General features: G+C 35.5%; 2 protein-coding genes across 6 annotated transcripts; both read right to left on the bottom strand.

The window, feature by feature from the left end:
* Positions 1-11,147: 11,147 nt before the first annotated feature.
* On the bottom strand, positions 11,148-42,041 carry LOC131957651 (C-type lectin). 5 transcript variants are annotated; one of them, XM_059322384.1, is made up of 7 exons: positions 40,606-40,680; positions 21,419-21,540; positions 17,660-17,771; positions 13,525-13,691; positions 12,642-12,700; positions 11,754-11,845; positions 11,148-11,469 (listed from the first exon to the last, which is right to left on the bottom strand). In XM_059322384.1, the coding sequence occupies exons 3-7, from the start codon at positions 17,730-17,732 to the stop codon at positions 11,399-11,401; spliced, it is 462 nt and encodes a 153-aa protein (XP_059178367.1). In that variant the 5' UTR covers positions 17,733-17,771; positions 21,419-21,540; positions 40,606-40,680; the 3' UTR covers positions 11,148-11,398. The 5 variants fall into 5 exon arrangements, with proteins under 5 accessions (XP_059178367.1, XP_059178369.1, XP_059178371.1 ...); XM_059322386.1 differs by lacking the exons at positions 21,419-21,540; positions 40,606-40,680 and adding an exon at positions 41,924-42,011; XM_059322388.1 differs by lacking the exons at positions 11,148-11,469; positions 11,754-11,845; positions 12,642-12,700; ... (2 more) ...; positions 21,419-21,540; positions 40,606-40,680 and adding exons at positions 24,671-24,924; positions 27,095-27,186; positions 30,290-30,348; ... (1 more) ...; positions 39,806-39,917; positions 41,924-42,041.
* Positions 42,042-45,740: 3,699 nt separating this feature from the next.
* On the bottom strand, positions 45,741-69,032 carry LOC131957653 (calmodulin-A). Its single transcript, XM_059322390.1, has 5 exons — positions 68,786-69,032; positions 52,411-52,441; positions 50,068-50,211; positions 48,880-49,122; positions 45,741-46,990 (listed from the first exon to the last, which is right to left on the bottom strand). The coding sequence occupies exons 1-5, from the start codon at positions 68,798-68,800 to the stop codon at positions 46,962-46,964; spliced, it is 462 nt and encodes a 153-aa protein (XP_059178373.1). The 5' UTR covers positions 68,801-69,032; the 3' UTR covers positions 45,741-46,961.
* Positions 69,033-69,995: the final 963 nt, after the last annotated feature.

Raw genomic sequence — 69,995 nt, 5'->3', positions numbered from 1 at the left:
GGTGCGTGCTTGTTGTGTGAGTGTTTGATTGCGTCTGTGTGGCGTGTGTGTGTATGAGGCTGTGTGTGGTGTGTGCGTGTGCGTGTGTGTGTGTGTGTGTTAGTGCGTTTTTCCGACTCAGGGAGGTGTAAAAACGTCCAGATTTGCAAAAATCTCGATTTCTTTTTTTGCACGATTACAAGACTTTCTCTATACTTTGTAAATATGAGAAAGTAAAAAGCATGTCACAAATTAGCACAACTTATGTAAATAAATTAAGTCAGTTCAAACTTTAAATATTGTACATATTATGCTATTGATTTTGTTAAATTCTAATAACGAGATTACAAATTTTGTATACGCATAAAAGCTAAAAAGGTTTTAGCCTATTTAAACGTTGTAAAAAAGAATTTTTCGCTATGTTACTAATTTTCCTATAAATTAAAGTTTGATGTATAGGTGTCTCCAAACTACGGTCCGCTGGCCGAATGCGGCCTGCGAGGCCCACTCATCCGGCCCGCGGATATTTTCTTTTCCACGCAAAAAATATTTGTTGGGTGTGGCTCAAGAACTTTACCTAGAAATTTAAAAAAAAATGTAAATGTAGTTCTGGGGGCAAATACCATTGCCCTCCGTGTTGCAGACATGTGTAAAAAAATGTTCCACCTCTCAATTTCATTTTAGGTGTGGATGGAAGACATTAAAATAACACAAGAGCTGGCTTCCCTACATAGCATGTATGGCAACGTTACCGGAGAGGATATATTCAGTGAGTTAAAACAACATTTGCTGATTTTTAACTTGGACTGGACTAACCTCAGTTACCTGACTGTTGAAGGAGGAAAGTACATGAGTGGCGTAAAGAAATGCTAGGTTTGACCCGAGAATAAGAAAAAACATTCTACAACCAATGTTCCTGCAATATAATATTCACCAGCAAACTTTGTGTGCTAAATATATGGACATTGCTGAATCTCGTGGTGAAGATGCTGAATTAATAAGGTCACATAAGTTCAACCATAGACAGTTCAGAGAAATGTTTAAAAATACAGACACAGAAACTACTAAACATTTACTATTTTACACAGCAGTAAGATAGCTAAGTTTGAGGGGAAGTTCTGGACAGAGTATTTAAGTTAAGAAAGGAAATAGGTGACCTCCTGGCAAATAAAGTCAAGCCACAGCCATTAATGTCTGATGAAGAGTGGGTATAGAAATTGGCTTATGCTGCTGACATAGCTAATCATTTAAATTTTCTGAACCTAAAACTACATTTGCCCAGATGAACTGCAGGTGGAGGTCATTGAATTGCAAGCAAATGACCTCGTTTGGAGACAAGTTTACAGAAGCGCGGGTGTGTCAAAAAGTCTGCATTAAATTACCTTTCAAATTCTGGAACAACGTACCTGTGTGAACAAGCATTTTCAAAAATAAAATACGTGAAGAATAATTTGAGAAGAAACTTGGACCTCGAGTGTGCTCGGCCCCCCGACAGCATTTCTTTCAGACTTTTTCTCCAGGGGGAGGGGGAGGGCACTTGAAATTTGTATGGATTATATATTTAAATTATATTTCGTTGGGGGAGGTGGTAGGGGGGTTAAGCGTTCTTCGGGGGGGGGGGGGGGGGGGTAAGATTCGCAACCAAAAGAGATGCCTGGAAGAAACTCTGATATTCGATAGTTAAAACGGCCTTCGGGCTGAAAAGTTTGGAGGACCCCCTTGCGTTAAACTTTAAATGTTGATGTTCAGTCTAAAGCGCGTTGTTTAAAAATATTATTAAAAACATCCAGAAAAAAAAAAGATTTATGTGAATACATATATACATGCGTATACACAGAAAATAAAATGGTAAATGAATATATATATAGTATATATATATATATATATATATATATATATATATATATATATATATATATATATATATATATATATATATATATATATATATATATATATATGATTATTGTGTTACCTGCATCCGTTAGCGGTAATGTAGCAATCACGAACAAAGCAAGCACATTTTTTCAGGATAGTTATTTTTAACATTTTCAGGATTTGGGTGATTAAGAATCTAACCAATCAAACCTGAAATGTAAAGAGCACAAATCAAAAGTTTACATTTTTTAATGATTAATTGCAGCATTTTATAATGCCATGTTAATTTGTTTTTATTCTATAGTAAAGTATTTATAAAACATTTTAATACTAGTAAAAGCATGGATCACTCAGGAAGTATTTGAAATATTTTTTTTAAACTAGCGTGACCGTCCGCGTGTTGCTGCGGTCCATAAGAAAATATGACGTAATATTTTATGAGGGTTTCAACATTGCTTTACCAATTCTATATTCTCAGACGCATGACATTATTTTTTTCAAACTAAATTATTTGAATGTAAAAAAAAAATGCTGCGCGGTATTTTTTTGGATCATACTTGTCGAGAGCACGGGTTTGCCCACATAACCGCCAAGTGTGTGCTATGTGAAAGTCTTAACAGAAACTTCTCCAAGAGTATTCTCAACAAATTCCCAAACTTTTATGGCGATTGGATGAAAGGTAAAGTAATACACTAATAGACAGACAGAATAACAGAGATACATTGCTTTATATGTTTAAAAAAAATAATATAGATTGTACAAACATAGTTTTGTTTCATTGTGTAAATTTTAGATGTATACTTAACTAATTGTTAAGTATTAATTAATATTAAAATATCAACATTGTTGTGTATATTATAGTACAATCTATCAAAATTAAGTTCCTACCTTATGTTATGTTTACAGAGACGTACAGAACGCTCTAGGACTTTCTCATTTGTGTGCGTTTGTGTGAGTACGAAAGCTATGATACGGAATTTATGGTACATTTACTTCATAACGTTACATCATCGATTTTTATTTTTGTGTGGATTAGAAGAACTAAAAATAATGCGGAGGCGTGGTAGGTGTTGTGATAGTTGGCCATACAATAAGTGTTGTGTTAGTTGGCCATACAATAAGTGTTGTGTTAGTTGGTCATACAATAAGTGTTGTGTTAGTTGGCCATACAATATGTGTTGTGTTAGTTGGTCATACAGTAAGTGTTGTGTTAGTTGGCAATACAATAAGTGTTGTGTTAGTTGGCCATACAATAAGTGTTGTATTAGTTGGCCATACAATAAGTGTTGTGTTAGTTGGCCATACAATAAGTGTTGTGTTAGTTGGCCATACAATAAGTGTTGTGTTAGTTGGCCATAGAATAAGTGTTATGTTAGTTGGCCATACGATAAGTGTTGTGTTAGTTGGCCATACAAAAAATGTTCTGTTTTTTTTTTGGCCATACAATATGTGTTCTGTTAGTTGGCCATACAATAAGTGTTGTGTTAATTGGCCATACAATAAGTTTTGTGTTAGTTGGCCATAGAATAAGTGTTGTGTTAATTGGCCATATGCTAAGTGTATTGTTAGTTGGCCATAGAATAAGTGTTGTGTTAGTTTGCCATACAAAACGTGTTCTGTTAGTTGGCCGTACAATAAGTGTTGTGTAAGTTGGCCATACAAAAAGTGTTGTGTTAGTTGGCCATAGAATAAGTGTTGTGTTAGTTGGCCATATGATAAGTGTTTTGTTAGTTGGACATAGAATAAGTGTTCTGTTAGTTGGCCATACAAAAAGTGTTCTTTTTTTTGGCCATACAATATGTTTTCTGTTAGTCGGCCATACAATAAGTGTTGTGCTAGTTGGCCATAGAAGAAGGGTTGTGTTAGTTGGCTATAGAATAAGTGTTCTGTTAGTTCGCAAAACAAAAAGTGTTCTGTTTATTAATACGTTTTTTATGAAATTATTTTAGTCTCTTCTCAATGTAGTGAAGAATTTTAAGGGTTATATCTTATTACAAGCAACAGACAATACTGTTACGTGCTGTTCGCCACGTGAGCCAGCCAATCGTTGAAGTGGACATGTCACGTGGGCAAGGGCTCGCCAGGGGGGGATCAGCCGACGGTTGTACAGTTAGCAGGGGATCTAAGACAATACAGGCAGCTGTGACAGGTGTGCTGAGAGCCCGCAGGATTTTCTGTGGAGTTTATACATAAACTAATCTAAATTAATCCAAACTAACCTAATCCAATTTAAACCTATAAGCCAATTTAATCTAATCCGACTCAATAAAAGAATCCCCTCTAATCTAATGCGATCCAATGTAATCTATTCTAATCCAAAATCCAATACCCACCCATAAATACATGTATATATATATATATATATATATATATATATATATATATATATATATATATATATATATATATATATATATATATATATATATATATATATATATACACCCTATCATCATAGCAGGAAGTGTCGACTTAAGTGGACTACAAACGGGTTTAGAAAATAAAATATAAATAAATATCTTAACCCGTATTGGGGTACCACATATTTGTACTAGGCATGCTGCCCAGCTTTGCTTAGGCTTTCGAAAACATTGAGAATTTGAATGCTTAATTAATTCGCCCGAGGGTCGGTCTACGACCTCAGGAGTTATGAAGGTTCCTACGTGGACAAATTTTTTTCGATTTATAGCTCATATAAGGCGCCGGTCAGTCGAGGTCTGTTTTGACCCCCTCATCGTAGACCCTTAGGCCAACCGGCACCGGCCCCCGTTTTCTGTCGACACAAGGCAAGATCCTGTCAAATTTGAAGCGTCTGCGGCGCCGGGAAGTGCCTGATATCGGGCACCCGACAACTTTGCGTCATATATTATAGAGATTAGCAAATTGCATAGATAAACAAAGATTTTCAAAGTAGTTCCTTTCTTTATAGTCTAAAATAGGAAGATTCACATATAAAAAAAATAGTGTTACTTGGTGTGTCTCGATCCGGCACCACCTGTGTGGTATCATGTACACTATCATCTCAGCTAATTAGGTACCTTTAAAATATGGAGAATAAAAGAAGTGTTTAAAAAAATAACTTAAGCGAATATGCCTATTTTTTCAAATAAATTTTACATAAAATTAGCCAGTTTCATTGCTAAACAAACAAAGATTTCTATAAAATACTAGACTACCCGTCATCCGTTGGATAACTGTGGGTTTCGGGGGTCATCCATAAAAAAAACATCAGGTCTGTCACTCAGAGGCATAGCGACCCTTCCCGGCGCCCGGGGACAAACTTTTCAATTCGAACCCCCCCCCCCCGCAAGATTTCGATTTGCAACCCCCCCCCCCCCCCCCCAAACTTTTGATGTGCACCCCCCCCCCCTCAAGATTTAGATTTGAACCCCCCCCCACTCAAACTTTCGTTTTGCACCCCCCTCAACCTTTCAATTTATTGTTCCAACCCATTTTGGCGCCCCCTAAGGTCGGAGCCAGGGGACATATGTCGTCGTCCCCCCCCCCCCCCTCCCCGCTACGCTACTGCAGTGTCACTTATCGTCACAAAAAACAGACCCCACATTAAAAAATATGTTTTTTATCTTTTAAAAACACCGAAAACACCGATTTCGGACTATCCCTTCATATACTGACTTCACAGGTGACCTACTCAACTCTACTTCACCTGCCCAGTGTCCCGCCAAGTCTCAGACAACATGTTTTTATCGTTTAAAAAACGATTCCAGCCGAGCATGTCTCTGATCACACTATCCTTTCATATGCTTAGGACAAAGAAACAGATGAACTCTACTTCACCTGCCCAGTATCCTGCCAAGTTCAGATAGGTAACTTTATCATTCACATCTAAAAAAAATTGAAAAAAAAATATCATTGTTGTATTGGTCTAGAAATTGCGTCACCCTCATGAGAACCGATTACACTACCAACTTAGCTATTTACTCGTGACGTCACAAGTGAATTTTTATACTATAGTTTGGTACTTTGAGTCTCCTTGTGCAACTTAAGTCTTAAGTTTAGTTTTTCTTGCTAGATATAGAATCTAGAATCTAGATCTAATCATTAGCTAATAGCTACGCTAATAGGCCCTGGAGCGAGCATTTCAAAATTAGAATATTCCAAACAAAGATTTATATAAAATAATAAAGGTCTAAAATAGTTTAGTATATAGAAAATCATTATTATCTAAATCTAGATAGAATTATCTATATTTTAGATCTACTGCTGAGCTATATTTAGAATTTACGTTTATAATTTAGCAAAATTACCGGTATCGAGGCCGCGTATGAATCTTAAGCTACGCAAATAGGCCCTGGATCCAGCATTTCAAAATTTGCACAGTCGAAACAAAGATTTATACAAAATAATAAAGGTCTAAAATATTTTAGTATATAGAAACTCATTATTATCTAAATCTAGATAGAATTATCTATATTCTAGATCTACGACTGGTTTTCTTAAGTCTCGTTTTTTTTGGATTGTATTTAGATCTATAACTAATAAATCTTTGATTTGACCTAGATTTTAGATCTAGATCTATAAATAACTTTCTTGGACAGATTGTAGATCTAGAGAAATTTATCGTAAAACTAAATGAAAATATATAAGTGTTGGAACGTAATAAATACAGCAAACGGACGTATTGTTAAAGTTAAAGCCGACAGAAAATTAGCTTTAGAACGCGTTAAACATTGGAATGGGGACACAATCTTCTTCGATAGGCCACCATTATTGATGTAAAAAAATAAACACATCATGTGACGTCACTGTTTCCGTCGAGTGTAGTGGTCTTTCTAATCTTTTAAAAACAAATGTGGTTAATCTACCTATGAATAAATCAATAAATTAATTAACGTCTTTAAATAAATGTGTGATTAACAGTCTGTCTTAAAACAAAAATCATTCTCTACCTACTTACTATTTTACAGACCCCATATAAAGCAGTTTCCTTACAGTAAGAAATCAGACAAACAAACAAAAAAAATATTCAAACATGTAAACAAACTTGAGTTTTTGTAGTATATAGATTTAAGTCCTGAAAAAGTTTATTATAGATATTTATTTTTGTAATAGATTCTACAGTAGATAGAGTCTAAATCTTGATCTAGAATCTCTAGATCTAGAATCCAAATAGACAAAATAATTGTTTAAAGTTTAGGCCCAGAAATACGTATTGTATACAATTTAAAGCGTACATAGTTCTAAATCCTATTTGAATGAAATAGTTCATTTCTTTTTATCCTAAAATCGGAAGATGACGTCATCAGTTTCGTGCTCTTTTTTTAGTGTAAACAATAAGCGACGTCATTGTTAAATGCGTTCTTGTCCCAAGTTTAAACACTTTTCCGGTTGCATAAATAAAATTGTTTTTCTACATTCGAATACAACTTTATTGTTTATTTTTCTTCTTTAAATAAAATTGTGGTTATACATTTAAAACATCTAGCATATTATTTTCAACAAAAGTCCGTATAAAGTTCTCCATATATCGCTGCAGTTTCTGATGTGATGTCCGGTAAAAATATTTTGCGGACAGACAGACAGAGAGAGAGAGAGAGAGAGAGGTGCGCACGGGGGCTTTTATATATTAGGATGTGTAGTATACACTCTATAACCAAGTGTGTAATGTACACTCTATAAACATATGTGTTATATACACTCTATAAACTTATGTGTAATGTACACTCTTTAAACTTCTGTTTAATGTAAACTCTATAACCCTGTGTGTGAAGTACACTGTATAACCATGTGTGATGTACACTCTATAACCATATGTATAATGTACACTCTATAACCATGTTTGATGTATATATATATATATATATATATATATATATATATATATATATATATATATATATATATATATATATATATATATATATATATATATATATATATATATATAATCTTTGTATTTATGGGAAAAACAGAGGGTGATTTCAAAACGGTATTTAGGGCACTTACCGTCTTTACATCTGGCTAATTTTTTGCATGCTCTTAGGTAAATGGCTTGAGCTTTAGGGAAAACTGTCGGTTTCACTCAAAGCCCTCGACGAGGGCTAAAAAGTGACCGAGAGTGAAATTCTCTTTATATGAGCTCTATTACGAAAAAAAAATTCCTCCGACGACCCCCCTTGAAATTTTGTGAGGTGGTAGGAGAACGCCTTGGGGTGTCACAAAAAACTCGCCATGTCCGGGAAAATTCGTTAAATGGGTCAATTCTTTTTTTTTTACAAGATTCCATTCTATTATAAAAAGTTTAAGTAATTAAAAATGGATTACAAATATTGTCTGAGTTGCCATCCCTTGTAGTTTTATATTAGAATATCCGAGAAAGATTAGGGTTTATTTAAAACAGTTGTTATGCTTATATAAGAAAATACGGTATCTGGACGTATTTAACGATTATAATGGCTTTTTCAGACGGGAATAAAGTTTTTTTGTTACCCTCCAGGGTCGGTTTACGACCTCACATAATATTAAGGGGATCGTTCATCAATTTATTTATATATATCTCATATAAGGAGAGTTTCACTCGCGGTCGTCTTTTAGCCATCGTCGAGGGCTTTGAGTCTGACCAACAGTTTTGCCATACGTCCTAGTCATCTATAGAAGTGTATGCAAAAAATTAGCATTATGTACAGAGGTTAAGTACCCTAAAAATGGTGTTTAAAGTACCCTGTTTTACCCATAAAGTACAAAGATTATATAGGGAAATACAACCGGTCCGTTTTGACCCCTTTACGAAGCTTTCCCAGATATGCCGAGTTTTTTGTGATGTTCTTCTACCACCTCACAAAATTTCAATGGGGGTCGTCGAACGAAATTTTTTTTTCGTAATAGAGCTCATATAAAAAAGAATTTCACTCGACGTCATGTTTTAGCCCTCGTCTAGGGCTTTGAGTGAAACCGACAGTTTTCCCTAAAGGCCAAGCTATTTACATAGGAGCATGAAAAAATTAGCCAGCTTTACTGAGTTTAAGTACCCTAAAATCCGAGTAGAAATTACCCTCTGTTTTTCCCATAAAATACAAAGATTATATAGGGAAATACAACTGGTCAGTTTTGACCCCTTTACGAAGTTTTCCTAGATATGTCGAGTTTTTTGTGACACCCCTAGGCGTTCTTCTACCACCTCACAAAATTTCAAAGGGGGGGTCGTCGTCGGAAATTTTTTTCGTAATATAGCTCATATAAAGAGAATATCACTCGCGGTCATGTTTTAGCCCTCTTCGAGGGCTTTCAGTCAAACCAACAGTTTTCCTTAAAGACCAAGCCCTATACCTAGGAGCATGCAAAAATTAGCCAGCTATACTGAGTTTAAGTACCGTAAAATCCGCGTTGAAATGACCCTTTGTTTTTTCCCATAAAATACAAAGATTATATAGGGAAATACAACTGGTCAGTTTTGACCCCTTTACGAAGTTTTCCTAGATATGTCGAGTTTTTTGTGACACCCCTAGGCGTTCTTCTACCACCTCACAAAATTTCAAGGGAGGCCGTTGGACGAAAGTTTTTTTCGTAATATAGCCCGTATAAGGCGCCGGTCAGTCGATGTCAGTTTTGACCCCCTCTCCGTGGACTTTTCCACCAACCGTCACCGGCCTTCGTGTTCTATCGCCCCAAGGCACCATCGAGCACCTGACCAGTTTGCTTTATATATATATAGATAGTGTGGTCAGCACTATGCCCAGCCGCCTTTACATTCCCTAACATTAGTTAGGTACCCATCAGAGCTGGGTTGACTCAGGGACGGTCTATTGACTTGATCTCGGATACGAACTCCAGACCTACGGGTTAGCAGTCCAGCTCTCTACCGCTAGGCCACTCCGTCCCAAATTTTATTATTATACAAAATGAAAAAACGTAGGAACACCGACACAAGGCTAAATTACTTACGCACAATCAAATGTGCAGCTATTGTTCTATTGGTATCACACACGTACACACACACGTACAAATACACACACTTACACAATCGTAGGCTGTTGTATGATAATTTGCTTGATCAATAATATGCAGATTTGTAAATTTTCTATGCGGCTTCAATCCAATCCACTTCGGTGAATTTTGTATTTGGAGGCACCACCCAAATTTTTGTCAAATGGCGTCAATTCGTGTAAACATACTAATTGATATAGAAAAAGCATTTAGGGACCTAACTCTAACATTTATTAATTCCGTTTTAAGAAATCCTTGTTTTTGTAGTAAATTATACAATTTGGTGTCACTCACCCCCCCCCCCCCCCCCCCCCACCCATCAGAGACTGGGATTGACATATAAATTATTTCGATTCACAACAAAACATTTTTTCCTAAGGCAACGTGTAGATATGTTGCTATTTCTTGCCTTGGTGTCACCTCCTCTAAATGACGTCACACGGTGCGGTCAGCACCCTTTCTTCCTTCCCCCCCCCCCCCCCCCCACCTCAATTCCTCGCTACGCCTCTGATTGTACTGTTTGTTGATATACGTTTTTACATTCCTTAGTTCAACAACCAAATAAGACCGTTTTTATTTCTGCTTCGTTCTTTATTTTTTTATGGTATTTAATCCAAAACAATCAAGTATTACCTGTCAACCTGTAATTAGTTCTTTAATCAGTTTACGAGTTAAGTCTGTTTAATGGTGCTAATAAAGTTTTAATTAGTTATCTCCAATTTATTTCCGAGTCAGGTGCAGCTGTCGTATTTTATTAAATCGATGAGCGAACAACCTGAACTGATTTTTTTTAGATCAACTAAAATTTTGTTTTTGGTAAATATTGTTGGACTGTGATAGCTTGTGTATAAAACCCTTCAATAATCTTTTAGAGCCTCTCGCAATAACCTTGGCCTTAATAATAAAAACGTATTTATTCTTTAAAGTGTGTCTTTGAATTTTGTTTCTTAAGAATGTGTATTTATCACTAAAATCCACATTAATATTGATAATGAGTGTCTTAAACTTTTGGATACTGTGTTCATTTTTTTCAATCAGAAAAAAAGAAAGAAATAAGTAATGTCTTTACAATACAATTCTAGGACCCTATCAATCAAAAACTTCGATTTCGGCTGAGCATAGTGCTGAGGTCACAGAAATCGGTGAACTCTACTTCAATCGCCTTGTGTTCAACAAGGTCCAAATGGCTTCTTTGTCATATACATCTAAAAAAAAAAGAAGTCACACCTCAGCATATATGTTTTTTGTCTGTTAAAAATATTTATTTCTTTGTATAATAAGGAACAGTATCTCTTTTTGATAATCATGTTCTGAAATGCATCAAAAACTAATGACACAATCACCACTAAAGCGAGGGATGGGCAATTTTATTTGTCGGTTTTATATCATCCACCCCATATGAACGAATTTCTTAACACTTCTTTTTTTTTCTTTTTTTTTTTCTTTCAGCATCAAATGATCTTTGGATCGAAACTTCGACGACACTTGCAAATAGAGCTTAAATTATTTACCACTGTAAATCTTTAAACAAATGTCCACTGAAACAGACAATTTACTCAAAATTCAAGTGCTAGAAATTTCGTCGGAGCTTGATGTATTAAAATTCTGAAGACGCTTTCATGCAGACAAATTTGAACTTTGAGGAGCACGGATAATCATGCCATTTGTCTGTGAAATAACAATTAAGTCATATTGGCCATAATATATAAATATATATTATGTATATACATGTATATATATATATATATATATATATATATATATTTATTTATTTATTTATTTATTTATTTATTTATTATATATAGATATATATATACACGCATGACATACTACATAGGATTGTTGATTTGAATATCCTTATATAGATATAAACACTCAGATGTTTTAAAATCTGCACTATAAATTCAATAAAGTTTGCCTCAAAGTAATTCAGACTTAATATATAAAAGTACCCAAGGTAATGGCTGCTACACAGTTTTCTCCTTCATTCTGAGGCTGACCGACATCCCACTTGAAAAAAGTGGCTTCAGACCCATCACTCCAACTGTGAAAGTTAAACCATAGCTAATAAGATTATTTCACTCTGGGTTATATGCATCTGTGTATCTATACATGTACCGATATATTAAATGTATTCCCAAATATATATATATATATATATATATATATATATATATATATATATATATATATATGTATATATATATATATATATATATATATATACATATATATATATATATATATATATATATATATATATATATATATATATATATATATATATATATATATATATATATATATATATATATATATATATACATTCGTCAATCTTCGCTATAGATTGTAGAACTGTGGTATAATTATTAAACATTTTATTAAACATTTTAGTTTTATTTCACCCTACTGTATTAATTGATACACGTTCTTCTGGGCATATAAGCTAAAAGTATTATTTACTATTTATCCGTTTAATATGTTTCAGCAGTGTGCGTGTATTAAATATTTTCATCACCTTCTTTAGTTGATGTGAAAGAAACAGTAAAAACTTTGCCGACAATCAAAAAAGCGATCCTATTCCATTACTTATAATAAGACAATTCGATGCAAGTAAAATCACGGCATGTGGTGTATAGCCTACTTTTATGGTTCCAAAATCTATATCGTTGACAGAAGGACGGAAAGAAGGACTGACACACTATATACATATATATATAGCACAGCGAGATGTGGATTCGATAAAAGTGACTACATTTGAGAAATTCTCCAAACAAAAGTTGACGACGTTATAAAATGTAGATCTAGATCTAGTATAAGATTGGTTATAAAATGCAAACCTCCATTCGTTGTTGCTAGGGTCTGGTTTATGTAAACCTATCCATACGTGATTGATATCCTGAAAGTAAAGAACCTTGCAAAAGTAAACATTTCTTTCTCGGTGATATTGAAAAGTCTTACCCACCAAATCCTGTCAACCGTCACTTCAATAGTATGTTTAAATGCTTTGGCTCGTATGCTCAAGTTTATGAAAGCCCAATATGAAAAGAACTATGATTATATATAAAATACCGACACCCAAATAAAGTTTTTAAGACTATTTCGATGTATTCACAGAGTTTAGAATTAGCTTTGATGTTTCTAATGAAAATGAATAAAATACATTTCACCTACACAATAAACATCGAAAAGCTAAAAAAGAACTATTTTCTATATACACTTTAGTTTCATAGCTGGACTGTCTTTCTTTCTACAAGTTCTGATTAAATATCTTAATAGATCCTTTAATTTAAACACAGTTGGCATATATGTTAAAGCTTTGAGACGTAATTATTTTTATTACCATTAACTCGATTACAAGGGGAGCTGACTCTAATCACCATTTTCACTATCTTGCCAATAAGACTGTGATTGCTAAAATTGGATAAACCCACAGGCAAATACATTATTGGCACTTAATAAAAATACTCTACGCGCATATCAGAAATACAATAACACTGAGCGCTCATATCAGAAATACAAATGCGTAGAACACACTTACCAGAAATACAAATACACTATTCGCACATATTATTAATACAATTACACAGTACGCACATAGCACAAATGCAAATTCATTTACGTACATATCATTAATACAATATATTACCTAAAATGCAAATTAAAAAATGTAAGTACCAACAGGTTTGTGATACCAAAAAAAACCATCTGCCAGATTTTTACCTTGATTGGTATGTCGTTAACAACGTCATCGTCGAAAATTTGTATCAAAGATCCATCAACACTTTCGCAAAAAGATTTTGCATCTGGCCAAGTTTCCTCTTGATTGCTGGTCATGTAGCATAGATCATTGAAATAAAACCAACCCTCATCAGGACATCTGTCATCATCTTGTAAAACATCATAATCATACACTTATTGTATTTTAGATGATTGAAGGAAAACAAGTCACGGGAAAAAAAATATCACAGGAAAAATGTCACAAATGAATATTTTCATGGAATTTGTTAATACTTTTATGTATTAAATATTCCGAGATTGGTAATCAACTTACGATTAATTAAATGTAATGAAGAGTGTATGTCGTATGTATTGATAAACACACCAAAAAACATTTAGCATGAAGTATGGAGGTTGTAATTATGTTTAATTTAATAGAATGTTCCAATGTCCTCGATTTTCATCGTGTTCTTTTAAATACTAACTTTAAATTAGCATGAAACGACAAATTTCCGTACTTCATCTGACTTGTTGTCCTCTAATATATATATATATATATATATATATATATATATATATATATATATATATATATATATATATATATATATATATATATATATATATATATATATATATATATATATATATATATATATATATGTATATATATGGTTCCATGACAAATGATCTCAGGACAAATGATCTCAGACAAAATATCTCAGACAAAATATCTCACGGACAAATGATCTCAGTACAAATTATTTATATATATATATTTATATAATATATATATATATCAAAGGACTAGCGAGGGGGCAACAGGGGATGCGGACCGAACTTTCATTATCATTCGAATTAAATAACTGATTAATTAGAATTAAGTAGACTTTAAAGAGCAAATTTGACAAGCCCCAACAAAAGGGTGGGGGGGGGGGGGGGGGGCGGCGGACGACGACAACACCATGACGTAAACCTGTTATATCCAGCAGTATCAATAACAAATATAGAGAAACATCGTTAGTATTATCTGAACACAGAATAACGACATTGCCTTGAATGGGGGGAGGGGGGGGGGTGTTACATAAAGAAAAAATTCAAAAATTTTCCAATGGAAAATGGTTTTGTTGAGAATCGTAATAACTTATATATCAATCCAAGTCTGTGTGACTGAGGAGGGTGACACCATATTTTATAATCTACTGCAAACACAACGATTTTCGCAACTAAATTAATAGCTGTCAGTGTTAAGCCCAAAAATGATATTTCTAGGTGGGTTTAAAGGAATGGACGCCATTTGACAAAAAGTTAGGGGGGGTGACACCAAAAAGAACGTATAAAGATTTGTGTATCATTCGATCAAGCAAATTATTATAAAAGAGCCTACAAATGTGTGTACTTCTAGGTAGGTGTGTGTATGTGTGTGGTGTGTGTGGGGGTTGTGTGTGTGGTGTGTGTTTGTGGTGTGAGTGTGTGTGCGTGTGTATGTGTGTGGTGTGGGGGGTTGTGGTGGGTGGGTGTGCGTGCGTGTGTGTGCGCTTGTGCGTGTGTGTGTGTGTTTGTGTTTGTGTGTGTGTATGTGTATGTTGACAAGATTGGAAAACTATGTTTTTCCGACTCAGGGAGGTGTAAAACGTCGAGATTTGCAAAAATCTCGATTTTTTTTTTCACGACTTTCGCTATACCTCGTATATGTGAGAAAGTAAAAAGCATGTCACAAATTAGCACAACTTTTGTAAATAAATTAAGTCAGTTAGAACTTTAAATTTTGTACATATTAAGCTTTTGATTATGTTAAATTATAATAACTTGATTACAAATTTTGTATACCCATAAAAGCTAAAAAGATTTTAGCAAATTAAAACGTTGTAAAAAAGAATGTTCGCTATGTTACTAATTTTCTTATAAATAATAGGGGTCTCCAAACTACGGTCCACTGACCGAATGCGGCCTGCTAGGCCCTCTCATCCGGCCCGCGGAGATCTTTTTTTCCACGCAAAAAATATTTGTTGGTTGTGGCTCAGGAACTTTACCCAGAAATTTCAAAAAAAAATTGTAAATGTAATTCTGGGGGCAAATACCATTGCCCGCCGTTTTGCAGACATGGGTGAAAACATGTTCCACCTCTCAACTTCATTTTTGGTGTGGATGGAAGATATGAAAATAACACAAGCGCTGGCTTCCCTACATAGCATGTATGACAACGTTACCGGAGAGGATATATTCAGTGAGTTAAAAAAAACATTTGCTGATTTTTAACTTGGACTGGACTAACCTCAGTTACCTGACTGTTGAAGGAGGAAAGTACATGAGTGGCGTAAAGAAATGATTGGTTTGACACGAGAATAAGAAAAAACATTCTACAATTAATGTTCCTGCAATGTAATATTCCCCAGCAAACTTTGTGTGCTAAATATATGGACATTGCTGAATCTCGTGGTAAAGCTTCTGAATTTAATAAGGTCACATAAGTTCAACAATAGGCAGTTCAGATAAATGTTTAAAAATACACATAATCGCAACATTTACTATTTTACACAGCAGTTAAGATAACTAAGTCGTGGGAAAGTTCTGGGCAGAGTATTTAAATTAAGAAAGGAAATAGATGACATCCTGGCAAGTAAAGTCAAGCCACGGCCATTAATATCTGATGAAATGTGGGTATAGAAATTGGCTTATGCTGCTGACATAGCTAATCATTTAAAATTTTTGAACCTAAGACTACAAGGAGAGTAAAATCTAGTTTCTGTTCTATAGACACAACGAAAGGCATTCAGATACAAACGTCTTGTTTTTGTAACTAGTACAGGCAGTAGCGTAGCGAGGGGGGGACACATTTCCCCGTGCGCCGACCTTAGGGGGCGCCAAAATGGGTTGGAAAAATAAATTGAAAGGTTGAGGGGGGTGAAAATTGAAAGTTCGAGGGGGGTGCAAATGGAAATCTCGAGGGGGTGCAAATCGAAAGTTTGAGGTGGGGGGTGCAAATGGAAATCTCGAGGGGGTGCAAATCGAAAGTTTGAGGGGGGAGGGTGAAAAATAGACATCTCGAGGGGGGGGGGTGCCAATTGAAAAGTTTGTCCCCGGGCGCCGGGAAGGGTCGCTACGCCTCTGAGTACAGGCCCAAAAATTGGCGCACTTTCAACAGTACAAAGTCATTATGGCTGAAGCAACAGCTGAGATCCCCACGTCATTTCAATGCGAGATCATCAAGGACCTCCAGATGCAGTTTCATAGCGGTTTTCTGACTTGGATTAAAGGAAGAAGAAGTGAGACTGTTTTAAACCCATTTGAAGCAGATGTGGCCATTTGCCCAGATGAACTGCAAGTGGAGGTCATTGAATTGCAAGCAAATGACCTCGTTTGGAGACAAGTTTACAGAAGCGCGGGTGTGTCAAAACGTCTGCATTAAAGTACCTTTCAAATTCTGGAACAACGTAGCTGTGTGAACAAGCATTTTCAAAAATAAAATACGTGTTGAATAATTTGAGAAGAAACTTGGACCTCGAGTGTGCTCGGCCCCCGACAGTATTTCTTTCAGACTTTTTCTCCAGGGGGAGGGGTAGGGCACTTGAAATTTGTATGGATTATATCTTTAAATTATATTTCGTTGGGGGAGGGGGTAGGGGGGGGGTAAGCGTTCTTCGGGGGGGGGGGGTGAGGTTCGCAACCAAAAGAGATGCCTGGAAGAAACTCTGATATTTGATAGTTAAAACGGCCCTCGGGCTGAAAAGTTTGGAGACCCCTTGCGTTAAACTTTAAACGTTGATGTTCAGTCTAAAGCGCGTAGTTTAAAAACATAATTAAAAACACCCAGAAAAAAAAAGATTTATGTGAATACATATATACATGCGTATACACCGAAAATACAATGGTAAATAAATATAGATATAGAATATATATATATATATATATATATATATATATATATATATATATATATATATATATATATATATATGTATATATATATATGTATATATATATATGTATATATATATATATATATATATATATATATATATATATATGTATATATATATATATATATATATATATATATATATATATATATATATATATATATATATATATATATATATATATATATATATGTATATATATATGATTATTGAGTTACCTGCATCCGTTAGCGGTAATGTAGCAATCACGAAGAAAGCAAGCACATTTTTCAGGATATTTATTTTTAACATTTTCAGGGCTTTGGTGATTAAGAATCTAACCAATCAAACCTGCAGTGTAAAGAGCACAAATCAAAAGTTTACATTTTTTAGTGATTAATTGTAGCATTTTATTATAATGGCATGTTGTTTTTATTTTATAGTAAAGTATTTATAAAACATTTTAATACTAGTAAAAGCATGGATCACTCAGGAAGTATTTGAAATATTTTTTTTAAACTAGCGTGACCGTCCGCGTGTTGCTGCAGTCCATAAGAAAATATGACGTAATATTTTATGAGGGTTTCAACATTGCTTTACCAATTCTATATTCTCAGACGCATGACATTGTTTTTTTTTCAAACTAAATTATTTGAATGTAAAAAATGCTGCGCCGTATTTTTTGGATCATACTTGTCGAGAGCACGGGTTTGCCCACATAACCGCCCAGTTCGTGCTGTATGGAAGTCTTAAGTGTACGTTAATCGCTCTCCGTAATAGTGAGGTAGAACAAACGTCAGCAACCGCCCGATTGTCAGGAACGTAGAGGGGCGCACATGGGAGCCCCCTGTTACACTACCGCAGACGGCACCTGTCTCGGTTTAATTATCGAATGCTGTGTGCCACCGTGTCAATATTGCTCATAGGATAGTGTTATGATTAGGCATGTTGTTGCGAACGAATATTGTTTTTGAAAGATATAATGAACGCATGAACATGTGAAGCGGTACGCAGAAATGTGACGTTTGAGTGTAGGTTCGTTGTTGCCGAAGAAGTTTAGGGTAGTCTTGTTCTTGTTGTCTTAGGGTGAGGTCGTGTATGTAGTCAAGTCTCAGTTACGTTTGCTTAAATCGTTGTATGTGTTACTATGGTACAATAAACAGTGAAGTTAACTAATGTCATTCTATTAAGTCATTTGTTAACATTTGTGCCGTCGTGCTTATCAGAACTCTATGAGGAACAAAGAATTGGTTAGATGGGAACATGACAGTAGTGTAAACTGCAAAACTACGGGATACATAGACCCCAGGTATAAACGATAGCCCGGGCGACAAATCGCACCCTATCAATTTAGTGAACGACTAAATCAACACATAGTATCAACAGCCTATCGCACTCTTTAAAACGAACGTATGCGCCATAGCGCTAATACGATAGCCCGGGGCGCCCCATCGCACCATGTTAGGTCCCCGGAGACCACGCCTGATTCGAAATAAGTCAACGATTGCGTCTTTAGTTTAAAGCGTTTTTTAAACGAACGTAGACGCCATAGTGCTCGCTGAGGAACCCGGGGAACTTCGAGGCACGCAACTGCCGGCGCCTCAAGGCAGAATGTCCAATTAATGGATACCAAGTGCAAAGACAGCCTCTCTAAAATTCTAGGCGCCAAACAGTGTATTGACAAAAGTCGCCTCCTCCTGGGCGCCGCCCATAAGAAATTATAATTTTATATTTCGTAGTATCCTTCTCGTGAGTAATTTCATCGCCTGCCTAAAGTTTCAGAACACTCGGATGAACGATGTCTGACCGTATTCGACTTTTTTTATATACCGTATATAGAGTGAAATCACACACTGCCGGGGCGCCACCCTTGCTAATTTGAGAGGTTTTTTGTTTTAACAGAAACCTCTCCAAGAGTATTCTCAACAATTTCCCAAACTTTTATGGCGATTCGATGAAAGGTAAAGCAATACACAAATAGACAGACAGAATAACAGAGATACATTGGCTTTATATGTTTAAAAAAATAATATAGATTGTACAAATATAGTTTTGTTTCATTGTGTAAATTTTAGATGTATTTAAAACTCTAAAACGTTGTCAAACTTACGAACTCCAGATTAGAATTTGTTTATCTAAATGTGCATCAGAAACTTAAAACCGAAGATAAATATCATGAATTATTAATACTAATAGTTTCGCTGTCTGTCTATGTATCTATCTGTCTGACAATACTCTAGAGAAAACACAAACAATTTAAAAACTTTCACAGTGAAACGAAAACGAAATATGACGTCACATTTAGCATATAGTAGAAAATAATATCAAACCGGAGAGTGCACACAGTAATATGACGTCATTGATTCTCGAGTAAACATTTAATAAAAAGGCAATTTTGTCTAATCTAAGTGGTTTGCGTGAAGAGTTGCTTTTATACAATTCTTCGGGTAGGGGCGAAGCCCCACCCCCGCGTAAGAACGTCTGAGCCCCCCCCCCCCTCCCCAATTCAAAAGAAATTTCTTCATCGATACTCTATAATAAAATTACCGCCAAATTAATGTGTCTAATCTAAAAAGTGGTTTGCTTGCAGTTTCTTTCGTGCAATTCTTCGGGTAGTGGCTAAGCGCGACACCAGTGTTTCTTTCAAACTTTTTCCTCCCCGGAGGGGGAAACTTTTTCTAATCTAAACAGTGTTTGGCGTGCAGTTTTTTTCATGCATCTCTTCCCCGCCCAGGTTCTTCCTTAAGTTTGTATGATCTACAAATGCGACCAGTGTTTCTTTCAGACTTTTTCCTCCCCGGCGAGGGGTGAGGGTACTTGAATTTTTTTTGGGGGGGCGGGGGTAGAATTTTCTGGGAGGGGGCGGACACTGGAAAAAGTATATAGTTATTTTCGTTGAATGGGACGGTAGACATGTTTTGGGTGTGTTGGGGGGGGGGGGGGGGGCGGAGCCTCCTCCTCCCAAGTAGAGTTGCCTAAAAGAAACTCTAAATGCGACTTTTGTCATGAATGAGATTAGGTGCATGGTTCAGGGATATGCCTATGACTATATTTTGTATAACTTAAAGTACCGATTCTGGATAAAAATCCGTTTTCAATGTCATTTTTTGTTTCCGGTTAACTTGAATTAAGGTGGTGATTTTGGTTTTGGTTTTAGTTTAGAGAAAATAGACAGCACTATCAACCTAGCGCCCGTTGTATCCTTCGTCAACGGGCCATTTTTCTCGTTAATACTAATAGTTTCGCTGTCTGTCTATCTATCTATGTATCTGTCTGACAAGAACGCTCTAGAAAAAAACACAAGCAAATTTGAAACATGCATAGTTAAACGAAAACGAAACATGATGTCACGTTGTATGATCTACAAATGTGACCAGTGTTTCTTTCAGACTTTTTTCCTCCTCGGAGAGGGGTGGGGGTAATTGAAATTTTCGGGGGCGGGGGTAGAATTTTCTGGGAGGGGCGGACACTGGGAAAAGTATATAATTATATTTCGTTGAATGGGACGGTAGACATGTTTGGGGGGTAGTTGGTTTTAGTTTAGAGAAAATAGACAGCACTATCAACCTAGCGCCCGTTGTATCCTTCCTCAACGGGCCATTTTTCTCGTATTTTATAACAACATAAATTAAGATACATTTTATGAATATCTTTACCATAACATAATATAAGTAACTTTTATTAATATCTTTACTGTGACGGAATTTAAAATGAATTTCATGAATGTTTTTACTGTAACATAATTTTAGAAAAATTTTATGAATGTTTTTTACTGTAACATATCTTAAGATAAATTAATAAGCATTTATTTCTGTAACGGTTAAATTATAATATAAATATTATATGAATATTTGTACTTTAACATAAATACGATAAATTTTATGAATAGTTTTCTTGTAACATTCCTGAAAAATATATCCAGGTGAAATCTACTTTAACTGTTACATTTCCATAATAGAATTGTTCTCCCATGCTAACTACTATGCAAGAAAACTTACCGTTTCAGAGACAGGCTATGTATCATGTGCTTGTCTTGGTCAAGCTTTATATAAGTTCAAATTCAAGTCAGTAACGTGTTCGTTTTTGATTGGCCAGCTAAAGTTGATAGCCTCTTTTTTATCTGCATTGAAAAGCCCATTAAATATTTTAAAAATAATGCATAGTGTAATTAAAATTAATATGGTTATAAACTGCAGATGGTTTGTTTATTTTCGGACTATAAAATGGATTGAATGTATTTGACGTTTTAGTATTTTCGGTAATTAAAGACAATTTATTTAAAATGCAAACCAATTTAGTTTTCACGAGGTAATGGCGACATAAACGATGACACGCTGATATTGATAAGCTAACATACATTTTATTATTAACAAAATGTAAAAACGTAGGAACACCGACACACGGCTAAATTACTTACGCACAATCAAATGTGCAGCTATTGTTCTATTGGTATCACACACGTACACACACACACGTACAAATACACATACTTACACAATCGTAGGCTGTTGTATGATAATTTGCTTGATCAATAATATGCAGATTTGTAAATTTTCTATGTGGTTTCAATCCAATCCACTTCGGTGAATTTTGTATTTGGAGACACAACCCAAATTTTTGTCAAATGGCGTCAATTCGTGTAAACATATTAATTCACATACAAAAAGCATTTAGGGTCCTAACTCTAACATTTATTAATTCCATTTTAAAAAATCATTGTTTTTGTAATAAATTATACAATTTGGTGGCACACCCCCCCCCCCCACCCATCACAAACTGGGATTGACATATAAATTATTTCGATTCACAACAAAACATTTTTCCCTTAGGCAACGTGTAGCTATTTTGCTATTTCTTGCCTTGGTGTCACCTCCTCTAAATTATGTCACACGGTGCGGTCAGCACCCGTTCTTCCCCCCCCCCCACCTCACCCCCTCACTACGCCTCTGATTATACTGTTTGTTGATATACATTTTTATATTCCTTAGTTCAACAACCAAATAAGACAGTTTTTATTTCTGCTTCGTTCTTGATTTTTTATGGTATTTCCTCCAACACACTTTTTAATGATGACTTAACGACTATTTTGCTTTCTTTTGATGACTTGACGACTATTTTGCTTGCTAACGATGACTTGACGACTATTTTGCCTGCTAACGATGAATTTACGGCTATTTGACTTACTGCTGATGACTTGACGACTAATTTGCTTGCTATTGATGACTTGATGGCTTTTTGGCTTCTTACTGGTGACTTGGCGGTTATTTGGCTTTCTCCTCATGACTTGACGACTATATGACTTTCTACTGATGACTTGACGACTTTTTGGTTTTCTACTGATGACTTGACGACTATTTTGCTTTTCTTTTGATGACTTGACGACTATTTTGCTTGCTAACGATGACTTGACGACTATTTTGCTTGCTAACGATGACTTGACGACTATTTTGCTTGCTACTGATGACTTGATGGCTGTTTGGCTTCCTACTGGTGACTTGGTGGTTATTTGGCTTTCTCCTCATGACTTGACGACTATATGACTTACTACTGATGACTTGATGACTTTTTAATGATGACTTAACGACTATTTTGCTTTCTTTAATTACCTGTCAACCTGTAATTAGGTCTTTACTCAGTTTACGAGTTAAGTCCTTTTAATGGTGCTAATAAAGTTTTAATTAGTTATCTCCAATTTATTACCGAGTCAGGTGCAGCTGTCGTATTTTATTAAATCGATGAGCGAACAACCTGAACTGATTTTTTCTTTTTTTTTTTGAGGTCAACTCAAATTTTGTTTTTGGCAAATATTGATGGACTGTGATAACTTGTGTACAAAACCCTTAAATAATCTTTTAGAGTCGCTCGCAATAACCTTGACAGTAATAATAAAAATGTTTTTATTCTACAAAACGTGTCTTTGATTTGTGTTTCTAAAGAGTGTGTTTATCACTAAAATTCTCTCATAATGAGTTTCTTGCACTTTTGGATATTTGTCCATTTTGTTTTAAGAATATAAGAAATAATAAAGTAATGTGTTTAAAATACAGTTTTATGATCATACAAATGAAAAACTTCGATTTCGGCTGTGCATAGTGCTGAGGTCACAGAAATCGGTGAAATCTACTTCAATCGCCGTGTGTTCAACCAGGTCCAAATGGCTTCTTTATCATCTATATATATACTACTAAAACTCAAGTTTGTTTACATGTTTGAATATTTATTTTTTTGTTTGTTTTGTTTTTTTTTTGTCTGATATCGTACTGTAGAAAATCTACGCTATATAGAGAGCTGTAAAATAGTATGCGGGTAGAGAACAGTTTTTCTTTTCAGACATACTGTTAATCACAAATTTATTTAAAGACGTTAATTATTTATTGATTTATTCATAGGTAGATTAACCACATTAATTTTTACTGAATAGTGACGTTTGATAAATCATTTTTTTTATTGTTTTTCTGATTTGTTATTGGGGAGAATCTGCATTATGTGTAGAGCTGTAAAATAGGATTTTGGATGGTAAATATTGTTCCTTCTTAAACACACTGTTAATTACAAACTAATTTAAAGCCTTTAATTAATTTATTGATATATTCATAGGTAGATTAATCACATTAGTTATCAAAGTTTAGAAAAATAAATTATGTAATAGTACAAGGATTTATTTTCGTTTTACGACAATGTTTTCAATTATTTTTTTTTCTTAAGGCCTATATGTGAATGATAAGTTTGACTATTAGGACCTCGCGGAGCACAGGGCAGGTGAAGTAGAGTTCACCTGTTTCTATGTTCTTAGCATATGAATGGATAGTGTGGTCAGAGCCATGCTCGGCCGGAATCGTTTTTTTTTTATTCAAACATGTCTGAGACTTGGCGGGACACTGGGCAGGTAAAGTAGAGTTTAGTAGAGTTTTTTAAATATAAAAAACCTCTTTTTGAATGTGGGGTCTGGTTATTTTGCGATGATAAGTGCTGACTGACGTGATGTCATTTATGGATGACCCCCGAAACCCACAGTTATCTAACTAGATAACGGGTAGTCTAGTATACATCTAAAAAAGAAAGCACACCTCAGCATATATGTTTTTTGTCTGTTAAAATATTGATTTCTTTGAATAATAAGGAACAGAATCTCTTTATGATAATCATTTTCTGAAATGCATCAAAAACTAATGACACAATCACCCCTAAAGCGAGGGATGGGCAATTTTATTTGTCGGTCTTATATCATCCACCCCATATGAACGAATTTCTAAACACTTCTTTTTTTTCTTATTTTTATTTCTTTCAGCATCAAATGATCTTTGGATCGAAACTTCGACTACACTTGCAAATAGAGCTTAATTTATTTACCACTGTAAACCTTTAAACAAATGTCCATTGAAACAGACAATTTACTCAAAATTCAATTGGTCGAACTTTCGTCGGAGCTTGATGTACTAAAAAGAAGACTCTTTCTGGCAGACAAATTTGAACTTTGCGGAGCACGGGTAATCATGCCATTTGCCTGTGAAATGACAAGACCATATACATGTTATTATTGCCTTTAAAAAACATTTCGGATGTAATTTGAAATACAAATGTTTAAACTAATCAAAGTGGTGATACACATTTATATCTCACGCATGCTATTTAAAATTCAATATATATATATATATATATATATATATATATATATATATATATATATATATATATATATATATATATATATATATATATATATATATATATGTAACGGTCAAAGCCCGAAGTGCGGCCAAAGCCCGCATTAGCCGGCCAATGTGCGCACTGGCCGGGATGACCTGCTCAATGTTCTATCTAGACTAATTTGTGATCGCGTTTTTATTATTCTGTGTGCGGTTTCATTGTGAGTAACGTGTTGTTTAGCTCTTGTTTGTATACCATTTTATATGCAAGGCGACATGGACCAAAAGGGCCGTCAGACCATGAGACAGACATAGCAGATGGCTGTCAAAAGAAAAAAATAATTAAATCCATGTTAGTTTCCATATATGGGCTACAACTGTATGTGACAGCCTCCTCCATGAAAAAATTGTAGTGCAGCTCATTATTGTGGATCCTGTGGCAACGATGTCCATGCTATTTGCGGAATACCCAATGAAGCAGACCAAGGGTACGGAAGAAATATTACCTGCAGATTGTGTAACAATAGGTCAGCAGCTCATACTAGCTTGCAAACTCAAGGTGCTACGATGCTTAAAAATCAAATACAAAATTTAAACAAGCTGAAGTGGGTGAAAATGTAGGCATCCGTATACCAGATGTTGACAGAGGTCGCGGTGATCCCAATAGCGTCATTTCACTTGTAATGAGCGTCGAGGGCGCTTTCTACAAGCTAGGAACGGAACATGATGTTCTAAAACAACTGTATTCTAGAAGTGAGTTTTCAATTCTTCACGAAAAACTGCTCTTATTTGTCGTCAGTTGGCACTGAGGAAAAATCAATACAAACCCCAAGAGCTATTTCAGAGTTTGGCCGGTCCACCATGACAAGTTCGAGGATTGGCCGGCCAAAGACCGAAATCATGCAAAGTTTCGGACTTTGACCGGTCAATTGGAGGCGATATATATGCGCGCATTGGCCTGCCAATGCGCACATTGACCGACTTCAGGCTTTGACCGTAATATATATATATATATATATATATATATATATATATATATATATATATATATATATATATATATATATATATATATATATATATATATATATATATATATATATATATATATATATATATATATATATATATATATATATATATATTGCAAAAGGACCTATAAGACCTCAAATCGGTGGGACTATATACGATTTTTTAAATTTAGCTGGATATCTCAGACATGAGTAGGTACATGATGTTTGTAAGCCGCTATCGTTATAATAATGATACTAATCCTATAGTGATTAGTAATTAATGTGAATTAAAATTTCGTGAATTAAAAAAGCAGACAAGTTGTCATGTTGTAATATCTATGATTATTTGGAACTTAATCTGCACTATGCGGGTTATCTAATAGAACGTCTATTTTGCATTATCTAGTCCCTTTTTATCAGTTGTATGGAATGTTTAGTCATTTTATAAAATACCAGCCTCTCTCAAATATTATGAGTAAAATGTATTTTCTAGAAGGATTGAATAACAACAGGGCTATTTACAGAGGGGTACAGAAGCGTAGCTAGATGGGGCGGGGTGCCGCCCCAGGCGCCTGGATAGAAAGAATTTAAAAGCTCATTCTAACCTGCAGTTTTGAATTATAAACAGTTAACGTAATGAAACTTAACGGCTAAAAGCCGTTACATACTGACTTAACTGTTTTCTTCCTTTTTTCTACCTTGATTGTGTAACTGTAAAACAAATACGCTTAAGTAACCCATAAGAAAGTGTATTAAAGCGTATTGTTTAATTGTGTAATATTGTATACAACAATAATTATTTATATATATATATATATATATATATATATATATATATATATATATATATATATATATATATATATATATATATATATATATATATATATATATATATATAAACTCATAACATACTACATTGGAATAAATATAAACACTCAGATGTTTAAAAATCTGCACTATTATTTCAATAAAGTTTGCCTCAAAATAATCCAGATTTTATATTAAAAAGTACCTAAGGTAAGAGCTGCTGCACAGCTTTCTCCTTCATTCTGAGGCTGACCGACATCCCACTTGAAAAAAGTGGCTTCAGACCCATCACTCCAACTGTGAAAGTTAAACCATCGCTAATAAGATTATTTCACTCTGGGTTATAGTATGTACCTATATATCTCTGTATGTGTCGATATATTAAATGTTTTCCCATATATATATATATATATATATATATATATATATATATATATATATATATATATATATTATATATATATATATTTTATATATATATATATATATATATATATATATATATATATATATATATATATATATTATCTATAATATATTATATATATTTTATATATATATATATATATATATATATATATATATATATATATATATATATATATATTATCTATAATATAAGGCTGCTGGTAGTGTGTCAGTCATTCGGTCATCGCTATATATTTTGGAAGTCTCTCCCGGGCGCAGACGGCCGGGAAAACGTGGTGTTCGACGGCGGTTTAGGTGACGCCTTGGGCTCAGGGAGGAGAGATGTCTGGGCGGACGTTCTGGAAGGCGTCGGCTTAATATTTTTTTTACCACAACAAAGTGCTACCGACACCCGTGCGCAGCGCGATGCGCTGAAGGAATACTCGCCCTCGTCCGCGCGCAGCGCGATAAACTCTGAGGTAATATCCATATGCACATCTTAGCGAAGCACGGGTAAAAGCGTTTGTGTAAAAGCGTTTGTAGTTAGGGGTAATATCCATATCCACACCGTAGTGAAGCGCGCAGCCCGGTAAACTCTAAGGATACCGACACACGCGCAGCGCGGTGCGTTCAAGGATTATTCGCCCCAATGCGGGGACCCGCTTGGCGCGGTAAACCCTGAGGAAATAAACATATCCACGTCGTGGCGAAACACGGGTATACGCGCAGCGCGGTGCGCTGAATAAATAAAATTAGTCACCGTGGCGTAGCAGGATTAGATGACGCCCTGTGTTCGGGGAGGAGTGCTGTCTGGTGGACTTTTTTTTTAACGTAACTTCATTTTCGTCAATATCCATATTCGCACCACCACAAAGGGCTACCGATACCCGCATATATATATATATATATATATATATATGGTGACAGGACAAATGATCTCAGGACAAATGATCTCAGACAAAATATCTCAGACAAAATATCTCACGGACAAATGATCTCAAGACAAAGGATCTCAGGACAAATGATCTCAGGACAAATGATCTCAAGGACAAATGATCTCACGGACAAAAGATACCAGGACAAAATATATCAAGACAAATGATACCACGGACAATTGATCTCAGACAAAATATCTCAGACAAAATATCTCACGCCTAAATTTTAATAGTGTATTGGGTGATTTTAATTGATCTGATTTTTTGTTGTTGACTGTCTTATGGTTTTGTTTACTATGTTTAATATTGTTTATAGGCCTATATAATAATTGTAAGAAATGTTTGCCGTAGAAAATAGTCATATTGCACTAAACATTTTAAGGTTAGTATTAGTAATATAGTATACCAAGAAATAATTTCGAACGATAGCGTAGGTGTGCTTGACAAATGTGAGACAATCCAACCATGTCAGGTGGACGAAACTAGATCAAAGAGGATGAAATAACAATAGAGAAACACCTTCGTATCAAGGTGGCAGCCCGCTTTGATGGTAGAGACATGCCTTAAGGGAAAGACATCCGCCCTCCATGGACAATACGACTAGCATATAAAGTCCATTGTTATGCGTCGGTCACACCTTAGTAATCAGGTGACTAATGCTTATTTAAACGACAGCGGTCATCGCGGAGCTAAGTATGTTGTAGTGTGCATCAAACAAAGCAGTATTAATGGTGATTGCTTTGCTATGGTCTCGTTCGTTACCTAGCAGAACGGTATTAGGACATTAGTTTCTGGTGAATTTATGTTTGCCATAAGCAGGCAAAGAGATTTGGAAATGTGAAATTAGGACATGTCGAGCAAGAGCTCACACAATAGATGATCACATAGTATTGGAGAGGTGTGATCATAACGATGTACCTGCCAGAAACGAAACTTACACGTTATGTCTGCGTTGATGATGTAATAAAAACAATAATTTAACGTTACGAACCTTCAGACCCATTCACATTTTGAAAGATATTTCGCGTGTTATGAACATTAATGTTGTATAGCTACCGTTACTTCATTTGTTTTATACATTATCATTTATTATACCATTCAGGCTAAAACAGTAAGTTTGTTTTAATTTTTACTTTTTCAAATCAAATGCTACTACAATTGCTTAATACACCTTTTGATGGTTTGTTAGGTTTCACTAATTCATTTTATTCACAATTATTATACGTAAACAAAGTAAACAAAACCATATTAACGGTCAATAAAAAGAGTTCAACTAAAATCATCGTAAATACTATTAAAATTTCTCTGTGAGATATTTTGTCTGAGATATTTTGTCTGAGATCATTTGTCCATGATATCATTTGTCCTGATATATTTTGTCCTGGTATCTTTTGTCCGTGAGATCATTTGTCCTTGAGATCATTTGTCCTGAGATCATTTGTCCTGAGATCATTTGTCCGTGAGATATTTTGTCTGAGATATTTTGTCTGAGATCATTTGTCCTGAGATCATTTGTCATGGAACCATATATATATATATATATATATATATATATATATATATATATATATATATATATATATATATATATATATATATATGTGTGTATATATATATATATATATATATATATATATATATATATATATATATATATATATATATATATATATATATATTCATATATACATATATTTTATTTATATATATATATATATATATATATATATATTCATATATACATATATTTTATATATATATATATATATATATATATATATATATATATATATATATATATATATATATATATATATATATATATATATATATATATATATATATTGGGGGGTACAGTAATATATATATGGGGTATATAATATATGTGTTGCGTATATATAGATATATATATATATATAGGCCTACATGAATATATATATATAGCACAGCGAGATTCGGGGAAAGTGACTACATTGGAGGAATTCTCTAAACAAAATTTGACGACATTATAAAATGTAGATCTAGATTTAGTGAAAGATTGGTTAAAAAATGCAAACCTCCATTCGTTCTTCTTAGGGTCTGGTTTATGTAAACCTATCCATACGTGTTTGATATTCTGAAAGTAAAGAACCTTGTAAAAGTAAGAATTTCTTTCTCGGTGATATTGAAATAAAGTCTTACCCACCGTGCCCTGTCAACCATCACTTCAAGAGTATGTGTAATAAAAGTAATTTGTTTGGCTCGTATGTACAAGTTTATGAAAGCCCAATATAAAAAGAACTATGATGAAATATAAAATACCGATACCCGCATAAAGATAATAAGACTATTACAATGTTTTCACAGAATTTAAAATTAGATTTGATGTTTCGAATGAAAATGAATAATATAAATAATATAAATTTCACGTACACAAAAAACATCGGAAGGCTAATAAGAACTTTTTTCTATACACACTTCACAGTTTCATAGCTTGAGTATCTTTCTTTCCACAAGTTCTAATTAAATATCTTAATAGATCCTTTGATTTAAACGCTAGTATACATGTTAAAGCTTTAAGACGTAATCAGTGGCGTAGCGAGGTCGGGTGTCACCCGGTGCGGCACTTAATGGTGTCAACCCCAGAGGCGTAGCGACCCTTCCCGGGGACAGACTTTCAAATTTTCGATTTGCACCCCCCCCCCTAAATTTTAGATTTGCACCCCCCCTCAAACTTCCTATTTGCACCCACCCCCCTCAAGTTTTTCTCTATATATTTTGCTATTTTTTTGCCTTGGTGTCACCCCCCTCTAAATGGTGTCACCAGAGGCGTATCCAGGTTTTCGTTGTAGGGGGAGCGAAAAGAACAAAAAAAGGCGCCGAATTTTTAACACGTTCTATATACGTGTATAATATATATATATATATATATATATATATATATATATATATATATATATATATATATATATATATATATATGTATATATATATATAATTACTAGATGTATGCCATTACTTCGCTATGATGTAAAAGAAATTGAAAGTAGCACTCTGAAGAAATAAGAAAAAACACACAATGTAGGCCGACAAAACAACAATTGTATCAATCTAAACAAAACAAAATATACACACGCTACAACAAAAACAATGAACGTAACACAATCTGTTTTGTAATTCTTGTAAAAATAATTTCTTACATAATAATTCCTGGGAAATTATTTAAGACAAGTGAAATAGGGGAAATAATCACTCTCTTAATATAAATATGTATCTATCTATACATTTAATTATAAATGTCAAAACAAATAAATAATTACTTTAGAATATAATGAAATTGTTTAACACTATTCGTGTTTACAAAATGTTTTTGTCTATAATCAGAATTTAATATATCGTTATCATAAAATGCTAAAGTATCACAGCATAATGAAAGTTTTTAAAATCAGAGTTGGTATATAACCAAGCTTTTCGATATAATAGGAAAACGTTCGAAATAACAGCCAACATTTAACTATTCGTCGGGCTTTTAGTATAGATTATATTTTTTAAAATTAACTACTGCTTCTTTGTGTTCTTTAAAGATCATTTTTTAATATAGTGATAGGTATAGGTTAGATCACTGTATTGATCACACACCTTTTTACTGGTAATTGCAAAAACAATATTCACAGAGTTTTACGTTTAAAAAGCTAATTTTCTGGCGGCATGGTACTTTGGTACATCGTTTTTCTACATGTATTTAACAGATCTGTTCGGGGTGGGTTGGGGGGGGGGGAGGGGGGAGGTGGGTTGAACCTCATTCACCACTGTCCGGTCACTTTAAGTCAATTATCCAACCCAGTGTATACCTAGGTGTGACATTAATGTCGCTCTACACAATTGTGGTGGTGAGGTGTGTGTGGGGGGGGGGGGGGAGATAACCAACTCAGAGTGAACATAGCGTCAGTTTTTAGATGACTGTTCTAAACATACATATATATTACACAAACATATATTACACAAATATATATTACAAAAATAGACTTAAATAAGTAGCAGTGGTATTATGAAAATATTTTTTTTACAAAGGGGTCCATGGGGGAGGGGGGTTGTAACTGTTTCATATAATTTGTAATCTTAATCACTATCGCCCACACTGTAAGAATTCTACTACTTCATCGTGATGACGTTGTTGACCTTGTCAAAATTCCCCCACCACTACGCAGTTTGCTCATAAGTAAATTTAAATAGAGGTGCCACATCAGTTGTGTTTGTTTCTGTATTGTAATTTTTAAAAAATTAATCACACGATTCAAACTGTGTATATAAAGTAATTATGTGTGAAGTTTTATGTATAACATTTCTAATTCAATTATTCGTAAGCAAATACATTATACAGTTGCCTTAAACTAAACACCCCTCTTGCCAAGTGATACTACACGTATAGGTTTTTTAAACATTGCAATGCATCGTAATGGTTATTTTTAGAATGGCAAACTGATGCAGTTGTTAATACGTGTTGTAAACGTAGACACTACTAGACTAGTACAATAATGCTTAATTGCTGCGTGAAAAGAAATCTTGTGATTTACATAGATGTGCCGACCAAAAAAATATTTTTAACAAATATCATTGTTTAAAACTTTGAGTTTAAAAAGTTTTCAAAAAGGCGCCACTTTGCTGAAAATGGCCAGAGGGGGAGCGGCCGCTCCCCCTGCTCCCCCCCCCCCTGCGTACGCTACTGGGTGTCACCCGGTGCGATCCGCACCCCCCGCCCCCCCCCCTCGCTACGCCTCTGGACGTAATTATGTTTTATTAACATTAACTCTAATCACCATTTTCACTATCTGGCCTCTAAGACTGTGATTGTTAAATTTGGATAAATCCTCAGGCAAATACACTGTAGGCACTAATAGAAAATATAATTTCACTCTACGCTCTTATCAGAAATACAATTACACTGAACACACATAGCAGAATTACAAATACGTAGAACACACATAGCAGAAATACAAATACACTATTCGCAAATATTATTAATACAATTACACCATACGCACATGACACAAATACAAATTCATTTACGTACATATCGATAATACAATATATTACCTAAAATACACATTTAAAAATGTAAATACCAAGAGGTGAGTGATACTAAAAACAAGTAATTAAAAAAAGTCTAGTGACAATTTTAGCGCAATTTCCTTGTGTTATCTAAAAATAGCTCTGTCGTAGCGTAAATCAAGAGCAGGGTTAGTAAAACCATTGGTTAGTTATTAAAACGTTTTTTATTAATTTTTTTTCAGTATTTTACATGTTTTATTTACAATAGAGTAACATGACTAAAAACCATATCGCGCCCAGCTACCGAACGTGACGTCGCAGCCATTGAACGTGATGGCGCAGCTATTGAACGTGATGACGCGTGTGGTGTGGTTGCATAAAATGCTTACTAATTGGGTCCAAATTTTAATTAATTCAAAACAAAATTTTGTGACCGAACGAAAGGATATTTTTGAAAACTTTCTTCGGCAATATTGTTCTAAATTATGGCAGGAATCGATTGGTACATGTTTCAAGTCGCTAAGTGGTCTTGTTGCCGAGATATGGGCCAAAAACTGCTTTTTTTTAGGTTATTTGGCTTTTCCGGGAAATCCATGAAAGAAACCCGGAATTTTTATGGCCTATGTTCATCCTCGTAACTTGCTTAACATAATTGCTTTTGGAACTAGTCATCGATATTGCTTCGTTGAGGAGGAGATACGACTTAAAGCTGCGGACACACATCCATCCATCCATCCATTCATTCATACATTCATACATCCAGAAATGACGGGTTAATAAACGCAATTCTCCAGAATGGAAATTGCGCTAAAAAATCTGCAAGAGTTTTACCTTGATTGGTATTTTTTTAACGACGCCTTCGTTGAAAAATTGCATCAAGTTTCCATCAAGCTCTTCGCAAACAGATTTTGCGTCTGGCCAAGTTCTCTCTTCCTTGCTGACCTTGTAGCATATGCCATTGAAAAAAACCCATTTCTTGCTAGGGCATCCGGAATCATCTTGGGAAACACCATACACACATTGTATTTTAGATGATTGTCGGGAAAAAAAAGTCACAGAAAAAAAAACAGGAAAAAAAACAGAAAAAATGTCACAGGATAAAATTCGCAGGAAAAAAATGTCACAGGAAAAAATGTCACAGGAAAAATGACACAAATGAATATTTGCATAGAATTTGTTAATACTTTTATGTATTAAATATTCCAAGATTGCAAATCAACTTACGATTAATTAAATGTAAAAAAGAGTGTATGTAGTATATATTAATATTTATAACACAGCAAAAAAAAAATATTTAGTATGAAGTATGTAGGTTGTAATTATGTTTAATTTAATATAATGTTCCAACGTTCTCGATTTTCATCGTGTTCTTTTAAATACTAACTTTAAATTAGAATACTTCCGTACTTCATCTGACTTCCTGTCCTCAACTCATCGCAACAATTATATATATATATATATATATATATATATATATATATATATATATATATATATATATATATATCAGAGGACTAGCGAGGTGGCAACTGGGGATGCGGACCGAAATTTCATTATCATTCCAGTTAAATAACTGATTAACTAGAATTAAGTAGACTTTTAAGAGCAAATTTGACAAGCCCCGACAAAAGGGTGGGGGGGGGGGGGGGGGACGACGACACCATGACGTAAACCAGTTATATCCAGCAGTATCAATAACAACTATAGAGAAACATCATTAGTATTATCTGAGCACAGAATAAGGGGGGGGGGAGGGGGGAAGGTGTTACATCCAAAAAAAAAAAAATTTCCCAAGGAAAATGGTTTTGTTGAGAATCGTAATAACTTATATATCAATCCAAGACTGTGTGACGGGTGAGGGTGACACCATATTTTATAATTTACTACAGACACAAAGATTTTCGCAATTAAATTAATAGCTGTCAGTGTTAAGCCCAAAAATGATTTTTCTAGGTGGGTTTAAAGGAATGGACGCCATTTGACAAAAAAAAAGGGGGGGGTGGCACCAAAAAGAACGTCCACAGATTTGTGTATCATTCGATCAAGCAAATTATTATAAAAGAGCCTACAAATGTGTGTATTTATAGATGTGTGTGTATTTGTGTGTGTGTGTGTTGTGAGTGGGGGGTGTGGGTGTTGTGTGTGGTATGTGTTTGTGGTGTGAGTGTTTGTTTGCGTGTGTGTGTAAGGGCGTATGTGTATATGGGGCTGTGTGTGGTGTGTGTGCGTGTGCGTGTGTGTGTGTTTGTGGGTTTTTCCGACTCAGGGAGGTGTAAAACGTCGAGATTTGCAAAATCTCGATTTTTTTTTTTGCACGATTACAAGACTTTTTCTATACTTTGTAAATATGAGAAAGTAAAAAGCATGTCACAAATTAGCACAACTTTTGTAAATAAATTAAGTCAGTTCGAACTTTAAATATTGTACATATTATGCTATTGATTATGTTAAATTATAATAATGAGATTACAAATTTTGTATACCCATAAAAGCTAAAAAGGTTTTAGCCTATTTAAACGTTGTAAAAATGAATTTTTCGCTATGTTACTAATTTTCCTATAAATTAAAGTTTGATGTATAGGGGTCTCCAAACTACGGTCCGCTGGCCGAATGCGGCCTGCGAAGCCCTCTCATCCGGCCCGCGGATATTTTCTTTTCCACGCAAAAAATATTTGTTGGGTGTGGCACAAGCCCTTTACCCAGAAATTTTTTTTAAAAATGTAAATGTAGTTCTGGGGGCAAATACCATTTCCCTCCGTGTAGTAGACATGTGTGAAAACATGTTCCACCTCTCAACATCATTTTAGGTGTGGATGGAAGACATGAAAATAACACAAGAGCTGGCTTCCCTACATAGCATGTATGGCAACGTTACCGGAGAGGATATATTCAGTGAGTTAAAACAACATTTGCTGATTTTTAACTTGGACTGGACTAACCTCAGTTACCTGACTGTTGAAGGAGGAAAGTACATGAGTGGCGTAAAGAAATGCTTGGTTTGACACGAGAATAAGAAAAAAATTCTACAACCAATGTCCCTGCAATGTAATATTCCCTAGCAAACTTTGCGTGCTAAATATATGGACAATGCTGAATCTCGCGGTGAAGCTGCTTAATTAATAAGGTACATAAGTTCACAGTATCGCAACATTTACTATTTTACACAGCAGTAAGATAGCTAAGTTTGGGGGGAAGTTCTGGGCAGAGTATTTAAGTTAAGAAAGGAAATAGGTGACCTCCTGGCAAGTAAAGCCAAGCCACCGCCATTAATGTCTGATGAAGAGTGGGTATAGAAATTGGCTTATACTGCTGACATAGCTAATCATTTAAATTTTCTGAACCTAAAACTACAAGGAGAGTAAAATCTAGTTTCTGGTCTATAGACCCAAAGAAAGGCATTCAGATACAAACGTATTGTTTTTGTAACTAATACAGGCCCAAAACTTGGCGCACTTTCAGCAGTACAAAGTCTTCATGGCTGAAGCAACAGCTGAGTTCCCCACGTCATTTCAATGCGAGATCATCATGGACCTCCATATGCAGTTTCATAGCGGTTTTCTGACTTGGATTAAAGGCAGAAGAAGTGAGACTGTTTTAAACCCATTTGAAGCTGATGTGGCCATTTGCCCAGATGAACTGCAAGTGGAGGTCATTGAATTGCAAGCAAATGACCTCGTTTGGAGACAAGTTTACAGAAGCGCGGGTGTGTCAAAACGTCTGCATTAAAGTACCTTTCAAATTCTGGAACAACGTACCTGTGTGAACAAGCATTTTCAAAAATAAAATACATGAAGAATAATTTGAGAAGAAACTTGGACCTCGAGTGTGCTAGGCACCCGACAGTATTTCTTTCAGACTTTTTCTCCAGGGGGAGGGGGAGGGCACTTGAAATTTGTATGGATTATATCTTTAAATTATATTTCGTTGGGGGAGGGGGTAGGGGGATAAGGGTTCTTCGGGGGGGGGGGGGGGGGGGGTAAGATTCGAAACCAAAAGAGATGCCTGGAAGAAACTCTGATATTTGATAGTTAAATCGGCCCTCGGGCTGAAAAGTTTGGAGACCCCTTGCGTTAAACTTTAAACGTTGATGTTCAGTCTAAAGCGCGTAGTTTAAAAACATAATTAAGAACATCCTGAAAAAAAAAAAATTTATGTGAATACATATATACATGCGAATACACAGAAAATACAATGTTAAGTGAATATATATATATAGAATATATATATACATATATATATATATATATATATATATATATATATATATATATATATATATATATATATATATATATATATATATATATATATAGGGTAAAGGAGGGCGTTAAGAGCCGTGTGGTATTAAGCCCCAATCAACACCCCACCCCCACAAAACCCCCAATAACACTGCTAATCTACTTCTGAGGTAACAACCACTGCTGTTCTTTGATAACAGAGAAGCAGAGGATTCATTTTAGGTAATTTATGACCCACTTGGTCTAATAGGGAGAGGATGAGACAAGATTTAATCCCACTGCTCTTTCCCTAAAATTTCTCATCTCCATAAAACCATTTTGTGAACTTTTTTTCCAAATAGACATAACTTGGGAAACTTCACTTTGTAATAAACCAAATGAGTTTTTCAAGCCCATTCTTTGTTCCTGTATTAGAGTATTGGTTGTTGTACATTTTAACACTATTTTTATAGCTATGGCTAGAATAGTTTTATTTTGGTGAATTTTTTTTGCACAGTGATTATTGGTGCCAAAACAAAATGGCCGACATTAGTCCCATTTTACCATGCTATAAAGTTTTTATCATTATCAGAGTAAAACTTGACTGATCATTACCATAATGGTTTTATTTGTTAGATAATAACTAAATCTACATGAATACATTAATTTTGTTCACTAGCTTGCCTGTTTAGAAAAGTTATAACAGATACTGTTATGTGGCTCTTGAAACCCTATGTGCAAGTTTCTCATTTATTAGACCACTGAATATAACACTGGTATAGGAATAGTTAACACAAAATGTATTAATTATTAAACAGACTTGTGTCTAAATGATAGAAATACTATTCTAACCTGCTAAAAAGTAAAAATTCAGTCATCTCATGTTAGCAAGGTAATTTTTAAAATGGTATGAGTACTAAGGGGCAATACATACCTGTTTCTAACCAACCATAAAACTTCTAATCTCTTTGTAGGTAACAGGAATAAATGTTCTTAGGTCTCAGCCAATCTGGGGTGGTATGTTATGTAATTTATGACCCTCATGGTCCAGCATGGAAGTAAACAGACACATTAATACCACTGCTCCCCCCTTACAATTTCTTACCCCCATGATACCCAGCCCCCACCAGTTTCTGGTCCACCATAAAACTTCATCTCTTTGTAGGTAACATGGATTACAGTTACAGATCTCAGACAATCTGTGGTGGCATGTTATGTAACATATGACCTTCATGGTCTAGCAGGGTGGAGACCAAAGAGGAATCAGTACCACTGCTGTCCCCTCACAATTTCTCACCTCCATGATCTAACCCACCATTAAACTTCATCTCTTTGTGGGTAACATGGACTAAGTTCTTAGATCTCAGCCAACCAGAGATAGCATCTCCTTATGTAATTTATGGCCCTCAGGGTCCAGCAAGGAGAAAAAAAGGGGAAACCAGTACCACTGCTCTCCCCTCACAATTTCTCACCCCCATGATACCCAGCCCCCACCTGTATCTAACCCACCATAAAACTTATCTCTTTGTAGGTAGCATGGACTTAGTTCTTAGATCTCAGCCAACCAGAGATAGCATCTCCTTATGTAATTTATGGCCCTCAGGGTCCAGCAAGGAGAACAAAGGGGAAACCAGTACCACTGCTCTCCCCTCAACATTTCTCACCTCCATGTCATGTTATGTAATGTATAGCACACATGGCTTATCAGGGGAAAGCATTAAGGCAGATTAGTTAGTACCAACCCTTTTTACATACAAGAATGTTAACTCTGGACAGCTACACACTAGTATACTAGCTACACACTAGGCACACTAATGTGCTTACTGTAAACTACTTGACTTTAGGCCCTATGTACACCTGTAATTGTATCAATTGTAGACTGGGCCCATTGGGGCCTAGTGATAGCTAGTATCAGTTAAAGTGTGTGTACACAGCATTAACTATTTTGGAGTTAGAAATTAATTATTTTTATTGAGGAGTTAGTCTAAACTAGGAGATAATGCTTATTGCCCCATTGCCCGGCTCCTTTCACCCCAAATGCTGATTTCGGGGGTATGACAATAAATTTTCAATTAAACCCATTTAAAGTATATTTAATAGACTTTGTTATTATTTTTATATTGTGTAAGATATGTTAGAATAATTTTGCCATATTTTCAATACTAAAAAATTCTTAGATTAGTAGAAATCTTTAAAAATGTACAGGTGCTAACTAAAAAGTGTGGCTCTTAACGCCCTCCTTTACCCTATATATATATATATATATATATATATATATATATATATATATATATATATATATATATATATATATGATTATTGTGTTACCTGCATCCGTTAGCGGCAATATAGCAATCACGAAGAAAGCAAGCACATTTTTCAGGATAGTTATTTTTAACATTTTCAGGGCTTGGGTGTTTAAGAATCTAACCAATCAAACCTGCAGTGTAAAGAGCACAAATCAAAACTTTACATTTTTAGTGATTAATTGCAGCATTTTATTATAATGCCATGTTATGTTGTTTTTATTTTATAGTAAATTATTTATAAAACATTTTAATACTAGTAAAAACATGGATCACTCAGGAAGTATTTAAAATAAAATAAAAATAAAAATTTAAACTAGCGTGCCCGTCCGCGTGTTGCTGTGGTCCATAAGAAACTATAACGTAATATTTTATGAGGGTTTCAACAGTGCTTTACCAATTCTATTTTCTCAGACTCATGACCTTGTTTTTTAAAACAAAATTATTTTAATGTAAAAAAAAAATGCTGCGCGGTATTTTTTTGGATCCTACTTGTCGAGAGCACGGGTTTGCCCACACAACCGCCCAGTGCGTGCTGCATGAAAGTCTTAACAGAAACTTCTCCATGAGTATTCTCAATAAATTCCCAAACTTTTATGGCGATTGGATGAAAGGTGAAGTAATACACTAATAGACAGACAGAATAACAGAGATACATTGCTTTATATGTTTAAAAAAATAATATAGATTGTACAAACATAGTTTTGTTTCATTGTGTAAATTTTAGATGTATACTTAACTAATAGTTAAGTATTAATTAATATTAAAATAACAACATTATTGTGTATATTATATTACAATCTATCAAAATTAAGTTCCTACCTTATGTTATGGTTACAGAGACGTAAAGAACTCTCTAGGACTTTCTCTTTTGTGTGAGTTTGTGTGAGTACGAAAGCTGTTTAAAACAAGGTAATTAAAAAGTCTAGTGACAATTTTAGCGCAATTTCCTTACGTTATCTAAAAATAGCTCTGTCGTAGCGTAAATCAAGAGCAGGGTTAGTAAAACCATTGGTTAAAATACATGTTTTATTTACAATAGAGTTACATGACTAAAAACCATTGCGCGCCTAGCTACTGAACGTGATGACGCAGCCATTGAACGTGATGGCGCAGCTATTGAACGTGATGACGCGTGTCGTGTGGTTGGATAAACGCCTACTAATTCGGTCCAAATTTTAATTAATTAAAAAAAAATTTTGTGACCGAACGAAAGGATATTTTTGAAAACTTTCTTCGGCAATATTGTTCTAAATTATAGCAGGAATCGATTGGTACATGTTTCAAGTCGCTAAGTCTGGTTGCCGAGATATGGGCCAAAAACTGCATTTTTTCGAGGTTTTTTTGCTTTTTCGGGAAATCCATGAAAGAAACCCGGAATTTTTATGGCCTATGTTCGTCCTCGTAACTTGCTTAACATACTTGCTGTTGGAACTAGTCCTCGATATTGCTTCGTTGAGGAGGAGATACGACTTAAAGCTGCGGACACACATCCATCCATCCATTCATTCATTCATTCATACATCCAGAAATGACGACTTAATAAACGCAATTCTCCAGAATGGAAATTGCGCTAAAAATAATATAGATTGTACAAACATAGTTTTGTTACAGTGTGTAAATTTTAGATGTATTTAAAACTCTAAATCCTAGCTTCGATCGTTGTCAAACTTACGAAATCCAGATTAGAATTTATTTATCTAAATGTGCATCAGAAACTTAAAACCGAAGATAAATATCATGAATATTTTATAACAACATAAATTAAGATACATTTTATGAATATCTTTACTGTAACATAATATAAGATAAGTAACTTTTATGAATATCTTTACTGTGTCATAATTTAAGATAAATTTTATAAATGTTTTTCCTGTAATATAGCTTTAAAAAAATTGTGTTAATGTTTTTACTGTAACATAACTTAAGATACATTAATAAGCATTTATTTCTGTAACGGTTAAATTATAATATAAATATTATATGAATATTTGTACTTTAACATAAATCAGATACACTTTATGAATAGTTTCCTTGTAACATTCCTGAAAAATATATTCAGGGGAATTCTACTTTAACTGTTACTTTTACCTTAATAGAATTGTTCTCCCATACAAGCTACTAGGCAAGAAAACTTGACCGTTTCAGAGACAGGTCACGTATCATGTGCTAGTCTTGGGCAAACTTTACATAAGTACAAATTCAAGTCAGTACCGTGTTCGTATTTGATTGGCCAGCTAAAGTTGATAGCCTCTTTTTTATCTGCATTGAAAAGCCCATTAAATATTTTAAAAATAATGCATAGTGTAATTAAAACTAATATGGTAATAAACTCCTGATTGTTTGTTTATTTTCGGACTATAAAATAGAGTGAATATATTTGACGTTTTAGTATTTTCGGTAATTAAAGACAATTTATTAAATAAACCGGGAGTAAAACTGCGAACAATGTGGTTTTCACTAGGTAATGGCGACATAAACGTTGACACCCTGATAACGATAGGCTAGCATACATTTTATTATTATACAAAATGTAAAAACATAGGAACACCGACACAAGGCTAAATTACTTACGCACAATCAAATGTGCAGCTATTGTTCTATTGGTATCACACACGTACACACACACGTACAAATACACACACTTACACAATCGTAGGCTGTTGTATGATAATTAGCTTGATCAATAATATGCAGATTTGTAAATTTTCTATGCGGTTTCAATCCAATCCACTTAGGTAAATTTTGTATTTGGACGCACCACCCAAATTTTTGTCAAATGGCGTCAATTCGTGTAAACATATTAATTCATATAGAAAAAGCATTTAGGGACCTACCGCTAACATTTATTAATTCCATTTTAAAAAATCATTGTTTTTGTAGTAAATTATACAATTTGGTGTCACTCCCCCCCCCCCCCCCCCCCACCCATCAGAGACTGGGATTGACATATAAATTATTTCGATTCACAACAAAACATTATTCCCTAAGGCAACGTGTAGATATTTTTCTATTTCTTGCCTTGGTGTCACCCAGAGTTTCTTCCAGGCATCTCTTCGGGGGGGCGAAGCCCCCCCGAAAAATTTTTACCGCCCCCCCGAACGAAATGAAATTTATATAATTTATATAGAAAATATATACTTTTAACAGTGTCCGCCCCCCCGAAGAAAGTTTACCGCCCCCCCGAAGATTTCAAGTGCCCCCCCGGAGAAAAAAGTCTGGAAGAAACACTGGTGTCACCTCCTCTAAATTATGTCACACGGTGCGGTCAGCACCCTTTCTTTGCCCCCCTCCCCCCACCACCTCACCCCTCGCTATGCCTTTGATTGTACTGTTTGTTGATATACATTTTTATATTCCTTAGTTCAACAACCAAACAAGACAGTTTTTATTTCTGCTTCGTTCTTGATTTTTTAAGGGTATTTCCTCCAACACAATTAAGTATTACCTGTCAACCTGTAATTAGTTCTTTAATCAGTTTACGAGTTAAGTCTGTTTAATGGTGCTAATAAAGTTTTAATTAGTTATTTCCAACTTATTTCCGAGTCAGGTGCAGCTGTCGTATTTGATTAAATCGATGAGCCAACAACCTGAACTGATTATCTTTATTTTTATTTTTTTATTTTTTTGAGGTCAACTCAAATTTTGTTTTTGGTAAATATTAATGTAAAAATGGGAGAGTGTTAAGATAGTGTAGGAGAATACTTTAAAAGTTGATCATTTTACTTTTAATTCTATTAAATGCATGTTAATGTTTTTTAAACAACACTTACCAATAACAAATAAATAAATGGTTTTTAGTTTTGAATTATCAAAGTATTTAAGGTAGTTTCTGATATATCAAGCAGCGTTTAACCCCCCCCCCCCCCCCCCCACACACACACACACACACCTCTTCAAATCATGTTTTAATTAGTTAATTACAATTTATTTCCGAGTCAGATGCAGCTGTCGTATTTTATTAAATCGATGAGCGAACAACCGGAACTTTTTTCTTCTTCTTTCTTAATTTTTAGTGGGATTCCCCTCCAACACAATTAAGTATACGTGTCAACTGGTTATGCGCTATTGAGGCCATTGACTCCAAATTCAGCCTGCTTTTCTTTTTTAATTTGCTTCCAAAGCCTTTGTCCAACCAAGAACAAACTACAAGGTAGCAGTTGTTTAATTTTGGAGTTGTCTCTCCTAGAAGAGTGGCTTTTCGGTTTAGCAACCAAGAGCTTTACCACGCCAAGCCCCAACCTGAACTGATTCTTTTTATTTTTAATTTATTTATTTTTTATTTTTTGAGGTCAACTCAAATTTTGTTTTTGGTAAAGGTTGATGTAAAAATGTGAGTGTGTTAAGATAGTGTAGGATATTTCAAAAGTTGATAATTTTACTTTTAGTAAAATCTCAAATGTGTGCATAGATATACCAAAGTGAGAAATTACTCCAAAGACCCACTAAAAAAAATCATGTTGTTAAAATAAATATGGTTATAAAAATCTGGCTGTAAAAATGTCAGTGTTTTAAGATAGTGTTTGTGCATAGATATACCAAATTGAGAAAAGCCTTGAAATTATTCCAAAAACCCACTAAAAAAATTAAAATTTTGATGTTAAAATAAATATGGTTATAAAAATCTGGCTGATTGATTATTGTTTGACTTAATTAAAGATTGGATGTATTTCATGTTTTTTAGTATTTTTGTATTTAGTATTTAGACAACTCTAATTAAAAAAACAGACATTAATGTAAAAACCACAAACACGAATACAAACCGGTGTGGATATTTTAAAATGTTTATTCGATGGCTGCAGTCAACTGCCGCCAGTTGGGATTTATGTACATGTACAAGCAGTGTGGTTTTCAGCTTAATTAATTAAATTGGTTTAATTAATTTAATTAAATGCATGTTAATTTTTTTTAAACAACACTTACCAATAAGAAATAAATAAATGGTTTTGGTTTTGAATTGTCAACGTTTTTAAGGTAGTTTCTGATCGATCAAGCAGTTTTTACCCCCCCCCCCCCCCACCCACACACACACACACGCACACACACACACACACACCTCGTCTAATCTGTCTAACCATAATTAATATATTGGTTAAGGCTATCAGCTATTTACGTAATCCTAGATTATTTTATCCTAACTCAACCGCCGAAACTAATCAAACCTCAATCTGTTGTTAAATTTTAACCCTAAACTACAAACTAAACTCTTAATCCTAACGCTAACCTGGTAGTGGAGTACTTTTTTAACCTCACCTTCAGACAAACACTAAATATTACCTTAACCAAAACATTATATCCAACCTTCCTCCCGATTTCTAAACTGGTAGAATACCAACCCTACCAAAAATCAGTGCTTCAAAAATATTATAAAAACTTTTCAGCCGCATGAGGTCATTTCCTGTAGGTGTTGATAAACAAGATGGCAGATTAGTTGGGTAAAATAATTTATACCAGGTATAAGGCATATGTTGTAATGACGTTGTAAAACAAACGTAATAAAAACCCTCAAAATTTCACCCTAATTTCAATTAAAACATGTTATCCTAAATAACAACACATTAGTAAGGAGCTTAATTACCTGGAATTAAACTGAGAATATTAATTAAATACTTAAAAGAAAAAGCAATTTAGAAATAAATAAGCATTTGACGCAATCAATAATATACAAGCGAGAAAAAATATGTCGCGTTATAGACAAATACGTTGTGTGATAAGTATTATACTTTTCCGAATTTCAATATTAAAAATTCTCCATAAACAAATAATGCGGCTTGTAGTTCAGCAGTATAAAATATAGATGAACAATGGCCCGCACTGTTCAAAGGCACTTTGTTAAAATGATTTCTACTTGCACTTGAAACTTTACAGGATGAACTCTAAACTATATATAAACAGTATATTTACTACTGTACTATATATATATATATATATATATATATATATATATATATATATATATATATATATATATATATATATATATATATATATAACAGGATGCCTTTAAATCCCCGCAGATATTTGTTTATATTTTTAATCAAGATCTACGTGTGTTCATGTTTTGATTTTAGCTTTAAATTTAAGCCATTAGAGGAAGAATAAAAAATGCTAAGCTGACATTATTTTGGAAACAAGCAATTAGAAAACAGCCAAATAAGCCTGACTAGCCCTCTAGCGTTAGACCCTAGATTAACTGAAACCTTTAAACTCTACCAAACAATGGAGCTTTGCCGTTTGCAAATATTTTCTAAGCGTGTAGCTAGCCTTTGGATACCAATGTTAGGAAAGGCCTGTGTTTGTCATATCTATATTTTCTGCACGTGAGCTAGGTTTTCTATACCGGTGAGCTAGATGTTCTTTGTAAGTGAGCCAAAAATGTATGTGCACGTGAGGCAGCTCTATAATATACCGGTGAGCTAGTTGTTCTACGCTAGTGAGCTAAGATTTGGAAATAAATTCTTTAATGCGTTTAGTTGCTTAAACCGAAAAAAAACCGCAGCAGATTTATTTCCGATTGATCGCTCTTTAAAACAAGTTTTAGAAGTTTGATGATGAAGGATGTAGTGCCTTCTACATTAACAAAACTAGCACTTGGATGGGAGGGAACAATTGTACTCAATGTTTTTTTCCATGCATCTCTCTGGGGAAGAGGATACATTCTCCACCCACCCCCCCCCCCCCTCAACACTTGGACGAAAAAAGAAAACAAATGTACAATGTATATAGAAAATACCAGTGTCGGTCCCCTCCCCGGGAGATTCAAGAGCCAGTCGACCCCTGGTGAAAGATGCATGAAAGAAACTCTGATGGTAAGACTACGTCATCGGCGTTTTACAACTTCGATTTTACAAAAATACAAAGATGCATAAGCGATTCAAACAAGTGCATGTTTAAGGATATTTTTTTTTTAAAAAAAAAAAGCTGATTTTTCATTATTATATAAAAAGCGATGAAAAACAGTACATGAAAGTTACAATAATGGTTTGTTTCGCAATAGTCTGATCACAATCGGTACATTTAAAAACATGAACATTTTCATCACATTGTTTAAAATAAAACAGGCTTGAGAGCAATCAAATTATCTTTCAAAAGTTCATGAGTTCATGACATCAACTTCCTGTGTAGTACTCATCCATAGCACACAAAATATGGCGGCGATTATCAAAGGACAGGTAATCTCATTTTGTTGTCATCATTCTCACAAATTCTGGAAAATAGAAAATATTTTTTGTTTGTTTTTTCTTTTGGTGCTCATTTATTCCGTTATTTGTTGATGTCTCGTTTAAGAAAAAAAAACAATACTACCTTAATGATACTTTTTTACTTTCTCGTATATACGTAGTATAGAGAAAGTATTGTAATCGTGCAAAAAAAAAAATCGAGATTTTTACAAATCTCGACGTTTTGCACCTCACTGATACGGAAAAACATAATTTTGCAATCTTGTCCGTATGTCTGTGTGTGTGTGTGTGTGTCTGTGTGTCTGTGTGTCTGTCCGTGTGTAAACACGATAACTTGAGTACCGTTACAGCTAGGTTGATGAAATTTCATATATAAGTATTATACCAAAATCGTAGATCCGTATCAACTTTTGAGCGATTTCCGACAACCGGAAGTGGTACTTTTTCTACTTTGAATTTTTCAAAAGCCTATAACTTGAGTACTATTTCAGATAGATAAATGAACTTTCACATGTAAGTAAAAGATCTAATTCTCTACCTTCTGTTAAATTTTGAGTAATTTCCGTTGACCAGAAGTAGTAATTTACGCTACTTCCGATTTCTCAAAAAACGAATGTAAATTTTTAAAGTACTAATAATATTGCGCACTATTATGCATTTTTTTATTTAGCGTTCACTTGGAGTGCAACTCTTTTGTCTACGAGACTTTATTCTATTTTTAAAACTTTAAGTATTTAAAAAATTAATGGATTAAAAATCATGTCTATAGCCCGAGTTTCCATCCCCTGTTGTTTTATATAAGAATATTCGAGAAAGTTTAGGGGAGATCACTCCCGGTTTATTTAAAACTATAATCTCTATTACCTTATGCAGGTAGCGCTCAACAATTTTAAATTTAAACCTTCAACTGATCCTAGCCGAATAGGCCCACTAAATCATAGATTAAGAAGATTGGAGTTGTGTTACTGTGATACAACAAAAGCTAAATCTAAAACCTTAAGAAACAATCCTGTAGAAAATCGTTTTGTGAGCCGCAAAATTAAACGGAGTTTATATACAGTAAGTTGTAGAGACTAGTTTTGAAAATTCGGTAAAAGAAAGTGGAGATGGATATACCATACGTTTAGGTAACCGGAAATAAAAATAAAACACATTTTTTTAAAAACTTTTTAACAGTAAGCTTTTAAATACACCATTGAGAATTATAAAATAAAACTAATTTTCTTTCTATAATGAAAGCTTTGGTCGCCTCAGGCCATGGAATTACCAGCTCTGGTTTCCTTTCGGCAGCTCCTGCGACACTTCCATCAGCTTTGTTGGCACTGCTGTTGTTGACACATGTCACTGCTGATACCAAGCTGTATATGTAACGTCCTGTTGACAGCGGGAAGCCTGATACACGGGCAACATTAGGGCCTAGGCTTTGTGATTGGTTTTTTTAATGCTCAAATATCAAATGGTCTACTATCTTGTAGTGTCATGATGTTGTTTTTTTTTTAAACTTTGGGGGTTACAACCAGATTTGACACACCGGGTACAGTGTTTCTTCCAGACTTTTTTCTCCGGGGGGGGGGGGGGCAATTGATATTTTCGGGGGGCGGTCAACATTTTCCGGGGGTCGGACACTGGTAAAAAAAGTATGTTTTTTATATAAATTCCAGTTCGTTCGGGGGAAGCGGTAGACTTTCTTTAGGGGTGGGGGTGAAAGCCCCCCCCTCCCTCCCCGAAGAGATGCCTGGAAGAAACTCTGACCGGGTATCAGACGTTCTACTGACGCCACTGGTAGATTAATGACGCCAAAGTGACTTTGTATTACGTGCGTTGCATGTTTCCTTTAAACACTACCACGTCAAAAGTTAAGACACCGCCTAGAAAGCTGAACCGAGCACTTACCCCCCCCCCCCCCACCACCCACCTTCATAGTTGACCTGCCCGTCCCCGTCCATATCCGCCTCCCGGATCATCTCGTCCACCTCGTCGTCCGTCAACTTCTCCCCCAGGTTGGTCATCACGTGACGCAGCTCCGCGGCGGAGATGAACCCGTTGCCGTCCTTGTCGAACACGCGGAACGCCTCGCGGAGCTCCTCCTCCGAGTCGGTGTCCTTGATCTTCCGCGCCATCATCGTCAGGAATTCTGGGAAATCAATCGTTCCGTTGCCTGAAAATCAGAAATCAATTGAGTCCGTTTGTCAAATCTCGTTGCGTGACCAAAATAAAAATTTAAAAAAAATAACTATACTCATCACCAGTCAAAATATTTAAAAACCTATTCGATTTTTTAAATTTGTATTCTGTCAAAGGTGCTTTAAAAAAATTCCACACGAACATTTTAAGTGATACAAAAAAAATTAAGTTTTCGAAACTTTGAGCTCAAGTCGTGGTCTTGTCACAAACAAGCAAGTGAAAATCTAAAACACAGGAGAGTGGGTAAAACTAATAAGTTAAACCAATTAAATCAAGCTACAAAAATTAGTTTATTCACAAATTATCTTACGTTAATAAAATCAGATAACCACACACACACAATATGATTTGTAGAACGGTTCCGTAATTTTCTATGCATAGCAAGTTTGAGGGTATAGATCGTTTTGAAAAATATGAATTAAAAATTAAAGATCTTACTTTTTATTTTTTATTTTAAACTGGCAGGTATGAATAAGTGTGAACGGACATTTTGAGTTTGTGCAGTGTGACGTTTTGATTATACTTAAAACAAGTTTTACAAAACAAGTAAATAAATGTTCGGCTTTATGTCTTCATCAGGAAAAAAAAATACTTTTATTATATCGAGAAATCTGTATACACTGTATACACTTGTCCTTGTCGTTAATATAATACAAAGTGATAAAATTCAGCTATTTCATGTAATGAGTTCATCTTAACTAGACTCAATATTCTTTTAGCAATGACTGACTAATCAGTCAGTAATTTACTATCGTCTTTGATTCTTGACCAACCTGCAATTGGAATAAACACGGAGTGGAAGAACTGACCAGCCCCATCCAATGACGTCATCGACCTCACCTAGCATGTTCATGTCTCCACTAAAGAGTAACCTACCTATGATCACCTGTACGGTACGGCTAATCTATGAAGTACTCACCATCAGCGTCGACCTCGTTTATCATGTCCTGAAGCTCCGCCTCTGTCGGGTTCTGACCCAGTGACCTCATTACGATCCCCAGTTCTTTGGTCGTGATGGTGCCGTCGCCATCTTTGTCGAAAAGACTGAAGGCCTCTTTAAACTCTGTAGAGAAAACATAAGGGCTTACAATACTGAAGGCTTCTTTAAACTCTATGTAGAACAAATATAAGGGCTTACAATACTGAAGGCTTCTTTAAACTCTATGTAGAAAAAATATAAGGGCTTACAATACTGAAGGCTTCTTTAAACTCTATGTAGAAAAAATATAAGGGCTTACAATACTGAAGGCTTCTTTAAACTCTATGTAGAACAAATATAAGGGCTTACAAGACTGGGGGCTTCTTTAAACTCTATGTAGAAAAAATATAAGGGCTTACATTACTGAAGGCCTTTTTAAACTCTATGTAGAAAAAATATAAGGGCTTACATTACTGAAGGCCTTTTTAAACTCTATGTAGAAAAAATATAAGGGCTTAGGTGACGGTGGGGTGGGGGTGAGGGGGATCATGTTGTGTCTGTCAGTTGTTTCATGTTGACATATTTGTAATTTCTCGTTGGCATATCAACTGGTTTTTAATGGAACGGCATGGTCAAATGGTAGAGCCTTTGGCTGCTGGCCCAAAGGTTTCAAGTTCGGATCCCAATCCGGACTTGTGTCTACCCAGCTCTTACGGGTACCTAGCTGACTTTATGGAAAGTAAAAGCAGCTGTGCATAGCGATGACCACACCATCCCTTCATATACCAAGGTAAAGAATCATGAACTTCACTTCATCTGCTCAATAGATCGCTAGGTCTGTATCAACTAGTTTATCCTCTGGATTTAGGGTTAGGGTCACGGTTAGGGTCATGGTTAGGGTTAGGGTTAGGGTCATGGTTAGGGTCATGGTTAGGATTGGTTTGAGTTAGAGCTGTAGCTAGACTAGACACAGAGCTTTAAAAGGACAAGCGATGAAGAATAATTTGAGTTCTAAACTTTCCTACATAGTGTCAGTGTAGCGGATGGATCCACCAAAAGCTGCAAGTAATGTTGTTCTATAAATATAACCATAAAGGGGGCGAGAAAAATTCAAGACCGCGCCCTATGCCAGAAAAATTGAAGCTATTTTCCACTTACTTAACACCTCCACAATATCTTCTTGTTGTTTCGTCTTATTTTTTTATTTTATTTTTTCATAAAAAGAAACTCCTCAATTTTGACATGTTATTCTCTTGAAGTCTAGAAAAATGTTAACGTCTGCGCCAGCCTTCATCAAAACGAGATTTAAAATACTCTACCAGCTCTGCCACTGGACGCCGCAGACGTGATGCGCGCTGCTAATTGCGCGCCGTCTTTTGAAAGTGCCATGGCAAGGCGAGCGCTACAATTAGAGAATTCCGGGTAGCGGGTTGAAGTGGTGGGGTCGGGAACTTAGGCACGGGGAGTCGGATGCCTTGTATTCCGCAGTGTGTATCATTTTTTTTTAAATAAGAACTTAGCTGACCCCCGTTGTTTACTTTTGATTTACGTGAACATAATGTAATTCCTGGGGTCAGTCTGAGCTTTGTCACATGAAAATATGTTACACTGCTTGGTCTCTTGATATCAAATGTTCCAATCAGATTGCTACATTAATTGAAACATAAGGCTAGCTTTTATTTTAGTATTTTCCTAAATCTAACTCGTTTGTGGGGATCAAAACAAAATTTAAAGTGATCATATATGTATACACATCATATAAATTTATATACATAGATAATATATGTCTATACAAATATATAGGCGTGATATATATATATAGAGAGAGAGAGAGAGAGGCCTATACATATATATATATAAATATATATATATATATATATATATATTATATATATATATATATATATATATATATATATATGCATATATATGTATATATATAGTCAATTATTATGTATATATATACATATATATATACAATGGCGTAGCGAGGTCGGGTGTCACCCAGTGCAGCACTTAATGGTGTCACCCCCCAGAGGCGCAGCGACCCTTTCCGGGGGACACAATTTCGATTTGCACACCCCCCCCCTTAAACTTTCGATTGCACTCCCCCCCCCCCCCCCTCAAACTTTCGATTTGCACCCCCCACCCCCATCAAAGTTTTCTCTATATATTTTGCTATTGTTTGCCTTGGTGTCACCGGTGCGGTCCCGCCCCCCCCCCCCCCCACCTCGCTACGCCTCTGTGTATATATACATGTGTGTATATAAATATATATATATATATATATATATACGTATATATATATATATATATGTATGTATGTACGTAGGTCGTAGTTACCTGCCACTTGTTCTGACGTCAAATCGATTGCCTGAAAATGAGACAGGAAAAAACATGACTGTTGTGGAATTTCAGGTATTTTAATTATTAGAGTAATTAACTAATGGCTAATTATTTTATGCATCTTCGCATCACGGCAAGCAGGTGACTTTTAAATCGATTTATTCACCAGTGTTGCACTCAAGCGGTCTTTGTGGGTAGAGAGGGTTGGGGTGGCTATTTGACGGGTGGGGGGAGGTCGGATATTGGTCAATGCTAAGGCTAAAGTTTGCTTCAAAGACATATTTTGTAATATCGAGTCAGAGTGTTCATGTCATTGTGCTAGTTTTTCTAAGATTCTCTCGTATGTGATTACTGTTGTTACAGTTGTTTTAGTTGATGTAAACGACGATTGACTTTCTTCTTCTTCTTCTTCTTCGTTCTTAATTATTAGTGTTGAAGGGGATCGAGATTTATCTGCCAGTGGGTTTGAACTCGAGACTTTGTTCGAATTTATAAACCATGAGCTTTTTGCCGACTCGACCACGCCTCCAACACAATTAAGCGTTACGTGTCAACTGGTTATGCGCCATTGAGGCCATTGACTCCGATTTCAGCCTGCTTTTCTTTTTGGATTTGCTTCCATAGCCTTTGTCCAACCAAGAACAAACTACAAGGCAGCAGTTGTTTAGTTTTGGAGTTGTCTCTCCTAGAAGAGTGGCTGTCCCCAGCTAATGAGCCTCATCTGCCCGAGGGTTCGAACTCGAGACTGATTATAACATGTGAAATAAGATACTGGGTAGTCGAGTGCTTCAGCTAACCCGAAAGTCGCGAGTTCAGTTTAATTCTATACTGCGCATAGCAAGTTGACACGTAATACTTAATTGTGTTGGAGGGAATATCTTCCAACACTATAAGTAAGAACGTAGAAGAAGAAAAAGTTCAATTCTTCCCTTTTGTTTATGTCGAATTTGTAGATCATCTTAATTTTCGTGAATGCCTGAGAACATTGTCATCGCCAGTATTTGTACACTGAACGAAAACAAGAGATACGAGCTCTATTCAGATAATACAGGGATAGTGTTGGGGGGGGGGGGGGGGGGGGGGGGGGGAGGGGGGGGGGGGGGGGTATTGAGGCTTCATATTTTTGGAGTAAACAAAATAAATTTTTGAATTCAAATCAAAATCAAAAATAAATCTTCAGATGTCCTAGTATATAACAACAAACATGAAGTTATAAATAAATCTACGGCTCAAGATGTTTTATAACCGAAGATACACTTCATATCACAGTCACGTATCTTAACATTTAAACTCCCCCAACTACGCATACATACACACACAAACACAGACACATACACAGACAGACATATACACACAGACACACACCTCACCATCATCTTCTTCAGACGACTTGATAACGTATAGCCCGACCCCCCCCCCCCCCCCCCACAAACACACACACACATACACACACACCAGACACACACCTCAGCATCAGCCTCCTCATACGACCTGATAACGTATAGCCCGACCCCCCCCCCCTCACACACACACACAGATTCACACACAGACACACACACACACACCTCAGCCTCCTTAGACGACCTGATAACGACCCCCAGCTGATTAAAGCACCCCGGCTGAAAGAACGAGGGATACGAACGTACTGAAACCACCTCAACAAACATCGCCGTTCACTTCCTTCTTATCTAGTCTCGACGATTTATGAATTAGATGACGTCATCATTCCACAACACGAGAGCGAAGGCTCTACGTGATCTTCCTACGCTGAGCCCCTCGTCAAGTACGTAAAACTTTCAACGTGTTCGTTAAATATATCAGTGTATATATATATATATATATATATATATATATATATATATATATATAATATATATATATATATATATATATAGATATAGATATAGATAGATAGATAGATAGATAGATAGATAGATAGATAGATATAGATATATATAGATATATATATATATATATATATCATCCCCGATTTAGTATAGGTGCGACATAATTTAGCTCAAGAGTTAACTTCGTTATTAATTAAATTTTGGGGTCCAGTTTGATTTAATAGGAACCTAATGCTTAGGTAGTGACAAGCGAGAAACCTAGGGTTTACGTGATCGCTTCACTCTGAGCCACACAACGCCTTCCAAAATTTACAAACATATTTACAATACATATGTGCAGAGGCGCCGCTAGGCGGAGGTTGCGGACCGCACCGGGTGACACCATTTAGGGTGATACGAAATCAAAACATTGCAAAATGTAAGAATAAAAAATTTCTATGCCAGTTCAATTAATGGTTAATTAGAGTAAAAAAAATATTTTAAATACAAATTGACGATCCCGACTAAGGGTGGGGGGGGCGACACCATGAGGCGCCGCACCGGGTGACACCAGACCAAACGACGCCATTGCATAAGTGTATTGATGCATGTGTATAAATATTAGTATATATATATATATATATATATATATATATATATATATATATATATATATATATATATATATAAGAGTAATGTACATATCATATATATTTTCAAAATCATAAACCTGTACATTTTATATGTATTTTAAAATTATTTAAGTATGTATGCACACAAATACACATACAGGGATAGAGACTGCTCGTATGTACAGGTGAGAACGGGACAACCAAACCAGGCGCCTAGAATTCCTCTCAAGTGATCCATTGCCACTAAGTCTACATATTAAAAAAAAAAGCCTTTAAGGAAATCTTCAACAACTGTAAGTTTTTAAGCCACTAAACTCGAGAAGGAGAGAGCGATGATCATCTAACACATGCAATACCACAACGGTATTTCATGTCCATGCGCAGGAGTTTTGTTGCAACGCCTTGAAATTTTATACAATAAGCTGTTTGTCAATCATTTTTAAAGCACATTTTATTTTTAGTGTAAATTATACATCACATCCGATCGTATTGAAGTACAAATAAAATGTAATTTTAACTTTATATCGCTTGAGCAATCTTTTTGAGGATTTTTTTTATTTTATTTTTACATGGTTTGAGCAACTTTTTTTAGGGAAAAAAAATTTGTCTCGTGTATTTGAAGTTCAACAAACAGAAGTTTCAAAATTCACCTTTTATCTTGTAACAAAATTCCTTCAAACATCAGTAAAGTGTTGCGTTTTTTTTTTACGTACAACAAGTTTCGTTTTCCTTATCTCTTAATCACATTTCTTGTGTTTCAGCTAAAAAACATTTCTAACTAAGTTTTTTTAACAGAGTGTAAAATTTTATTTTCATTTTAGAAAACCATTTGAAAAAAAAAATGTCATGTGGGGGGGGGGGGGGGGTGGGGGTGACCAGTGGCGTAGCGAGGTCGGGTGTAACCCGGTGCGGCACTTAATGGTGTCACCCCCCCCCCAGGGGCGTTGCGACCCTTCCCGGGGACAAATTTTCATGTTTTCGATTTGCACCCCCCCCCCATCAAGTTTTTTTATTTGCACCCCCCCCCCCTCAAACTTTCGATTTGCATTTGCACCCCCCCTCAAGTTTTTCTCTATATATTTTGCTATTTTTTGCCTCGGTGTCACCCCCCTAAATGGTGTCACCCGGTGCGGTCCGCACTCCCCGCCCCCCCCCCCCCCCTCGCTACGCCCCTGGGGGTGACATTTATTATTGATTTCAATGTTGGTATAATAATATTCCTGCAGCTGTATATTTAAAAGTTACATTATTAATGTCTCCTTCTTCTTCTTCGTTCTTAACTGTAGTATTACGTGTCAAACTGTAATGTCCATATAGGCCTTGACTGCTTTTCTTTTTGGATTTGCTTCCATAACATTTGTCTATTCAAGAACAAACTAACAGGCATCAGTTTGATCATGGAGTTGTCTCTTTTAGAGAGGTAGCTGTACTCAGCTATTGTACCTCATCTGCCAGGGGATTCGAACTCCAGACTTTTCGGTTTAGCAACCATAATCTTTACCGGCCCGACGATGCCATCATTTTAGTGATTTGGAGGAGGTGTGGGGGGGGGGGGGCTAATTAAAAATAGAAATAGGTTCTGCCCGTCATTTTCGCCCCCTCCCCTTTCACCGTATCGCTACTTTGACACCATTGTTATACCCCTGACAACATCGTTTTCCCTAATACATATGGCAATTGCCCTCTTTGTTATGCTATTTGCCATGACAAAATCATGTGTCCTTCCAAATATATGTTCCCTCTTTGTTATTCTATTTGCCCTGACAAAATCATGTGCCATTCCATATATATGTTCCCTCTTTGTTATGCTATTTGCCCTGACAAAATCATGTGCCCTTCCATATATATGTTCCCTCTTTGTTATGCTATTTGCCCGGACAAAATTATGTTCCCTTTCAAATATATGTTCCCTCTTTGTTATACTATTTGCCCTGACAAAATTATGTTCTCTTTCAAATATATGTTCCCTCTTTGTTATGCTATTTGCCCTGACAAAATCATGTGTCCTTCCAAATATATGTTCCCTCTTTGTTATGCTATTTGCCCTGACAAAATCATGTGCCCTTCCATTTATATGTTCCCACTTTGTTATGCTATTTGCCCTGACAAAATCATGTGCCCTTCCATATATATGTTCCCTCTTTGTTATGCTATTTGCCCGGACAAAATGATGTTCCCTTTCAAATATATGTTCCCTCTTTGTTATGCTATTTGCCCGGACAAAATTATGTTCCTTTTCAAGCATATGTTCCCTCTTTGTTATACTATTTGCCCTGACAAAATTATGTTCTCTTTCAAATATATGTTCCCTCTTTGTTATGCTATTTGCCCTGACAAAATCATGTGTCCTTCCAAATATATGTTCCCTCTTTGTTATGCTATTTGCCCTGACAAAATCATGTGCCCTTCCATTTATATGTTCCCGCTTTGTTATGCTATTTGCCCTGACAAAATCATGTGCCCTTCCATATATATGTTCCCTCTTTGTTATGCTATTTGCCCGGACAAAATTATGTTCCCTTTCAAATATATGTTCCCTCTTTGTTATGCTATTTGCCCTGACAAAATCATGTGCCCTTCCATATATATGTTCCCTCTATGTTATGCTATTTGCCCTGACAAAATCGTGCCCATCTATACATACTTGCCCTCTTAGACAAGCTATTTGCCATAACAAAATCATGTGCCCTTTTGTACTATATTTGCCCTCTTAGACAAGCTATTTGCTACCGCTCTAGGTGGGCGTGTCGCCATGGTCAGGAATAAATTTAAATGAACTCGTAAATTTCATCTTAACGAGGAACACAGACACACCAGGACTGAAATCAAAAACTCATAACGGCCAGGATTCGCCCCATCTCCCGACCAGACATCTTATAAAATAGTTGAACGTCTGTTTATTGCCAGATAAAAATGTGAGCAACCAGATTGATTGCAGTTTTTTTTCTAATCATTTAAATGCCGTTTGCTGAATTTAATCTTTGGCTGCTTTCTCTTGTTGCATGGTTAATGTTTCCATAAAGAAAATTTAATAACAGGTTTCACATATGTAATTTCACATGCATGATTCATCAATAACTGTTTTGTTTTGTTTTTTTCAAAAACAACGTACGTCGTATGTGAGGGACAGCATGACCTAGCGGTAGAGAGCTAGACTGCTAACCCGAGAGCAGTAGCGTAGCGAGGGGGGGGGGGGGGCGGGAGGGGGGACATATGTCCCCGGGCGCCGACATTAGGGAGCGCCAAAATGGGTTGAAAAAAGAAATTGAAAGGTTGAGGGGGTGGAAATCGAAAGTTCGAGGGGGGGGGTGCAAATCGAAAGTTTGAGGGGGGGGTGCAAATTGAAAAGTTTGTCCCCGGGCGCCGGGAAGGGTCGCTACGCCTCTGCCATGTGCTTCGGGATATGGTATGCTGCAGTGTTTAGGTGAAGATAGACCTAGTGTACACGGTCAAGCTTAGCAATGACTAATATAGAACAATGTTTTAATTCCCGATTGTAAAGTTTTGAAGTTTTCATTTCTCCAGGGGGTGGAACGGATACATTTATAATATATGTATATGGGTCTATATAATTTCATTTGACTAATCCACACATACAAATGTACATATATGTACATATATACTGCACCCTCACATTTACATTCACACCTACACGTATGTACACATTGAAATGGACACATACATCCAGATACACACACTCACGCTACACTCACACGGTCATTGCACACACACACCCACACACACTCACGCACAACTTCGGGACATCACAGGACCAACACTCCGACTCAACAGTTTTTCAAAATTTTATTAAAAGCTTCCTAAGCCAAACTCGTCTTTCTATGAGCAACATGAATAGGCAAATAATTTTCATAAATAAACATTGGTATAAAAGATGCTATTAAGATTAGACGACGAATACATTTAATTGTTTGTTTTTATAATCCAAATAATCTTAACGATTTTTCTATTAACGATCATTTAATTGATTAATGTATAATTATGAAAAAAATCAAAACATTTAAGAATATAAAAATGAAATGGCTTTTTAACAATTAGATTAGCATTTATCATTAACATTATATACTAAATGCAGCCTAAAACTATATATATATATATATATATATATATATATATATATATATATATATATATATATATATATATATATATATATATTCATACACACTCTCTCACTATCAGACCCAGAAAAAAATGTAGAAGGCGTATTAGTGAGGTAGGGGGGTACGTATTGGGTATGGTATGTGTAGGGGTTAGGTACTTGGATGATTAGGTATGTGTGGGGTGAGGTACGTGTGCTCGTGAGGTTTGAGTGGGGGCATGTTATGTGTGGGTAAGGTACGTATGGGGTGACGAACGAGTGTGAGGGAGATACGTAAGTAGTAGTATATTAGGTCACTTTTGGGTAGTATGGGTGAGCAGGAGCAGGAGGAGGAGCAGGAGCAGGAGCAAAGGATATATAGGAAAATACTCCCCCAGCCTGGTACAATGACATATAGCAAAATACTCACCCACCTGGGTGGAGTGGGTGATGCGGATGTACAACGACATATAGTAAAATACTCCCTGGGGGAGGTGGAGGTACACCGACATATAGTAAAATACTCACCCAACTGGGTGAGGGTGGGTGAGCAGGATGTACAATGAGATATAGTAAAATACTCACCCACCTGGGTGAAGGTGGGTGAGGGTGGGTGAGCAGGATGTACAATGAGATATAGTAAAATACTCACCCACCCTAGGGTGGGTGAGCAGGAGCGGGAGTAGGTCAGTAGGTCACCTTTTGGTGACCTTGTGACGTAATTAGTAACATTATGACGTAATCATTGACCTAGTTACGTAATTTTAATGTGTTTTTTAATGAGTTTTTTAAATTTTAATTAATTTTTGACCTAGTTACGTAATTTTAATGCGTTTTTAAGGAGTTTTTAAATTTTTAATTAATTTTTATTATCGAGTTACGTAATTTAATTACTTTGATTGTATTTTTATTTTGTTTAATTTGTTTGTTTACTTGTTGTTTAATTTAATTACTTTGTTTATATTGTGTAATTTTTTTTTATTAACGAGTTACGTAATTTGATTATTTGTTTACTTTTTAATTATTTTTATTTTGTTTATTTTTAATTTTATTTTATAATTAGTTAAATTATTATTAACTAGTTACGTAATTTGATTTTAATTTTTTTAAATTTTTAAAAAATTTTTAAATTATTATTTTTAAATTTTATTTTTAATTGTTGTTTACTTGTTGTTTAATTTAATTACTTTGTATAATTTATTTGTTTGAAATTCATTTTAATTAGTTTGCTGTTAATTATTGGCGACAGATGTTACCAAGCGGGTGGTGGTGGTGGTGGTGGTGGTGGTGGTGGTAAATTTGCTTAAGATTATAAACTTCAAGTTTTAAAAATCAACAACGTTATGGACCATTCAGCAACACAACGAACGGTTACCGAAAATAGAACATCCATTTAACCACATCTGTTACTTATCGATCCGTGATCCTTTGTTGACACGCGCTGCGCTTTTAATGGGAATGTATTGATCGCACCCACGGGACCATCGGGACAACGGGCGCGTTAATATTGATTCCACACACGGCCATCAAATGATGGTCCGCCTAATTAATTTGGTCATGCATCGTGGGTTTATGTCGACTACAAACATCCATTAGAGACACCTGTTACTCGCTAATGGCACCCGACACGTATCGAGCCACATGCGATCCTTTGTTCTTGTCAACCACCGTACAAGGGCCAAGTTAATATTGATCGAACCCACTGACCATCAGTATGATGGTCCACCTATGTGTAATTTTTATTAACGAGTTACGTAATTTGATTTTAATTTTTTTAAATTTTTAAATTTTTAATTTTATTTTATAATTAGTTTAATTATTATTAACGAGTTACGTAATTCAATTTTAATTTTTTAAATTTTTAATTTTTTTAAATTATTATTTTTAAATTTTATTTTTAATTGTTGTTTACTTGTTGTTTAATTTAATTACTTTGTATAATTTATTTGTTTGAAATTCATTTTAATTAGTTTGCTTTTAATTTCTTTGTTGTACGCCGTTTAAAATAAAAGACTAACACTAGCGTGTACTAGAAAGTGTCATTGTGTATAACATCCATTTAACCACAGCTGTTACTTATTAGTGACAGCTTGTACTTATCGATCCGCCCGTGATCCTCCCAGGCGCTCCCCGTGGTTGCTTAATAGCGGGCTCACTGAAGCGATCACAACAGGTAATTAATCGAAGCCATTAAGTCCCTCTCCGCGTTAAGTGTGGCGACAGCTGGTGCTGTAATTAGTCACGGCTCTCGGCTTTTTTCATTAGACTACAGCTGTACATGAACTATGTTCACATATCGTACGCCCGGTCATTCTTTGATCAAATTAAAAAATTTTGTTTCCACATGTCCTGCGAACCGTCCCTTGCTATGTATGAAAGATTAATGGTTGTAACTATTCGCTTATAGCGAGGGTCAGCGAAAACAAAAATATATTTAAGGGTCGGAATTTTCTTTCAACCACCGTTAAGTCAGGTTTTGAGACGAAACGAAGTCTCGGTAGGTTCGTGTTTTTTAATGGGCGACAGGGCGACTTGGTGCGTTGGTACGTAGGTATGCGTGGGTAGACATGTTTTTTACAAGTCTGGAAAAGTAATTAAGTTTTTATGACCGTTCCGATTTTCTTTTGATCTGACCACCATTTGACCACACTGAGCCAGATAAATTTAACAATTGTCGCAGCGGGGTTTATTTTAAGTGCACCCCGTGCACGCTTGTTTACATTTTAAAAGACGTGTCGCGTGTCTTCCCCTTACGGCTTCCCTAATAGAGAAACGAGAGGAAAGACAACTGTTCTAAAATTAGAACAGCCTTGTCTACAGACACGAGTATCGTCCCTTGTGAAAAAATTCGCGTCAGAATCCTTAACTAAACAGTCAATTTCTTTAAAAAGTTAAAAAAATAATTTAGGAAGACAAGGGTTAACAAAATATATATCTTAGTCTTGCAGCAGATTACCTTCCCATGTTCGCTTTAGTATTACAGTTTTCATCAATCTTCTTTTTGACTTGAACTTCTTTAATTTTTAAGAAAGTTTACTTATACATAATACATTACGTCTAATGACAATTTTTTATTTTTACCACTCAATGTATTTTCTTTTTCTATATCTTACATTGTCATCTTAATTTTTTGATCACCTTAGGTGGTGGTAAGGTGGTAAGGTGGTGGTAAGGTGGTGGTAAGGTGGTGGTAAATTTGCTTAAGATTATAAACTTCAAGTTTTAAAAATCAACAACGTTATAGTACGTCGTCAAAAAAAAGACAATGAACCTAGAAGGAAGACGAATATATATCTTAGTCTTGCAGCAGCTTACCTTCCCATGTTCACTTTAGTATTACAGTTTTCATCAAACTTCTTTTTGACTTGAACCTCGTTAATTTTTAAGAAAGTTTACTTATACATAATACATTACGTCTAAGGACAATTTTTTATTTTTACCACTCAATGTATTTTCTTTTTCTATATCTTACATTGTCATCTTAATTTTTGATCACCTTAGTAAAAATTTGCTTAAGATTATAAACTTCAAGTTTTAAAAAACAACAACGTTATAGTACGTCGTGTCAAATGACACACCGTTTAAAATGTCTACATTTAAAGTTCACCAAAATAATGACGTAAAAACTAAATATGATATGACGTTAGCATACATATCATTCAATCTAATCACTCTAAAGTACAAATCAATAATTTTTATTGATTAAGGGGCTGGGTGAGTTATTTTTATTCAGGTGCCCAGGGAAGGTTTGGAGTTGGTTGGTACAGATTTTATACACGAGTCGGTGACGTTTTCACCGAGGCAGGGTTCGAATCTAGACCATGCATGGTTTGGAATTGTTAGGGAGAGTTAAACTAAGGTCGGTGAAGTTTTCACCGAGGTTGGTTTTGAACTCGGAACATGCATGTTTTGGAATCGGTAGGTGTAGAGTCCATACTAGGGTCGGGGAGTTTTGCTAACACTGAGCCAGGTTGCAAAGTTGGCACATGCATGTTTAGGAATTGAAGGTAGCCGAGTTCATACTAGTGTCGGTGAAGGTTGGTTTTGATCTCGGAACATGTATGTTTTGAAATTGTTGGTAACCGAGTTCATACTAGGGTCAGGGGAGTTTTTGTTAACACCGAGGCAGGTTGCAAAGTTGGTACATGCATGTTTAGGAATTGTTGGTAGCCGAGTTCATACTAGTGTCGGTGAAGGTTGGTTTTGAACTCGGAGCATGCATGTTTTGAAATTGTTGGTAACCGAGTTCAGACTAGGGACGGGGGTGTTTTCACCGAGGCAGGTTACAAAGTTCGTATATGCATCATTGGAATTGTTAGGTAGAGTTAAACTAAGGTCGGTGAAGTTTTCACCGAGGTAGGTTACAAAGTTGGTACATGGATGTTTAGGAATTGAGGGCAGTCGAGTTCATACTAGGGTCGGGGAATTTTGTTAGCACTGAGGCAGGTTGGAAAGTTGTTACATGCATGTTTGGGAATTGTTGGTAGCCGAGTTCATACTAGTGTCGGTGAAGGTTGGTTTTGAACTCGGAACATGCATGTTTTGGAATCGGTAGGTGTAGAGTCCATACTAAGGTCGGTGAAGTTTTCACCGATGGTGGTTTCAAAGTTAGTACAGGCATGTTTTGGAAGTGTTAGGGGCCGAGTTCATAGTAGTGTCGGTGAAGGTTGGTTTTGAACTCGGAACATGCATGTTTTGAAATTGTTGGTAACCGAGTTCATACTAGGGACGGGGGCGAGGGCGGCGGACAAAATTGTCGATGTAGGTAGGGTGCAAGAGATATTCAACGAGGAGTGGTGTCTACAAGTTATGTATCCCAGTCTGTTGGAGTGGTTTCTAGGGGGTTGTGATATTAGTTGAATAAATATTTGTCTGTAGGATTGTCATACAGCCTTTGTCTCTTAAATGGAATAGGTATAGTGCGGGTAGTAGTAGTAGTACGGTCTGTTTATCTAACGGTTGGTATTGAGGTTAGTGTGATGACGCAAGGTTGGATGGGAGAAGGGGAACGGGGTTGCGGACAGAGGGAAGGGGAAGGGCGAATAGTAATAAAAATAACTCACCCAGCCCCTTAATCAATAAAAATTATTGATTTGTACTTTAGAGTGATTAGATTGAATGATATGTATGCTAACGTCATATCATATTTAGTTTTTACGTCATTATTTTGGTGAACTTTAAATGTAGACATTTTAAACGGTGTGTCATTTGACACGACGTACTATAACGTTGTTGTTTTTTAAAACTTGAAGTTTATAATCTTAAGCAAATTTTTACTAAGGTGATCAAAAATTAAGATGACAATGTAAGATATAGAAAAAGAAAATACATTGAGTGGTAAAAATAAAAAATTGTCCTTAGACGTAATGTATTATGTATAAGTAAACTTTCTTAAAAATTAACGAGGTTCAAGTCAAAAAGAAGTTTGATGAAAACTGTAATACTAAAGTGAACATGGGAAGGTAAGCTGCTGCAAGACTAAGATATATATTCGTCTTCCTTCTAGGTTCATTGTCTTTTTTTTGACGACGTACTATAACGTTGTTGATTTTTAAAACTTGAAGTTTATAATCTTAAGCAAATTTACCACCACCTTACCACCACCTTACCACCACCTTACCACCTTACCACCACCTAAGGTGATCAAAAAATTAAGATGACAATGTAAGATATAGAAAAAGAAAATACATTGAGTGGTAAAAATAAAAAATTGTCATTAGACGTAATGTATTATGTATAAGTAAACTTTCTTAAAAATTAAAGAAGTTCAAGTCAAAAAGAAGATTGATGAAAACTGTAATACTAAAGCGAACATGGGAAGGTAATCTGCTGCAAGACTAAGATATATATTTTGTTAACCCTTGTCTTCCTAAATTATTTTTTTAACTTTTTAAAGAAATTGACTGTTTAGTTAAGGATTCTGACGCGAATTTTTTCACAAGGGACGATACTCGTGTCTGTAGACAAGGCTGTTCTAATTTTAGAACAGTTGTCTTTCCTCTCGTTTCTCTATTAGGGAAGCCGTAAGGGGAAGACACGCGACACGTCTTTTAAAATGTAAACAAGCGTGCACGGGGTGCACTTAAAATAAACCCCGCTGCGACAATTGTTAAATTTATCTGGCTCAGTGTGGTCAAATGGTGGTCAGATCAAAAGAAAATCGGAACGGTCATAAAAACTTAATTACTTTTCCAGACTTGTAAAAAACATGTCTACCCACGCATACCTACGTACCAACGCACCAAGTCGCCCTGTCGCCCATTAAAAAACACGAACCTACCGAGACTTCGTTTCGTCTCAAAACCTGACTTAACGGTGGTTGAAAGAAAATTCCGACCCTTAAATATATTTTTGTTTTCGCTGACCCTCGCTATAAGCGAATAGTTACAACCATTAATCTTTCATACATAGCAAGGGACGGTTCGCAGGACATGTGGAAACAAAATTTTTTAATTTGATCAAAGAATGACCGGGCGTACGATATGTGAACATAGTTCATGTACAGCTGTAGTCTAATGAAAAAAGCCGAGAGCCGTGACTAATTACAGCACCAGCTGTCGCCACACTTAACGCGGAGAGGGACTTAATGGCTTCGATTAATTACCTGTTGTGATCGCTTCAGTGAGCCCGCTATTAAGCAACCACGGGGAGCGCCTGGGAGGATCACGGGCGGATCGATAAGTACAAGCTGTCACTAATAAGTAACAGCTGTGGTTAAATGGATGTTATACACAATGACACTTTCTAGTACACGCTAGTGTTAGTCTTTTATTTTAAACGGCGTACAACAAAGAAATTAAAAGCAAACTAATTAAAATGAATTTCAAACAAATAAATTATACAAAGTAATTAAATTAAACAACAAGTAAACAACAATTAAAAATAAAATTTAAAAATAATAATTTAAAAAAATTAAAAATTTAAAAAATTAAAATTGAATTACGTAACTCGTTAATAATAATTAAACTAATTATAAAATAAAATTAAAAATTTAAAAATTTAAAAAAATTAAAATCAAATTACGTAACTCGTTAATAAAAATTACACATAGGTGGACCATCATACTGATGGTCAGTGGGTTCGATCAATATTAACTTGGCCCTTGTACGGTGGTTGACAAGAACAAAGGATCGCATGTGGCTCGATACGTGTCGGGTGCCATTAGCGAGTAACAGGTGTCTCTAATGGATGTTTGTAGTCGACATAAACCCACGATGCATGACCAAATTAATTAGGCGGACCATCATTTGATGGCCGTGTGTGGAATCAATATTAACGCGCCCGTTGTCCCGATGGTCCCGTGGGTGCGATCAATACATTCCCATTAAAAGCGCAGCGCGTGTCAACAAAGGATCACGGATCGATAAGTAACAGATGTGGTTAAATGGATGTTCTATTTTCGGTAACCGTTCGTTGTGTTGCTGAATGGTCCATAACGTTGTTGATTTTTAAAACTTGAAGTTTATAATCTTAAGCAAATTTACCACCACCACCACCACCACCACCACCACCACCCGCTTGGTAACATCTGTCGCCAATAATTAACAGCAAACTAATTAAAATGAATTTCAAACAAATAAATTATACAAAGTAATTAAATTAAACAACAAGTAAACAACAATTAAAAATAAAATTTAAAAATAATAATTTAAAAATTTTTTTAAAATTTAAAAAAATTAAAATCAAATTACGTAACTAGTTAATAATAATTTAACTAATTATAAAATAAAATAAAATTAAAAATAAACAAAATAAAAATAATTAAAAAGTAAACAAATAATCAAATTACGTAACTCGTTAATAAAAAAAAAAATTACACAATATAAACAAAGTAATTAAATTAAACAACAAGTAAACAAACAAATTAAACAAAATAAAAATACAATCAAAGTAATTAAATTACGTAACTCGATAATAAAAATTAATTAAAAATTTAAAAACTCCTTAAAAACGCATTAAAATTACGTAACTAGGTCAAAAATTAATTAAAATTTAAAAAACTCATTAAAAAACACATTAAAATTACGTAACTAGGTCAATGATTACGTCATAATGTTACTAATTACGTCACAAGGTCACCAAAAGGTGACCTACTGACCTACTCCCGCTCCTGCTCACCCACCCTAGGGTGGGTGAGTATTTTACTATATCTCATTGTACATCCTGCTCACCCACCCTCACCCACCTTCACCCAGGTGGGTGAGTATTTTACTATATCTCATTGTACATCCTGCTCACCCACCCTCACCCAGTTGGGTGAGTATTTTACTATATGTCGGTGTACCTCCACCTCCCCCAGGGAGTATTTTACTATATGTCGTTGTACATCCGCATCACCCACTCCACCCAGGTGGGTGAGTATTTTGCTATATGTCATTGTACCAGGCTGGGGGAGTATTTTCCTATATATCCTTTGCTCCTGCTCCTGCTCCTCCTCCTGCTCCTGCTCACCCATACTACCCAAAAGTGACCTAATATACTACTTACGTAGTGGGGGTAAGGTACCTGCAATTGTGAGGTACCTGCATCGTTGAGGTATGTGGGGGTGAGGTACCTGTAGCGGTGAGGTATGTGGGGGTGAGGTACCTGTAGCGGTGACGTACGTGGGGTGAGGTAACTGTAGCGGTGAGGTATGTGCGGGTGAGGTACCTGCAGAGATGAGGTATGTGGGGGTGAGATACCTGCAGCGGTGAGGTATGTGGTGGTGAGGTATGTGTGAGGTACCTGCATCGGTGAGGTATGTGAGGTGAGGTACTTGTATGAGAGATACCTGCAACGGTGAGGTATGCGGGGGTGAGGTACTTGTATGAGATATACCTGCAACGGTGAGGTACATGCAACGATGAGGTTCCTGTAGCGGTGAGGTACCTGTAACCGATGAGATACACCGCTGAGATGGCCTGCTATCTAAAGCACTCACGCACTGCCCGAGGAATTCTATCAGCATCCTTCTTATCGTGGCACCGCCATTAGTGTTTGCGTTTTCCAGGTCTTAATTATGTCACAACACTGTTAGTTCAAGGTTTATGTCGGTCTTACTTCAGACACAGGTATTTCAGTTTTTAGTTTTTTACAATTTTGTTCAAAGGAGTTTAATAAACAAGTACATTTTTTTTTAAATAAAATAAAACGTGGGTTTAGTTGAGCGTGGAAAAGGGGTGTTTAAAAAGGGGTTTTACATTTAAAGTTTTAACAGTCGTTTAGTTTTGTGGAATGTCTGTGGTGGCTGGTGAAAATTATGGGATGGTTTGTTGGTTTGAAATGTCAGGGTCGTGAGCATGCGCTGAAGTAATATTAGTACAGCAAGGTCATCATGTGGTGATGTCACAGTCTCAAGGTCACCATGTGCTGAAGTCATTTGTACAGCAAGGCCATCTTGTTCTAATGTAACTGGCCCTGGACCAACACATGCTTAACATATGCTTAAGTCAATGGCCAAATGCCATCATGTGCTTAAGTCAATGGCCAAATGCCATCATGTGCTGAAGTCAATGGCCCAAATCCATCATGTGCTAATGCCACTGGCCCAAGGCCATCTTGTTCTAATGTCACTGGCCCAAGGACAACATATGCTTAATTATGCTTTTGTCACTGGCCAAATGCCATCATGTACTAATATCACTGAGGTGATGCCAAATATTATTGACCAAAACTGATGTTAATAGAAATACAGTTAAGTTAAAGGTTGTACGTGCGCATAAAGCGGCGTATTATCGAAGCTTGTCGCGAATATATAAGCTACACACTCTTAACCTATCAACAACACGGCAGCTAACAAGACAAGATACACACAAATAAACTATTCAAGTACTCACCATCGTCGTGTACATCGGCCTGGTTGGATGAGGCTCGTCTCACAGAATGTTCTGGAAAGTTCCTGGACGCGAACAGGTCTTTGAGAATTTGATCGTTCGTGTCAATTGAAAAGTCTTAAATTTCTCTTGGAGTTTTCTAAACTTTTTTAAAGCTCTCTAGGCTAAAGTTTCACAATCGCTGTTTTTTAAACAGTGGCATTCAGTATAGTCTCAATTGTATGTAGATTCTTGTTTTTAATACCTCTTTATGGCTGTAATAATAAAGGACAGAAGTGCATTTTACATAATGTTAATATATATATATATATATATATATATATATATATATATATATATATATATATATATATATATATATATATATATATACTGTTCTGTTAATTATGTAATTTCAGCATTTACCTTCGACAGATGTTTAAACCAGTCGTTATTATTATTGTTTACTTAAGTCAGAGATTATTTTATTTCTAAACACCCTCAGTCATCATATTGCTGCCACGTGGTTCTGTTCCTTTCAGTTCACATTTTAACTTTTTTTTTTAAACGTCATAACACATTAATCTCCATGAAAATCCCGGGAGGTTAAAATGTTTCAGATTTTGGTTTAGAGGCGATGTTGAAAAGTAAACATCGGCAGGGTAGGGTTGTTTTCGTTCTACTTTAGCGGTTGATTTGGTGTCGACCCAATCAATGCCGGGATGTGTGTGTGTGGGGGGGGGGGGGGGGGTCAGCCATTAATTTGTTACAAGTTCCAATGCCAATATTTTAAATACCTGAGAGGAAATTAAGGCTTGAATAAGTGAATAAGTTATTTCAGCTGCTGTGGGTGTGTTGTGAGGGGAGGGAGGGGGGATTTAGCGTCGCTATAACTATAACATTATTTAAGAATTTAAAAGGATGGATGAAAAATATGTGTTTAAAGACGTAGTTCAATGAACGTTGTCGTCCAAAAATTAGGTTATTGCGTGCAGTTGCCTAGATCCAATGGATCTAGTGGTTGGAACTTGTCCAGGATAGGTTCACGATAGTGCGATGGGACCAGTGTTTCAACCAGACTTTTTTCTCCGGGGGGGGGGGGGTAGACTTTCTTCGGGGACGGGGGGGGCGGACATTGTTAAAAGTATATATTTTCTACATAAATTTCATTTCGTTCGGGGGGGGGGCGGGCGGTGGACTTTCTTCGGGGGGGGAGGGCTCCGACCCCCCGAAG

The sequence above is a fragment of the Physella acuta genome, unplaced genomic scaffold, assembly GCF_028476545.2.
Source record: "Physella acuta isolate Inbredline_101_S28 unplaced genomic scaffold, ASM2847654v3 ptg001253l, whole genome shotgun sequence".
NCBI lineage: Eukaryota > Metazoa > Mollusca > Gastropoda > Physidae > Physella > Physella acuta.
This window is presented reverse-complemented; position numbering and strand designations above follow the sequence as displayed.

Coding starts and splice junctions, on each gene's coding strand:
- LOC131957651 (XM_059322386.1), bottom strand. CDS start 17,732: ATGTTAAAAATAAATATCCTGAAAAATGTGCTTGCTTTCTTCGTGATT. Junction 11,846..12,641: donor CCTAGCAACAACGAATGGAG/GTTTGCATTTTA, acceptor TAACTTTCACAG/TTGGAGTGATGGGTCTGAAG. Junction 11,470..11,753: donor TGTAGCAGCCATTACCTTGG/GTACTTTTATAT, acceptor GTTATTTCACAG/ACAAATGGCATGATTATCCG.
- LOC131957653 (XM_059322390.1), bottom strand. Junction 49,123..50,067: donor AAACGAGGTCGACGCTGATG/GTGAGTACTTCA, acceptor TCTGATTTTCAG/GCAACGGAACGATTGATTTC. Junction 46,991..48,879: donor CGGGCAGGTCAACTATGAAG/GTGGGTGGTGGG, acceptor TCTATTTTCCAG/AATTTGTGAGAATGATGACA.